The 72,089-nt window shown below is 35.0% G+C and overlaps 1 long non-coding RNA gene across 1 annotated transcript; it reads left to right on the forward strand.

The window, feature by feature from the left end:
- The first annotated feature begins 20,698 nt into the window (after positions 1-20,698).
- LOC101671488 lies at positions 20,699-42,142 on the forward strand. The gene is made up of 3 exons (XR_200783.3): positions 20,699-20,772; positions 26,147-26,221; positions 41,411-42,142. It is a non-coding gene; the product is annotated as an uncharacterized LOC101671488 (long non-coding RNA).
- The last annotated feature ends 29,947 nt before the right edge of the window (positions 42,143-72,089 follow it).

The following is a 72,089-nucleotide window of genomic DNA, read 5'->3' on the forward strand; positions in this document are numbered from 1 at the left end:
TTAATGCTTATTCATCAGGGTTATGTTATCTAAATGTAAATAAGCTTCATATAGCTATAAGACCAAGTTGTCTTCTTCATGTCTCCCAGAAATTAGAGGACAGTTTCTCCTATCTTTGGGCTTTGGTTATCATCTTGCCTCCCGTGTGGAGTGCCCTGCCCAATCACTCAACCTCACTTTCCTATTTTTCCTTCAAGTATCAGCTTGAGTTCTGCCTTTTCAAGCAAGAGTTCCATTCACCAGTACTCTTCACCTACTCCACACTCATATGGCACATATAATCTTTAATGTTCCTTGGTATCTATATGCTTGGAAGTCTCGGAAATATCAGACTGTAGAAATACTAACCCAGAAATGCAATTATCAGTTGGGAGAACCATATCTGAAGTATATTAAAAGTACCTTTTTCACTCTTGAGATCTGTACATTGTTGCTTCTATTCCTAATGTGCATAGGAGATTTAAGCCAAAGTGCCCTTTGTTAATGCAAGTCAGGTTGAATAACTTTATGCCCAAGTTTCTTGTTCTTGATTCTTTCTGAAAAAGTCTCTACTTGGGTCTAGACCTTCACCCTGACTGTTTCTTCTAATTTCCTAAGGCACCTGGCCATTTACTTATCCCACTCCCTACCTCTGGTCACACATTCTCTAAATCTGATTTGGATCTCCTTTCTACAAGTATTACACTAAATGATATTCTGCCTATATTACTGGATATTTCACTTCCAACTGAGCTCTTGGATAGTGAAGCTAGCTGAGATATAAATAAACTTGGATTGGCTGGCTTAGGTTCTTCATTCTGTACTGGAAGTTTCTAGGCCTCCATAATGTTTATTTGGTACGTCACCCCAATTTGCTGTTCAGGTTCTTTCTTTCTCCCAACCATTTATGTCCAGCAGAGAGGCAGGAAAGAATTATGGGAGACAGGCTGGCAGGGGCCCTGGTATCACAGCTTGAATTAGGGACATTGCTCATTCCCCGGGAGTTGTATTTGCCAAATGAAGACACCTTCCTGGTCCAAGGATGTGAATGGGAACCAGTCAGTTTAGCCCAATAGAATACAGGCACTACATATCCAGTATAACCCATCTACAGAGGGTAACATAGCCATGGGGCTCAAAACAAGCAGGGAAAAAACTATTCTGACAATACTCTGTATGCCAGTGGTCAACACAGGGCACACACTGATTTTCATGTCAACCTAACAGAAAAGAACATTAGATAGGAGAGGAACTCAGAGGTTAACATTGAGGCATCAGGTTGCTGAGATGATGATTTTTGATTACACAGTTCCTCTGCTTACAGTTGCTTGGAGAACCAGAAATGACTTTCGAAAAGAGGAGAGTATGACATAGATATTGAGTATCTCTTTGACTGATTAATATTGCAATTTTATTGGTGGAGATTATTTTCTTTTGCATTTATATACATTTGGTTATATTTTATAAATATTGAAATATATTGTATATAATTATAATATATATATTATCAATTATATATGTATATAGTAAATATATATTAAAATATATATAGATATATTTTATATATAATTATATATTATATGTATATAATATGCATATATATTATATATATAATATGCACACTCATTTTGCTTATGCTCGCATGGAATTGTTTTGTGTTATATTTTAAACTTTTGTTACTCAAATGACTTAAGTTCCTGCCAACCCTAGAGGTATATTCAGGAGAACATAAAGTATTATTTGGTGGAAATGATACAAATATAATCAATTATCAATCATTCAGGAACCCTTAAATATTTTCACCTGTGTCTATCAGCTAGTCAGTTTTCTAAACCTATTAAATGAGAATATCCATGTAGGATATATAACATTTTTCATGATTATATTTGGTAAGTTCCTCAAGATTCATGATTTTCAAACCTGCATTAAATTTTTTAAATTTTTTATTTCTTTTCAGCGTAACAGTATTCATTATTTTTGCATCACACCCGGTGCTCCATGCAATCCATGCCCTCTCTAATACCCACCACCTGCAAACCTGCATTGATTGATACAATGCTGGTCTGATGATTATTTGATAGCACTAAGTTTTGAGAGTATTCTGCAGTTCCCTAAAACTCTTCAAGATTCCCTTAAAATCCTGTTTCTTTAAAACATTCATTTAAAAAGTAAACAAATTTCTATATTACTGTGATGGATACCACCACTTCTGATTTTCTTTCATCTTGCATAAATATGTTCATATTTTAGGAATATCACAGATTATATGCACACTTATTCTTAATGGGAAAATATGAGGTTGGGAAACATTACCATTTTTAACATAAATCTTAATCAATTAAAAAACATTGCATAGCAAATAATTAATACTAATAATGAGGAAAAAGTAAATGTTTTATTTGATGCCTCTATTTTTGGGCCACCATTGTTTTGGATATCAAAGCACACTTACCTGTATTTGGGATTTAACAATAATATGCTCTGATTGAGCAAATTCAAAAGTTAGTATTTATTTTATTCTTCTTTGGTTTCTTCCTTATCTCTTGCTGCTTCCCTTTCTTCCTTTCCTTCCTTTTCTCCCCTTTCTTCAGTCTTTCTGGATTTTTCTTTAAGAGTAAACATTCTCTTATTTGTTCATATTTTTGCATGTGTGAGAGTTGGGAAATGGTCTCAAGGAAATATTTTATTCTGCAAGGTGAATGGAAGAAGGAAAAGCTCTGGAAATTCTACTTTTCCAATGAATCAGAGGTGAAATATTTTTTGGAAACCCTAAACTTGTCTCTACTTTGCACTAGTTAAGTCAAAATCCATACGATTCTCAACCTGTATTCTTTCATTTACATGGAAATAAAGAATAAGCTTTGCTATTATGTACTCTAGCATAACTGAAACTTTATATCCATTGAACAGTTCTCCATTTTCTAGGCCCTGGCAACACAGTTGTATTCTCTGCTTCTATGAGTTTGGAATCATGCACTATTTGTCTTGTGACTGGCTTATTTTACTTAGCGTAATGTCATTCATGTTCATCCATATTGTCACAAATGGCAGGATTTCCTTTTCTTGTGGCTGAATAATATTCCATTGTGTGTGTGTGTGACATTTCCTTTATCCATTCATCTGTCGGTAAGTACTTGGATCATTTCCATATTGTGGGCTTTTGGGGAATAATACTACAATGAACATGGGAGTACAGATATTTCTTCAAGATCCTCATTTCAAGATCCTCATTTCAGTTATTTTGAATATATATTCAGAAGTAGGATTGCTGGATCTTATGGTAGCTTTATTTTTATTTTTTGAGGAAACTCCATACTTCTTCAATAATGGTTATACATTTTGTATTCCTACCAAAAGTGTATAAAGTTTCCAGTTTCTCCATATTCTTACCAACGCTTTTTTTTTTTTCCTAGTAGTAGCTATCCTGAGTAGTATGAAGTAATATCTCATGGTGGTTATTTGCATTTCACTGATGATGAGTGATTTTGAGCATCTTTTTATAACCTATTGGTCTTTAGGATGTCATCTTTGGAGAAATGTCTGTTCAAGTTATTTGCCCATTTTCAGTCACTTGTTTTGTTGTTGTTAAGTTGTAGGAGTTAGATAACAATATAGTATTGTGCACTTCAGGATTTATTAAGAGGATAGATCTCTTGTAAAATGTTCTTAACACAAAAAAAGCCCAAAACAACAAGGGGACACAAAACATTGGAAAGTGTTGGGAATATATATGTGTGTGTGTGTGTGTGTGTGTATTTCCTTGTTTGTGGTGACGGCATAATGGGTTTTTGCAGATGTCTAAACTTATCAAACTGTATACATTAAGTGTGTGATTCCTTGTATATCAGTATAGCTCAGGAGAGCTGTTAAAAAAAATGAATAAGGTTAATTTTTAAAGGATATTAAGATGAAATGAGTTTTGAAAGGAAATTCATTAACTTGGAACCAGTTTGGAATGTTGGACAATTTTGTTCAAGAATGAAGTGAGGTTGAGGTATTCCTTAATTTTTTTGAAGGACAAATGATTGGTTCAGTATAATAATTGCACGAATGTGTTAGGTATTCTTCCTTCCAACTTCATTTAAAATGTTCCATTCATTATTATTTTTTCTTTCCTTTGTTCATGACAATCTCTAATTAGTAACAACAATTATAATAAAATGTACTGGATTGAATAATGTTTCCCCAAAACTCATGTGCTTCCTATGTGACTGTTTTTGGAGATAAGGTCTTTGTATATGTAATTAAGATGAGTTTAAGTTAAGATGAAGTGATATTGGAGAAGTGTGGGCTCTTAATCTAATATGGGTGATATCTTTATATGGAGGGAAAAAGAGAACAGAGACACACAAGGAGAATACCATATGATAATGGAGCCATAGATTGAAGTGATGAATCTACAAGTCAAGGAATAACAAAGATTGCTAGCAATAACAGAAGCCCAGGCAAAGTCATGAAACAGATTCTTCCTTAGAGTCTAATAGAAACAGAGATTGGAAAGGTGGATTCAGGGCTGGGGGGTGGGGTGGGGTGGGAGAAATGGGGAGATATTGGTCAAAGAGTACAGACTTCCAGAAATAAGATGAAAAAGTTTTGAGGACTCATGTACACCATGATGATTATGTTGATTATATAACCATGATGATTATAGTTAACGACAGTAAATTATGTAGTTGAAAGTTTCTGAGAATAGATGTTAAATGTTTATCAGCACACACACAAACATACCCAAGGTAATTATGTAGTTGATGGAGGTGTTAAGTAATGCAATTGTAATCATTTTGCAGTATCTAAGTGTATCAAAGCAACATGTACACCTTACAATTACACAATGTTTTACATCACTTATATCTCAATAATGTGGGAATATACATAAAGAGGGACACAATGTAATCTTAGACCCAGATTAGTTCATTGTTGATTAAGGAGGACAGACTTGTAATGAGATAAGGACAATAGAGTATGGTAAGTGCTGGCAAAGGGATAAGCATCTGCTTTAATGGAAGCCTGTAGAAGGAACTTCTTATTCATCTTTGGATGAGCAAAGGTTTGCTTGACATGGTAATTAATCTCAAATTAGTCTTAAAGAATTATCAGTTGTTAGCAGTAAAAAGTAGACAGGAGAGCAGGCAAGTAAATCAAGTAGAAGTAGTAACATGTGCAACATGTCCAGTGTAACAAGGGCTCATTTTGACAATTGCAAAATGTTTTATTATGACCACAACCTGCAGTAAAAGGAATAGAATGATGGAATAAGTGGTTATCAGGGTACAGATTAGGGAAGGCCTTGTGTGACACATTAGAGTTTGAACTTTACCCTAAGAGTACTGGGAAATGGGTTAAGCATTTTAAGCCTGAAACATTCTACTCAGATTTGTTATTTAGAAGAATCACCTTGGCTGTACAATAGGTAATGGATTTGAGACAGGCAAGACAGAAGCAGAAAGATTAGTTAGGAGGCTGTTAAAATAATTCATACTAGAGAAAATAGTGGCCTGAATTGAGATAGCAACAACATGGATAGAGCAAATGGCTATATTCACCTTACAGTGAGAAAATAGACTAGTTAGACTTTTCTAATTGACTTGATTTGAAGGGTAGAGGTAGGTAAGCAACCAGGCATGATTCCAAGGTGTCTGGTTTAGACATTAAGGATGTCATTCACTAAGTTAGGGAATATAGGAGAAGAAAGTTATGAAATATTTAATTGAAATAAGTCTTTTGTAAGAAATATTATATAGCAATTAAAAATAAGACTACCTACTAATCAATTTATGTTACCAACTTAAGAAAGCAGGATATAAAATTTTACATGCACCACGATTATGACTAAGCAAAATATGCAAAGAAATAATAAAGGGAAATAAAAGAAAATGCTAAATATGATTATATTGAACATGGAACTTTTATTTTATTTTATCTATTTTATAATTGTTAAAATGTTTTGATTATGTTGGTTTCACAATGGAAAATATTCTAGGAATAAAACATTTAAAAGTAATTGATCAATCTAACATAAAACCTAGGTAACATCAATAAAATATTAAAACTAATAAATCTAATTTCCTGATTCCTAATGTTTATTATGTAAAATATAATTCTTCCACTTTTTATAACATTTTTATAAGCTCAAGTTAGTGACTTACTGTCAGTTAAGCTGAGATGAAAAGTTAAAGGCAAACTATATCTATAAGAAACTATAAGAAAGTTTTCTGCTCATTATCTACACTAGGAAAAACTTCCCAATGGTGATAACTAAAAGACAGATGAGGATAACTAGTGCCCAGACATCTTTCCTAGGTTGAGGAGTTAAAGGACCTTTTTCATTTTAGACTGAAAAAAAAAATCTATCAGAGAGTTTTTACAATGCTTAGCATAAATATTCTGAATTCTTCTTGCTAAATTGCAATCAAGAAATTGAAGTATTTAGACCTACTTTTATCTACTTCTTCACTTTAAGATAAGTAGTATACCTTATGTATAGATAACTGACCAAAATGCTCTCCCTTATGTAGTAATTGTACATTCTGTTAATCAAAAACACTTTCAAGTTGCCTGGATGGCTTAGTCAGTTTAGCATCTGACTCTTGATCTCAGCTCAGGTCTTGATCTAATGGTTTGTGAGTTCAAGACCTGTGTTGGGCTACATGCTGGGTGTGGAGCCTACTTAAAAAAAGAAAAAAATAATAAAAAAACAAAAAAACATTTTCTTAAGAAAACGAAGTCTCTCACAAACTTATATTTTCATACATTCAGATTTTAATACATTCCTTTAGAGCAGACTGCATGAAAATTTTAATATATTCAGAATATTTACTGATTGGATGTTTTGCAAATGAATTAATCATAGGATTTCTTTAAATAGCCAATTTGGATCAGACCTTTATTATGTCATTTATTTTACCCTAAGTGTAGATATTTCTTTGGAACTTTCTTGGAAAAGACCAAGTATGAGAAGGATTTTTATTGAAAGTTGGCACAGATTTGTCTGGTTCTGTATATATTTATGCTCCAGAATGCTGAGAACTCTGGTTGTAATAGTTAAAATGATAATAAGAGGTAACACTTAAAGGCACTAAATGCTTTATTATATCAAAAAATTTTACCTTCACAATAATTCTATGACTCTAATATCATAGTTTTAAAAAATAGGGAAATGGAAGCCCAGAAAGTTTAAATCAATTAATCTAAGCCATACACCCAATAAGACAGCCAGGATTTGAATTAGTAAATATGGCTCTAGCATCTGCACTCTCAACCACTGCATGTTGCAACCTTTGTACAAATTATGTCTTCTCATTCAGTGACAAATTTTGCAGACTTATGTGGCAATGTGGGAGGAATTCAGTTTCTTCAATGTATGAGGCAGAAGTGTATTATATATATATATATTTTTTCAATTTAAAGTCCAGATAATTGTCAAACAGCTTAGATTTGGTTTGAATTTCGAAGTAGTTTTCCACTTCACATTTTAGAAAATTCTTACTCTTTATTGCCTTAATTTGTTCACTTCTTAAACGTGAAATGTTATAATGCATAATGCAGTCTTTGTGTCTTGCTTGACATTTTAAAATTTATTTAAAAAAATTGAAGCCATGTTATTCATATTGCAGTCATACATATAAAGTCTAATGACCCATTTTGTGCATGGTATGATTTAGCACTTTTCTTATTTTATTTAGACAAGGAATGCTATGCATCTCTATAATAGTATCTGCCTTACTTTTGGAAGATACAAGGATAAAGTTCAATTAAAATTCTCAGAGAATTCTCTGTAGAAAAATGTACAGGCTACACTTCATATGATAATCATAGGTCCTAATTTAAATTTACTTGTAAAATATAGATTCAGAAAGTATTTTTTACCTAACATGAGATGTGGTGTACTTTTCAAAATTCTGTTAACTATTGCTTTTGCTAAACTTTTATTTTCTGTCCCAGTGAGATATCTTCCCAAGAGTCAGAGGGATATGGACAAAAACAAATTGAATTTTCAAAGATAAAATAAATAAAAACGATTATTTTAAAACTCATCTATAAATAACATCCATACATATTCAAGTATAATTAGTAAAAATCATTTTGTCCTCTCTGTTAAATGTTGGAGAGTGAAAGAAATTTGTTAAAGGATTTAAAAATACTTGAAAGACTTTCCATGTCACATTAATATTTAGTGGCAACTTTATCACTTTTATTCTTTATGGGATTCTTTTTTTAAATTGAAGTATAGTTGATACACAACATTAAATTAGTTTCAGGTACGAGTTGACAACTCTATACAGTATGCTATACTCAATGGAGGTATGGTTACCATCTGTCACCATATGACCCTATTATAATCTCATTGTCTATATATCCTATGCTATACCTTTTATTAACCTGGCTTACTCATTTTTTAACTAGAAGCCTGTACGTTCTAATACCCTTCACCCACTTCTCCCATCTCCATCCCCCTCCATTCTGGCAACCACCAGTTTGTTCTCTGTATTTATTGGTCTTTTGTTGTTGTTTCCTTGTTCATTTGTTTGGTGTTTTTAGATCCTTCTTATAAGGGAAATCACATGATATTTGCCTTTGTCTGGCTAATTTCACTTAGCCCAATACCCTCTAGGTCCATCTATATTATTGCAAATGGCAAGATCTCATTCTTTTTTGTGGCTGAATAATAATAGCCCATTGTGTTTATGTGAGTGTATGTGTGTGTGCATGTGCATGAGTGTACTGTATCTTCTTTATCCATTTATCTGTTGATGGACACTTAGGTTGCTTCTGTATCTTGGCTGCTATAAACAATAATGCAGTGAACATAGAGTGTGACAGATACAGGGTTACTCCTATTTTCCATTCTCCCCTTTGGAAAAGGATCTCCAGTTTTTGACTGGATTCGTGGCTATGTGTAGTAAGAATTAAAGCCACAGGTGTCTAAGAATGGCAATGTGATTAAATTCTAGCCAAGAAGATGCAAACAGAAGCGTACATACTCCTTCTGCTTTCCCCTTTTCCGCTGGCCAGAATATTTATATGTAGTTGAGTCACTTCAAATTATGAAAATGAGACCAACATTCCTTGATGGATCAAAGAAACAAAAGATACTGGATTGTTGGCATCATCACCACGTTCATGTTGGAGTGTTTGCACCCAAAGAGTAAAGTTCTATTTTGTTGAATTAACTCTTAGGTCTCTGCTAGAGTAGTCAAAGCTATAACATAGTTTATAGCTAGTTAGCTAAAAAGACTAGGCTCTTGTCAATGAGCTAACTTCTGTATCTCATTTCTCATTCACCAATAAGTCCCCTTCTAAAGTGAAATCAGGAATAAATTTTTTATAATATATGTATGTAAATAATGTATGTGTGCGCACACACACACACACATATATACACACACATATATATAATTTACCATGAAAATTGTTTTGTCATTAGCCAGGAAATACAGAAAGTAAAATTTACTTATTTATTACTATCATTCAAATTAACTGACAAATAGAAACAGATGGTCTAGATGGTAATACACAAATTACAACCTTTAAATCCAGATATTTTATGCTCTTAATAAAATGTTAATGTTAATAACATAAATAAGAATATGACATCCTAAATTTTATTGCTGCTGCTTAGAACTGTTCTCTCAGATGAGCTCACATAATGTTTCATCAGAAGAATAGAGAACGCATTAATCAGCACTTCTATTACTAGATTTTAAGTCCTATTCTGTTGATAGGTAGTTAGAGAATAAAAATAACAAGAGCTCTAGAGCTAAGTTTTCTTTATTCCTAATGTAGGAATCTTTCTGATTATACTTGGTATAAAGTAATCCTTCAAGAATATTAAATTTTCTTTTTTCTTCTACACTTTTGTAATGCCTGATGCATTTAAGTGTTTTGTAACTACTCTGATATCATTTTTTAAAATATTGAATTGGGAAGTTTTGAGTTCAGTTAATGGTAAGATACATATCTCACAGTAGGTAACTTCAAATAATTTTTTTTTTTGTTAATTTAGTATTTCTAATACAGTTTAATTAACATTTACTCATTCACTGAAAACCCATGTCTTTGGGGTTCCTGGACCCAATTCCAATGTGTCCATGGAGACATCCCCAGAACAACAAGCAGTGGATATCTTGCTGTTGTCTACTCAATTCTTAGTAAAGGACTCAGTCTGACAAGACCACCCTTTACTTATCTCAAGCTCAGGTTGTTACCCGTACTTCTGACAGACTGGCTATAAATCAGGGTTTCCCATGATCCTGCCCTTGAGTTTGATTAATTTGCTAAAATAGTTCACAGAATTCAGGAAGCCAAATTAATCACTAGGTTACAGATTCATTACAAAGGATATTTAAGGATATAAATCAACCGCAGATGAAGAGCTACATAGGACAGGGTCCCAAAGAAGCTTCTTTCCTCATGGAACCTGGAGGCCAGCATAGAGGCACATGGAATCATTTGGGTTCTCCAATCTGGAACCTCCCCAAACCTCCTACTTGTGCATGACTGATGAACTCATTGTTGGTTGGTGATTGATTCAATCTCAAGCCATTCTCCCCTCCCTGCAAATCAGGGGATGGGGCTGGAAGTTCCAACCCTCTATCTATGGTTAATTCTCATGTCAAGCAACCCCCTCGGAGCTGCCTAAAAGTCACCTTCATTAGCACAGACCCAGTTGCATCGGAAAGTGGCTTGTTATAAGTAAAAACATACTCATTTCACGTTTATGGCTCTGAAGTATTTTCAGGAACCAAGGACAAGAGACTGAGTATGACAGAAGGTGTTTTAATCTCTCTTATCACTTAGAGAATTCAAGGGTTTGGGGAGCTGTGAGCCAGGAAATGTGGATGAAGACCAAATACATATATGAAATGTATTGGTCATCTGAATGGCCAAGCATATATTGCTTATAAATCACAATATTACAGTCCACCTGCTGGTCTTTGAACAAAATTGTTCATACCTGTCACAGCACTTAGACTTTGTTTAGCACTATAGGACAGATAGAGCAATAGTACAAATAAAATATACCTAACTTTTGGAGAAGCCTTGTGGAATAGATTGAAACAAACTCATTTGTCCTACAAAACCATTACAAACAGTTATATATTCTTCTACTAGTTTATTCTTTCTCTCTATCTCCTGCTTGTACCTTTTGATAAACTGAATAAATAAATATATGTGCATTTCTTATAAAACATAATATCACACAATGTAATGGTAATGACTTATATCCTGATTGCCACAGATAAAGATGCATTTCCAAGCTATTATGGAACTGCAGAATTCTTCAATTTCATATGTCTTCATTGTAAGCTATAATGCTGACACCTGGACATAGCAACAGCATAGTTCCTTCATGATTTGGTCTTTGCTTACTTGTCCAGTTTTTTCCCCCTCAGGCATTCTGTTTGATGCTGTAAGTTTCAGAGATACCATATTATTTTTAGTTCTTTAAAGTTGAAATGTTCTTTCATGTTTTCACATAGTGCTCTTCACTTAACATGAGCTCCTGTGTCACTCTCTGTGGACTTCCCTGACTCCTATAGGGGCCAAAGGCTGACTGCCCCAAGATGGACCACTTTGGCAAAAAAGATCCTTTTTGAGTTAAAAGTAACCAAAACCCAGCAGTTTCCAGAAATGTTCTGTAGCTCTCCCTCAACTGCCTAAAAAGAGTTTAGATGGAGGAAGAAAGGCTCCAGGAAGAGAGCCATTACCATAGAGAACTGCATTATTTTATGAACTAGATGTGGTGGATGGGGAGGAACCTAGCAAGGCCTATTTGATCAAAGCCCTTTATATCCCATGGTTTGTGGATGGACTTGTCTTTTACATCTTCCAGTAAATTACATTCCTTTTCTTTGAAGTACCAGACCCCTACCCCCTTCTTCATAGTTCAGGATGACATATATATACCTCATTTTACCTGACTGTATTTAGGATTTCATGTCTGTGTGGATTCCCCATGTGTATGAAGTTAAATTTGATTTCCTCTTGCTAATCTGCCAGTTTGATTCTTAATTAGTCTAGAAGGACCTTGAAGTGCAGAGGAAATTCTTCCTCTTGAAACTCCCAGAGGAGGACTCAGGGACTCTTCTCTATGTTTCCACTTTACCTTCTATTTATCTACACTATAACTCTTACTACTTTAGTGTAATTGTCCATTTGTACACATTTGTCTCTCCAATATATTTAAATTGAATGAGGATAAGAGTCTTACTTTTATATATATTTTCATTATTTTAATCTTATATTACAAAGATTAATCTGTACTAACTTTAGAAAGCTTATCTAACATAGCTAACATAACTCTATTTTGATGCATCAAATGATAATCTATGTTTTGCTAATAATGCCTAACAGGTGTTTTATCTTGAGTTTTCACCACAGAGCATAAAATAAAACAACAAATATTTTATTTTATGAGTGTTTCATTAAGTGATTTTTTAAAATTTTAAAATAATTCTTCTTTTCATAAAGCATTCATGTTGCTAGGAGCCAGTCAGTAGCTTTATGTTTCCTGGGTCACTGGCTATTTTTCCCTTCTATTAATATTTTAGTTAAGGAATTTTTTCCCTGTTATTTGGCATAATTTAATCATTCCACAATCTTAATGAATGTAGAAATTCTTTCAAACATATCTGTCTCTTGCAGAAAATGAAGGAACTTCATTTCTTATGAATTAAGAAAATGAAGGAACTTAAATAGCCCAAGACATGCATGGTGTCACTTGATTTTCAGTGATTCACAGGCTTAATTCCCATTCAGTATAAAACAGTATGTTTATCTTTTCCAGTGTCACATCATGAGAAAAGATTTTTAGACTCTACATTCTCTAAAACCAGGTCTATTTTAGGAAACAAGTACATGACTTTTCAAAAGCGCTTCAGCCATAAAAAGCAATTGTCTGTGGAACTTACTTTGCATTATCTGCCCCAGAACCCTAACATTTAGTGTTCCTCTGCTGTTTTTGTTTTTGTTGTTTTGTTGTTGTTGTTATTGTTTGTTTTTGTTTTTGTTTTTTGCTTTTGGATTTGCCCCCAGCTCTGAATCCTCTTTTTCTCTCAGTACTGCAGTGCCTATGACTCAATGGCTATGAAACAGTAATAGATAACACTCTTACATTATTTTCTATGTGGCAGTTTTGAATCTAACTCTTTAGCTATGGTAGCTCACGTATGTCAGGTATATGGAATTAGTCTCCTATTTTACAGATGAGAAAACAGAGGCACAGAGAAATTATATTTTGTCCAGGGTTGCATAGTTAAGCAAACTGTGGAGTTGAGATTAGATCCCAGAAATCATCACTATCTTTGTCACACCCATCCTGCCTCTCGATAAATGAGTATTACATGTATGAAAGTGAGTAGAAGAGGTAACATCCTGTTATCAGCTTCATAGTTGAATTCCAGTTAATTGCATATAAGACTTTGGACAAAGTAAATTTATAGCATACTTACTGGAATAGATGATGGAATTGAGGGTCAGTTAAAAACAGAGACGTAAGGCTCTTTTGGGACTATACTAGTAAGATTCAGAGCCCTCTTGTCCCTTGAGTGCGTGTGACTCAACTCCAGTGACATCAGGTCAAATTGCTTCTCCACTGAATTTTATTTATTTATTTATTTAATAGTAAAGAATTTTAAAAAATTAAAACTAGTTAACATATAGTGTAGTATTGGTTTCAGGAGTAGAATTTAGTAATTCATTACTTACATATAACACCCAGTGCTCCTCCCGAGTGTCTTTCTTAATACCCATCACACATTTAGGCCAACCCCTACCTACCTCCCCTCCAGCAACCCTCAGTTTGTTCTCTGTAGTTAAGAGTCTTTTATGGCTTTTTTTGTTTTGTTTTGTTTGTTTGTTTGTTTATGAAAGAGAGATCATGGGGGAAGGGGCAGAGACAATCTTAAGTAGGCTCCATTGGGAGCCAGGTGGTCACTTTACTTGGTTTGTATTCTCTCAATATGTGATGTACCTTTCTATGATTTATGTGGGAATGTGTTGGAATTTGAACAAAAATAAAATAGCTTTGTTAAACCGCATATCTATTAAGACAAATTGCTTCTCTATTTACCTGCCTCTTCTTAATTTTACCTCTCTTGTCTTTACATCTGCTTCTAGTCATGTAATTAAGATTAATTAGATCCATTGTAATATTGTTACTGAAACATGCAAGTTCGGTTGGTCACACTGAAAAAGCCAATAATCAAGAGACAAGTTTTGGTTGGAAAGGAATATGAACTTTATTCAGGAGGCCAGCCATCTGGGGAGAAGGCAGACTCTAGTCGAAAAACCAACTCCAAGGTTTCTGCTTGGTCCAGAGATTTTTAAAGCAACTTTAGGGCAGTTAATCAATAAAAGGGGAGCACATGGGTCTTTCACTTCTGGATTGCGTGCAGACTCTGTGGTGCCAGCTACACATTATTATAGGGCTTGGAAGGTGTATATTGCTTTCCTGGGGTGTGGGGGGGTAGGTAGTGCCATAAGATTTGATTCTGAGTCTTTCTAGGAAACAGTTATCATCTACAGATATACAAAGAATGGTTTAGTTAATCACGAGAGCTAGAGGTGCTTGCTGAAACTTAAAGACTACTAAGTTGGCTGGAGGGACCAAGGCAGCAGCTTCAATATTGACAAAGATAATTTGGTTTTATGGATAACTATTGCATTAATCGAACTTTCAGTTTCCATAAAGGATATCTGCAGTGTGACTTTTATTTAAAATTAAAAAGTAAAATAGGAAAACAAATTGATTCCCTTTGTTTATAATTTTTACAATGGTGTTATTTGTCCCCAAGGCTAGAAGTGCACTCACATATTAAGGAAGGGAAATATTCCCTTTTACAAAAGCAAGTTTAAAGGTATGTATATGCTACTTTAAGCACTCAGGAATTTTATGCATTTGCTAATGATTGGAAAGAGATGTACAATAGATCATTTCCAGGGTTGAAGGTTTGCCCTTTTACATTGATGAAAAGTTATAGAGGCATCATCCTAATGTCACAAATAATGGAAATCATTTCTAAACTTGGGGAGGTCAAATGTAGTTTGTAGTAAGTAAACTGCATTTGCTGAATCAAGCTTTTCAATCTAATTAGTTTAAAGGCTCTGTGTATACCTTATGACCTTTGGTACAGTTATCCATTTGAAAAGATTTTTGCCCCCCAGACCTCTGTGAACTCTCTTCAGTATATGACAAATTTAATATATAAATCTTTCCAAACTCACTTTTTTAAAATTAAACTTTAGGTCAAAAGATAGTACTTAGATTGGGAAGACTACAGATAACCTGAGAAAGCAGCCTGAATTTTGAAGATACCATGATGTTTTAAAATTTATTATCTAACGAGCAAAATAAAGATAGGATCAGGGATCAGGCAACAGCAAGTTGCTCAAAAACCTTTGTTTTCAAGCTCTAGGAGCTTAGGAACATCTGTTCTGCCAAATCAAACTGATCACACTTAAACTCCCAAGAACAAATAACATAGATAAGCCGTCAGAGATGTCATTTACCTTTTTTCTCTCAGAATATGAACTAATCTCAACACTTTGAACCAAGGCATATAAAGAGTTATCCTAGAAGGACCATGAAGTTACAATTTTACACTAGGAAGAATTATATGAAAATACTTTGAGATTGCAAGTTTGATTATTTCAGCACAACTGCTTAGAACTCTTGACAGTGTTCAATACAGAAATTTGTGGTGAAAAATCCTGGTGTTTTCCATAGTGCCATCAGGTGTCCACATAAAGAAAGTATATCATTATGTTTCTTTGAAAGTATGTGTATGTGCTCCACATGTGTGACTTTCCTTTCTACCAGAGAAAGGAACCCAGATATCAGCTCTTGCTATTAGTTAACACTCCCTACATGCATCCTTTGAACTTTTTCTTCTTTCTATATCTGCTCTCTCAGTGGACGATTCTGTCAACCGTAATGTAACCTAATTAGAAAGTCTGAATTATTTAATTTTTCTCAAAGACAACGAAATAAAACTTGGCCAATGGAAGGTCTTCACCTTTTGGCTATAATGGAGCAACTTCAAACAGACGAATCCTCCTGAAAACAATATTTTTGAAATCTGGACAAAATATAAAATCAACTGATTGAAGCATCAGAGAACAACCAAGGCGTAGAACTAAGGAGCTAAGATTCCAGAAAAAGGGATAGAACTTTGATGTAAGGCTCATATTTGCCTCTATTTTGCACCTGAAACATTTGCTTATTTCTGCTGCAGACAAAATAAGCTAAAAGTTATAAATTCTGAAACTTGCCACAGTTTAACAGTACAAAGCAGACAGGATTCAAAGTGTTAGTAACCCAGAGAGAGAGAGAGAGAGAAGTTGGAGAAAAGTAAACCTGGCATTTCTCTCACAATTTTTCTTCAAGGCCAAGTTCTTAGCACTTGTGCAAGGACAAAACTTTAAGAAGCAAGAAGAAAGCAGTTGCTATGAAGCTGAAGAATTCAGCAGAGACTTTAATGGTCATGATGTGTTGGAAGAGCCCAAGGTTCCATATTAACAAATGGAGCAAGTCCTCTAGTTTTTCACTTAAGCTCTCTGAATACCTCTGGAGACATCCTATGCAGCTGTGGTAAGTCATTGCAACCAAGGTAAGTCATTGCAACAGAGTTCCCTGCTTACTAGCAAAGGGGACATACGGTAGTTCCTGTGTATTCTTAGGCCAACAATTTCAATTTCCATTAACTCTGAAGACCTCTAAAAACCTTCTAACTCTGTTCTGCATCTTTTTAAAAACTCATCCAAAATTTTGTTATTCCTATTGTTTTGTGGAATCAGAAGAGCCACTAAAAATTGCATGTTGGACAAAAGACCCTCAGGCAAATTTGGGTGATTTTTTTATTCTTTATTTAAGCAAGATGGGGTCATAGGGTGGCAAAACTATTACATGCATTTTGGGAGGAGAATCTGTCAACTTGATTCTCTGTAGTGGAAAAAACAAATACATTATCACCTATGATAGAATGTACTTGGAAGGTAGGTCTCTCTGGTAACACATAGCTTCTCTAGACAATATTATGAAAGCTGTGGAGAATTCGGGAACTGCAGCTGGAGTGGTATCATTGGTGATTCTGAGTGGACTAAAGAAAAACAATAAATTCAAGTTCCTGTATTTGTGCAGTACACACAGACTGAAAATCAGGTGCTTTTACTAATTATGCTTAAGGAGTCTTTGTTATCTTTGAGTCACAGTACAAAAATTCTGGAAAACCAAAGTTAATGTTGGGAGGAAAAGGATGAGTTCATTTTCAGTTTGATGGGGGATAATTTTACTTTGTCAGGTTGGAGCACTTTTGAAAGAATGAGATATAAGTATAAATACTGGGCAGCAAAGAAGATAGAGTATAGTGAATCTTTGTAATTTCTGATTTCTCTGCATTTCTATATACTTTGTAATAGCACCTTAATTTTCGGTTTGGGGATATTACCCATCTCCCTCCCCCCCATAGTGTGTAGTTTTTATGGAAAAGTGCTTCTTATATGATGTATGGGAAGATGAAGGAGACAGATCCTCTGCTACTCTATTACTGCCATTGGGGAGGCTGCAGGACCACCATTTGGCCAGTCAGAACCTCTATTCTCAGACTTTAGTCTCAGAGTGAGTGGAGTGAGTGAATGGATGAAGGGAATCATTGGAGGTCATGTACTGAACTGTATTAGGGGAGAATGGCATCCTCAGTGAACCATTCTCGCAACTGTCCAGATTCTGTCTTTCTGACATGTCAAACTTCCTGCTGTCATTTTTTCCCCCTGTTTCCATGATTAGTGTTCCTTCAGCTCCAGTTAAATCAGAGAGGATCCAAATGTCTTTTATTAAATTTCTTTTTACTTAATTAGGCAGAAGTAACTTTTACTGCTTGTATCCAAGAACTCTAATTGATGCCTATATATTTCACGGGGAATGAAGGAAAATCATGTGAAATAATTCACATAAAGTCTTAACAAAATGCCTGATATATAAAAAGTATTGATTAAATGTGTTATCAATTTTTATAATCAATAGAATAATGGAAATGACAGTCTGAATTTTCATGTGTTCAACAAAACTTACATACTTTCACACAGTAGAAACTTAGGTCATCTTTTACCCCAGTTAGAGTTCCAGGGTCCAGGGTGTATGAAGTTATTTCAAGAAGACTAATTTGATTTAGTCCCTCAATACCTTTACCACTGTCCAATAGAGCCTTTAAAAATTGGCACTTGGCCAGAAGGTAATGGGTCTAAAAGCTTGTAGGACTGCGAGAAACTATAATCTATCCTTAAGTAACTGACAACTACATATCCTGATGGAACAATTCTCAGTCAGCCACTCTGCTGGGAATAACATTTGTCTCCATCATTCGAGTCTGAAGCTAAAAGGCAAATATGGTGGATTAACTGCTTTGTTGTAAACCACATGAACTCTGAATCAGTTATAAATCCTTTGAAGATAGTTTGGGTTCCCTTTTTGCTCATGCATGCATTTTCTCTTTAGATATGTCTTCACATGCCAGAAACAAGGTTGCAAATTTCTGACGGATTATTTCCCACTGTCCTTAGAAGAGAGGGACTTTCTAACACAATATCTAGTTTAGCATATTGTGGAAAATGCTGCTCCCATTTTGATTAAACATGATTTTACAATTTTTAAATAGTATTTCCAATGCATGTTTTCTTTTCCATGAATGAGATTATAATTTTCCAAGAGGGGAGAGGATATCATTATGTTGTTAGATGAAAGCTAACTATCTTTCTGTCTTCCAAGGAATTTATAGTTTTCCAGCCAAAGCCAAAATTCCCTGGGCCTAGCTAAGTTTTTATCTTTTCATTATAAAAGAGAGTAGTTATACAATTGCAGAGTAGAATGTAGGTAGAGACAAAAAAGTGGACTTAGGAAATACATTATAGTTTCTCAACTGAGCCATTTGGTATACTAATATAAGACCTCTATATAAACCAATTCTTATAAGTAATAACTACAAAATATAGTCATGTACTAAGAACTACTAAGAACATAAGAAAGTAATCCGTTCTTCCCGGGAGGAGGTTTGAAGGAAAAGCCTTCCCAGAGAGTTAAGGTCTCAGCTGCACCTTGCTAATTAGTAAGTAATTGCTTAGACAAAGGCATTTCCAGTCTTTAAGAACAGCATTATTAAATGGTATAAGGTCATAATAGTGAGTAGATTGCTCAGAAATTGAACTAAGTGTGGCTAAAATGGTCCGAGTTCGATGCTGGGGCAGGGTGTGGTGGGGAGAAATATGGTGATATAAGTTGAGAGGACTCTGAAGGCGTGTAGCATATTTGAATTCAGACTAGCCATGAAATTTCAAGTGCTCAGTAGCCCCGTGTGACTAGGGTCTTACATATTAGATAATGAATGAAAATGATTAAAGATGTGGACAAGAATGGATCAATTTCCTAATAGAAGAGATGGCCAATGAGGATTAGAACTAGTGTGATAGCAATGAAAATGGTGAGAGGAAAACCAAGTGATATTTAGAAACTAGAATCAACAGAACATGGTAATGGATTGAATATTCTAGGTGAAGAAGTAGAAAAAAATAAAACATCTGAGGTTTTGCTTTGGTTGACTGCTACAGAGGTTTAAGTTTGACAGAAAAGATGATCAGTTTGGATTCATATAACTTGAAGGCAATTTAGATATTCTCAAATAATATAAACCACAGGTGCCAAGATTTTGGAGCTATTGATATAAAAGTTGAAGTTAATCCTTACAAACAAATGAGGTCATTTAATAAAACAGAGAAAAAGAACTAGGATGGAACCCTCAGGAATATCAGCATATCTAATATTTAATGATATTCCTTAAAGAGAGGAACAACAAAATAGGGAGAGGGAAATAATGATCTGAGATACAGGATAAGAAACTGATAGAAAATTACCTAAAGGAAGAAATTTTATAGAAGGAAATGGAGGATCAATAAGCATGAGACCTAAAAAGGGAAAATAAAGTTTGGTAATTAGATCAATTTTTGTATTTTCAAAAAATCACTTGCATACTTCTGATTTCTAGATTTGTATTTTTATAGAAAGTGAAAGAACTGGTATTACTGACTTTCTAGGGTACGTGCAGTGGTAAACTAAGAGGCTCCAAATATCTTAACACATTTAACCTTCTCTACAGACTCAGAGAGGGCATTGTCAGTCACTTTAATGATGATGCTTATCATTAAGTCAAGTTACCTGGAAAGGTCACCCTACCCTTAAATGGCAGAGCTGGGATGGAACCCAGTTCTGTTCTTCTCAAAATCATGTTTTTTCTCCTATATCATGTTGCATTCCCCCAATTCCGGCTGGGTCTTAGTCTCCTAGTTGCCCTTCTTTGCTATTAAAATCTTTTATATCTTGTTATCTGAAGAAATTCTGAGCAAGAGAAGCTGGGGGAAATAAGATTGCTGGAGAATGAAACCCTTAATATTGAGCAGAGCACCAAAGGTTAAGGAAAATACATCTCTCTAGAATCAAACATCAGGTTACTTTTTTCTCTGCTCCTACATTTGGAATGCAGTATGCAAGGCGGCACTTTCTGGCTTTCTTGAGGTCACCATGGTCTGTTAGTGCTATCCTCTTGAATAATGTATGTTTGGCACAGAAAATGACCTTATCTGCTGGTTAGCATCTTTTATATTGAAAAGTTTATAGCATTCAAGTCAAACTGAAGAGTTTTTTGGTAAACATTTGCTTTTCATTTATTTACAGATGACATTTTAAATTAATGCATCATCATCATTTGCAAATTTACTGGGAATTATGGAAATATCATCAGCACAAATGTATGTATCTTATGTATTGTTTGAATTTTTTAATTGCATCAAGTAATTTAGTCTTAAATTTTTCAAAATGTGTGGGTAAATATTTAATGTGATGATAGACTTCGTGGTCCCTGCCCAAGCAAGAGCAGGGCTTCCTGCCAGCTAAGGCTACCTCTGGTGTAGGCTTCTGACATCAAGAAGTTAGGGAATGTTTCAGTCATATTATTAATTTAATTTAAAGGTGGCTCTTAAAGAGAATTTTGAGAAAAACAACCTGAACTATGTTAACCATCCTAACCAGACTTCTATTGGAAATTGCATAATTACAGATTTTATGGCTTTATGTTGCTGAAGAAAGGAAAGAGAGTGGTATTCCACTTAAGACATGGAAAGATGCTGTATTCGGTTTCCAGACACTTAAGTCAGCCCCTCTTTTGTCCGTCTCTTTAAATGCCATGCCTTCTTAAGACTGCCCCTTTTCTCTCCCAGTAGATGTAATATTTTTCTATTCCTCTGAAGACTAAATATTGAGAAAATTTTGTACTTATGTTCTGGCATTATTCAGATCAGCCTTCTGTTGGAGGGATTGGTATTGTTCTTTTATGAGCTCTAATAGATTAAAGTTTTAGAAACTATAACCATTTTCTGTTTTAATATGGGATGTGCTGTGGCACCTACCTTCTTCTGACTCACACACTCAGTGGGTGCTTGATAAAAGCTCATGTTTATTTTTAAAATAAAGGTGTAAATTAGGGTTGTCTTTTGGGGGAAGTGAAGCAAGATCAATAATTGCTGAAAACTGTAGCTCTTCTTACATACGTTACCTGTAGCCCAATTTCTTCTTTAATCCAGTTCCTGTCATTCCCCCTCTTATACTTGATTCTCATGGAATCAAATTACATTGTTTTTGAAAATGCCTGTATCTTTACCTTTGCTCATGTTGTTTCTGCTTTCTCGATGTGCATGTTGGTGGGGGGTGTGTGTGTGTATGTGTGTCTGGACATGCATATGTATAAAGGTGAGGGAGAGATGATATTGTGAAGCAAAAAGTTTACTTTTTATGAATAACAATAGCTAATGCTTACATAGTGCTGACTGTAGGTGCTGTTCTAAGTGCTTTACACTGTGAACTTCCTTGATTCTCATAACAGCCCTATGGCTTAGCTACTATTTTTATTTCCGTTTTTGGTTTTTTTTTTTTAAGATTCTATCCATTTACTTGACAGAGAGATCACAAATAGGCAGAGAGGCAGGGGGAAATAGGCTCCCCGCTGAGCAGAGAGCCTGACACGGGGCTCTATCCCAGGACCCTGAGATCATGACCCGAGCTGAAGGCAGAGGTTAAACCCACTGAGCCACCCAGGTGCCCCTCCATTTTTTTTTTTTTAAGGTTAATAAAAGCATGAGAGCAAAGAGGTCAATTAATTTGCACGAACCATACAACCTGAAGTGACAGTATGGAAGATAGCATTTGAACAGAGTCAGAGCTGGCAGAAGGGTTGTGCCCACTTAAACTTTGCCACCTGCCACCATACTGGGATGTTTTGGCTAGGATGAACCCTCCTGGTCCCAGACAGACAAACCATCCTTTTACTTATAACCTCTTTCTTTTACAGAATTAATCATTTCAAAAACCAGTTTTATTAACTTTGCATGAGCTGACAAAATATCTTGACTTTCATTTCTCATAGAACAATAGAAAAAACAAATATGGCATTTATATATAAATGAAAACTGGTAAATGAGCCTCCATCGTATTTTCAAGCAACTTGTTATTGATGTATTACTTTTTAGAAAATTCTTTCTAAAATGACCAATGAAGGAACTTTACAGTTACAGTCTTAGAATTTATTGATATCTTTGATATTTCAAGATGATTGATCTGTTTTTTAAAAAATAATTTACAATAAAACACATGGGAATTTTTGTGTGTGTGGGTTAAGAGCTAAACTATTTGATTAATATTTCTATAAAGGAGTTCCTTAAAGCATTGGAAAATTCTTACAAGGATCAGTCATTGAATAGCTAATAGAATATGAGAACTTTACAGGTGTCTAGTTTAATAATACATCTTATGGGAACCTGACCTGTTTTAGTAGAATAATAAATTTTATTTAGCTGGTAGAGATAATCAGGAAACATACTTGGAAATATTTTATTTTATCCATGAAAATGAATTTTGTCATTTTTAAAAAAGATTTTATTATTATTATTATTATTTTTTATTTGACAGACAGAGATCGCAAGTAAGCAGAGAGGCAGGCAGAGAGAGTGAGAGAGAGAGGAGGAAGCAGGCTCGATGTGGGGCTCGATCCCAGGACCCTGGGATCATGACCTGAGCCGAAGGCAGAGGCTTTAACCCACTGAGCCACCCAGACACCCCCAATTTTATCATTTTAAAGATGTCAGTGACAGCACTTTTATTATCTTTTCAGCAACCTTTTGAATATTTTTCATTTAAAACTAATTTCTATTGGAACTTCACCTTTTATTTTCTTTTCTCTTAGAATTCTCAAAAATATCTCGATTAAATGCAGTCTATGTTTCTCTTGACTTTGCAACTTTCTAGGATACTTAAATACATCTTTTTTAAATCTGTAAAATGCACACTTAACATCCTGTCCTTTTTTTCTGTTTAATAATGGTAATAACACATATAAATAGATTAATTTGTGTTTGGTGGTTGAGACATGCCTAGATCACTCCTCCACACCACCTGGTTTGCTAATTCAGCGTGTTCATTATATATAGATTTTGTTTTAATAACTTTCCTAGAAGCTACAATCTGTAGATAAGTTTTTTTTTTTTCTATTGAGAATAAGATGGGGACATAAAACTTCAGAAACATTAGTTCTACCTCAGTTATTATGATTATTTTCAGGAGATCAGTTTTCCCTCTCTTGTTAAGCCTTTCTGTAATTAATTTTTTCACTGACCCTCAAGGGATATGTCTCTTACTAAAAAATCTTTCAAATACCACTTTCCTCCTATTTTCTAATCAAAATGTTTATACTCCTTTCTATAGAATGCATTACCCAGATTCCATTTCTCTATGGCCCCAGTTCCCATCAGTTTCCTCTGATACTTGATTTCTTGAGCAGAACTGCACATTTTCTCTGACAATTACTTGTCCTTTGACTTTGCAGGTGTTGTTCCTATCTCCCAAAATACCTTGACTCATCTTGCCTTGCTAATCTCCTATTTATTCTTTAAAGTTCAGATCAAAGGACACCTTTTCAAGAAATCCATCGTTAATTTCCTTGGATGTAGTTGGCCATTCTGCTCTGTTAACAGCTATGTCTTAGGTAAACTTCTATTTTAGGAATTGACACCCACTACCAGTGAGCTCATTGCAGTCAGGATCATATTTTATTCATTTGAAGTCTTTGGGATTAATAGAGTGCCTGGTGCACTTTCAGTACTGTAATAGTAGTATCTACAATTTAATAATGCTTACTATGGACCAAGAAAGGCGCTATACCCTTTCGATGATTGATTTCATTTAGTATAGGGTCCCTGTGAAGGGAGTACTTTTCACCTGCAGTCACTGATGGAAAAAAAAGTGAGAAAGGCAAACTGTCTTATCCAGGCTCACATGGCAGTGAACAGTGGAGCCATGATAAACCCAGATCATCTGGCTCTTGAGAAAACCTCTCTCTTTACCCCCCATGTAATAAGATATGCCAACAAACTTACAGGATATTGACCTGCTAGAAAAAAACCTAAAATCTACTGTGTCAAAATTTACTGAACTTATTGATAGGTATCAAGAATAGAAAACTATAATATTAAGCTAGTGGAAAAAAATGGGGTTTTTATTGTTGACATATAAGTCTCTTAAAATGGATAATTATTTGGTATTCTAAGAAATGATTTGAATTTCCTATGTTACGATAGGAAGTGAATACTCCTGAGCTTTGTTCTCAAGCCAAAAGAAAGCCTTTTAGAGTCTGGCAGAATTGATTTGCACTTAACTTGGCAACTTGAGGCTTGCTTGACCTTGAATGCAGCTTAGTGACAAAACCTGTTTCAAATGCTCACATGTACACTCTCCACCAAGCAACCGGAAGCCCAGTACCCACCATTCTAAATGTCCAGACAAACACTTTCACCCTGACTTTGTAATTAGACAGATTTTCTCAGTCCAAGGAAACTTTGGAGATCAGAAATGCATTGTTTCCCTAAAGATTGTTTATTACTTATCAGTCTTAATGTCTTGCCATCCTTGCCTTCTTATAGTACTTAGGGCACTTGCAAATGACAATAATGCATGCTAACCACTCCTTACAGCCTGAAATGTAGTTTCTACTACTACCCTCTTTCTTACTGATAGTGATAGTAGTGTCATTAAAAAAAAAAAAAAATTGTACGAGGGCGCCTTGATGGCTAGTCGGTTAAGCATCTGACTTCCACTCAGGTCATGATCTCAGGGTCTGGAGATCAAGCCCGGCATTGGGCTCCCTGTTCAGCAGAGCCTGCTTCTCTCTCTCCTGCTGCTGCTCCTTTTGCCTGAGTTCTCTCTCTCTCTATCAAATAAATAAATAAAGTCTTAAAAAGAATTTGTACTCACTAATGAATAAGTGGGCAGAAGTCATTGTAATAGCCATAAGGTTCTGCAGATTCTATAAATTTGTCCCAAACCAAGAAGTTGTTGGAGCTGTTAAAGTGTGAAATTATTGATCCCTGTATGTCCTTATAATCATATCCATCAAATGGCTGAAATTTGTGGCAGGAAGGAAGACACTAATGATCTAAACAATCAGAAACTGGGACTCATATAGTATCCCTGCTGTAATGAGTAATGACTTTATTAAATATAACAGACATGTTTTTGTTTAAGTAATCATTGGTTGAGATTTTTATAGGTGAAACTAATAAGAGAAACATTAAGATTTTATTGCCTGTAGAGGACATATTGTATAGATGTTAAGATGAACATTAATCTGATAACTGAAAGGTCAAAAAGACACATAATATGAATATTTAACTTCCTTGATACTTAGATTCATGAGCTTTAAATTTAAGATGATAATACTTCCCTTTTAGAGGTGTTACAAAGACTAAAGCAAAAATATGCGTCCAGTGCTCCTTAGCACAGTACTTAGTATGCTGTTGGAACTTAATAACATGTTAGTTTTCATTCCTCTTAATATAAACAATCAACATTGGAATGAAAGATGTTAATACAGACTTCTTTTTTTTTTAATTCCAGTTGTGGAATTGGCTAAGAGCTTTAGCTATGACACTTAATGGTAAATTTTTCCTAAGCCTTGGACTAAAATCCTAGACTAAGTTTAGGACCTTGGAAATAGTAGGAACTAAAAATAAAACGTTGAGATAAGTGGTCCCCTAATGCATGCATTTTTTTCTTCATTTGTATTTTTGTGTTTGGTAGCTATGGAAAACAGTTCTTCCAGAAATGACCAGGAGTATGAAGAGCAAAGTGTAAACATTTCAGCTACATTACAACGTAAGGAACTTCTATCATATTTTAGGAAACACAACTGTTGCTTAAAGAGACAATTGGCATGTAGCTATTCTTATTCTATTATTCACATGACATTAAAACATGAAAAAAAATTGAAGAGAGAGAATGGATCATTGCTTCCCAGAAGGTAGAGATGGGAAGGCTAATGGGGTGGGTGGGTTTGGATACAAAGGAGTAACATGAAGGAGGCTTGTGGTGGTGGTATGGCTCAGTATCTTAATTTTGGTGATGTGAGGAAGCTGTGCATGTTATTAAAATTGCATAGAGCCACACACACACAAACACATAAATGCATACACATATATACACACACACAAATAAGTACATGTATAACCGGAAAAATCTGGATAGGCTTTGTGGAATCTGCCAATGTCAATTTTCTGGTATTAATACTGTAAAGACGACATGCAAACGTAGGATGGTGCTGGGTAAAGGGTACATGGCATTTACCTGTACGTGTCTTTGTAACTGCACATAGATCTTTAATTATTTTAAAATAAAAAGTTAAAAATTATGATAATTGGTGGAATGGGCAGGGACTTAGTATTTTCCAGAATGCAGTGAACACCACATGTGCGTTACATTTTTTAATTTTACATCAATTTGAGTTAAACTATTCCCATTTCTCTTTTACAAGTAAGGAAAATACGTTGAATAGTTAAAAACTGACAGAGAAGGAGATAGCCAACAGAAGAACCAAAATAAGCAATACAGTTTTATCCCATGTTTTTAAACATTTGTAGCTAAATGCAGAATTTCAGAGTAGACACCAAGCATTGCTTCTCATAAATCAGACACCTTGTCACTTAGATGATCAGTCTTCTCAATGACCAATTTGATATCCATTGACATGTAGCAGTCAATATAATGCTACATCTCCACCACTGTTATTTACTAAAGTTGATTCCTCAAAGTTTATGTGCTGTGGTTTGTGGTGAGATGTAGCTTTTTCCATAAAGTCATTAAGTGATATTTACTATCAGAAAACATCTGTGAAGCTTTCTTTCAAATTAATTCTTATCTGATCTGCTTTTATTACATATCAATGAAATGATCTATTAAAATATATGAGTATTAGAGCATGTTGAAATTATTAGATGCAAAACTTTGAAAATTCACACTAAGTGTGGGAGGAAGAGACATAATTCCCAGTATGGAAATATGGTGAGTTATTTAAATGCAAATTATGATATTTAATTAAAATATGACCAGCTAATTTGGCAATTTAAAGAAGAATGTATTGTGGTTAAAAACGTTTAACATGAAATTTGCCTTCTTTTTTTTAAATATTTTTAAGATTTTTTTAAAAGATTTTTTAAAAAATGTTTAAGTGTACAATAGCTAAGTTGTGGAAACAACTAAAATGTACATGAAAGATAAATTAATAAAAAATTTATTATATACATACAGTGTAATATTATTTAGCCTTGAAAGAGAGGAAATCTTACAGTATGCAACATAATGTCAATAATGTCATTGAGGACATTATGCTAAATAAATAAGCCAATCATAAAAGGATAAATTCTAGGCAATGTTAAGTGAGATGATTACTATTGGTTTATATAAGAAAGTAATTTATTCCTGGATACTTACCCAAAACATAGAATGGAAGATTTTTCAGTAATAAAATTGGCCTAAAATGAGGAAAAAAATGTCTTACTTTGTATAGAACCAGAATGTGGAGCCAATGGCTAATTTAGCTGTGTGAGAGTTTCACTAGTGTGGAGGGATATGTGTGGAATAATAAAGATGATTGGCAATTAAGACTCAAAGTGAATTTTTATTCATTTTACCAAAAACCAATCAGCTTTTAAAATACTAAAGGATAGCTTGGTGAGTGATGAGGGCCAGAGATGAAGGAAGCAGAATGCTACTGTTAATTGTAGTCATTCCTATATTCCGAAGTTTAAATTAAAATAGAGCTAAATTTGTTATATTAGTTGCCATTTTTTGAATACTTAACCACGTGTCAGACCACATTAAGTGTTTTCACAGCATGATCTTGTTTAATCCTCCCAACAACCCTAAGAAGCAGTTACATTATTATTTCCAATTTAGAGATGAAGAAAAAGAAAATTATGTAAATTGCCCATTGTTATTTTAATAATCAAAATGCTGGTTGAAATTCTGTAACAAGAACTAGTAAAATAGAAGTTCAGGGCTGTTGATATGCTAATCCCCACAGTACCTGGAGCTCTGCTTCTTCTGTCTTCTTTCTCTACACATTTGTCCTGTAGCATAACGTGGCAGCTGTAGCACCTGCCATTGTGTCTTGAGTTCCACCAGTGTGATGAATAGAAGAAGGAAAAATGCAGAACGTTCTTTCCTTTTAAGAACCTGATCAGCCATTTACTTATATTAGATTCACTTACACTCCATTGTCCAGCATATAGAAACATGTCCATACCAAGAAGCGAGGGAGGCTAGAAACGTAGTCTTTAGCTGGGTGGCTCTGTTTTTAGGCAAAACTATTTGTGAAGAAGTGTATAACAGATACTGTGAGTGCCCAGTTATCTCTTCTAAAGAAAACTACTGTGATGAGTGAAATGTATATGTACCCTTCTTCCCTCACACAGAATTCATTCATCCCTTCTCCAAGTTACAATCCGAAAGACCATTGCTACTCTATCCAGTTCAAAGTCTGGGAATAAGTTGCCATTCTTTCCATTAGGTCTGGATATTGATCCTCATGGTCTGACCCACTCTAAGATAACAGATGAATTATCTGTGGATCCCCACCCACAACTAGCATACCCTCAGTATGGAATAACAGAGTAAGAATAGGACAGTTGCCATAAAGCTGCTACTGTTAAGTGGAAAGAAGGAAGACAGACATTAATCACAAGCTCATAATCATTAACAAATCCCATTGAGCAGAAATTACAAAAATCTTCTGTTCTGCCTACTCCAGAAATGGAATAGCAGCCTTCATTACCAGATCTGATGCTCTCTGGGTCTGCATTCCAGGAGTAAGAGTGGTGTCCTTGGTATATTGTCTGTTGTCCTTCCTGGCCTGCTTCACATCCCATGAGGTTATTTGTCCCTTGTCCTTGTCCACTGTAAATAATTCAGTTTTTGTGTGTGTGTGTGTGTTGTAGAGCTCTTGATTTGCTTTCTGTTGATGACTTTTAAGGACTTGGGATTTTGGGGGAGCAGTCACAGGCTTGTGGCTCCTTTGGCAATACAAATATCAAAAGTTGGTAGGCTTCTTGGACATATATCTCCAGATAGTTTCAAACCTCTGTGTATGTGATTGTGATTCTTCTTTGAGTGGAAACTCTAATGACTTTCTAGTATCTTTAGTTTCATCTCTTAACTTCCCCCCACTAAACTACCAATTTACCACCTCTATTCACTGGCTCATAACCACTTTGTTTGATTTTTATAAGGTCTTTTTATTCTTTTAGTCATTCAGCAAAAATCAGAGTTCCTTCCTCCATGAAAGGCACAGTGCTAGCTAGCAACTGAGGTTATAAGGATGAACAGGTATAACTCTCAGTCCCGAGGAGTTTACTGTCTGCTGGAGAGTAAGACAGTGAGCAGAAGACTATTCTGATTGTTAAATGTTATTCTAATAGAGTCTATAATGGAAAAGTGTAATGGATGTATATATTAATAATTTTTAAAATGTAAGTTCTATGCAGTTTTGACATATTCTTTTCTCCCCTAACTGCTACATGCAGTCAATTCTCCACCCTTGATCCTTTTTATACTTCCCTTGCTCTTATCAGTACTCTTGTTCATAATGTCCAGGTCTTTGTTAGTTTGGCTAGAGAAATAAATACTATCATTTATTTTTCTAGAAAATTAAGTATAGCAACACTAGATTTTCACTGGAACTGTTATATAATCAATAAACAGTCTTAGTTATTGATTAAAGACTGAATTATAACTTTAAAATTTAACTTAAATCCTCTTTGTTTCCCATTAATCTCTTTCTAGCCTACTCAAAGGCTAGAATTATCAGAAAAGAGTTTTTTTTCTCCCTTTTAATCTTTAGAGCTATACAGTAAGATTTATGTTTTTAGCAGGTATCTCCTTAAGAAATAAGATTACTAGCCAAAACTATTGTGAACAATATTCACACTTGTACTTCAGTTTGACAACTATGAATATGTTTTTGTTATGTACTGTATATTCACTTGGTGTTTTTACATCTTAAGTGCATTTCCCCTAACTGCTACATGCAGTTTCTATGGTTACAGGCTCATTCCATTTCTATTTTTGCCTTTAAGAGGCCATACTGCTATGCATGGAAACAAAAGCCAAGAAGAACTTAGCCCTGATCCTTCTTCTGTGGATTTTGTTTTCAGCCCAACAATCTTTAATACAAAATTGATTTCATGTTATTAATCTATTAATGATATACAGTAAACTATAGATTTTTTTTTCTTTTTTCTGTCTGTCTAGCATGAAGTCTGCTTTCGTGGCTGGACCTATTTAGTCATTTACCAATGTCCCAATGTTTTGTATAAGACTTCTGCCAGAAAAACCATCGTCCTAAAAGCGCAGTGGGACCACTAATTTTCTTCCTTCTTTGAATCTATCGCTCCCTGTTTTGAGAAGAAAAAAAAATTAAAACCACACTCTTCTCCGTTATATTGCTTCCAACTCCAGCTATCCGTTTCCCAAATCATTTGAAGCTACTGCCTGCTGGACAAAATTCTAGTTGCTGGGGATTAAAGCAAACAAAATACTATAGTTCCTGTTTTATTGTGGCCTAGAATTCAGAGAAGTAACAATAAAAGTGAGCCAAATCAGTGTGATCGGAACCCATTCAACAAGACATGATCACTGAGGGCTGAAGTCATTATGGAAGGCTCCACAGGACCAGTGGGACGGAAATAACCTTTCATAATTATACGGAAGCTGCTTGTGGCTAGATGTGGCATATTCATAATAGGTGTCTTTAATACTTAAAACAGCATCTGGCCACATGCAAAGTTGATGGCCATGGAAGGATAGCTTGCTGCCAATAAGCTATGATTTTGGTTAAAGGGAGAGTGACTTGAAAGTTATTTTCTCAAACTGTCTACTCTCTTCAGTCTTAGTGATTTATTCTTCATCTTACTTGATAGAGTTTTAATATTACATATATATTTTTAATGTTGGATCCCTTTGATTCTGGATCATTATTTGCTGATTCAAAAATATTCACAGAGTACTTGCTTTTAAACTCTTCCTTCACCTCAGACAGAAACTGTGTATCCATTAAGCAATAACTTCCCATCCCTCCACCCTTCTGAATCTGGCTTTAGGGGGACATCTTTCAGTCTCCCAACATTGAGTATGATGTTAACTTTGAGTTTTTAAAATAAATATCCTTTAATCATGTTGAAGAAGTTCCCTTCTATTAATAGCTTTCTGAGTGTTTTATAATCACAAAAGGGTGTTGGAGTTTGCCAAATGCCCTTTCTGTGTCTATTGAGATGATCATGTCATTGTTTTCTTTCATTTTATGAATGTGCTGTATTACATTAATTGATTTTCTTGTGTTGAATCACCCTTGCATTCCTTGGATAAATCCCACTGTGTTAGGTCATATATAATCTTTTTGATATACTGTTGGATTTGGTTTGGTAGCCTTTTGTTGAGAATTTTTACGTCTGTTTTCCTAAGAGGTTTTGGTCTGCATTTTTCTTATGATGTCTTTGGCTTCAGCATCAGTATCAGGGTAATGATGGCCTCAAAGAATGAGTTAGAAAGTGTTCCTCCTTTTTCTGTTTTTTGTTTTGTTTTGTTTGTTTGTTGAGGTTTTTTTTTTTTTTGTTTGTTTGTTTTTTGGAAGAGTTTGAAAAGGATTGGTGTTAGTTCTTGCATGTTTTGAAGAATTCCCTTGTGAAACCATTATCTGGTCCTAGGCTTTTCTTGGCCCTGAAGTTTTCTTTGGAAGTTTTTGATTACTGATTCATTCTCTTTATTTCTTATAGATCTATTGAGATTTTCTATTGCATCTTTTTTTTTTAAATTTATTTTTTATTTTCAGCATAACAGTATTCATTATTTTTGCACCACACCCAGTGCTCCATGCAATCCGTGCCCTCTCTAACACCCACCACCTGGTACCCCGACCTCCCACTCATCTTGAGTCAGGCTAGTTAACCTGTTTGCTTCCAGAAATTTTTCCACTGCATTTGGGCATACAACTCTTCATTGTATTCCTTCATACTTAATTTCTGTAAGATCAGTCGTTTATCCCCACCTTTATTTTTCACTTTAGTTATTTGTGTCTTCTCCTTTTTTTTCATTGTCAAACTAAAGTTTTGTCAGAAATGAAGAAATTTAAGAAAATCTCGCATATATTTAACTTTGTGATGGATAGCTATAAGGTTCTGAGTAAGGGAATATTACTGACATTTACTAAACTAGAGTCAGAATAAATAAGAAATATTCTAAAAATTAAAGATTGTGGGGAATTAGTTTCAGCAGGATCATTGATATCAAGCAGATGATTAATAATTATAATTCCTACATTCTTAGTCCCATGACTCTAGTTGTAAAACTAGAAAACAGAGTTAGGGAAAACTGAAGACCTCAATGTGGCATAGTTCCTGGTAAGATTTCTGAGGTAGTGCTCAGTCGGTTAAGCAACCATCTCTTGATTTTGGATCAGGTCATGATCTCAGGGTTGTGAAATCCAGCCCCATGTTGGGCTTCATACTGGGCGTGGAGTCTGCTTAAGATTCTCTCTTTGAACCTCCCCTCATTTCTCCCTCTCTAAAAAAAGGGAAAAAAGATTTCTTAGTGTGTATGTATTAAAAATACAGACTTTATGTGTTATTTTGGACCCATAAGTTTGGGTAATAATATATGTAGGAGAATCTTCATGGAAGAATTCATAGTAGTTCCCTATGCTATAATCAACTTTTTCAAAGAAATACTTGTATATTGGTCCTTAAATTGTTTATTTTATGACAGGGTGAGATCTGTGAGCTCAAAATCCCTCTCTGCCAACTCAAAATTTTATACACAAAATTGTTTGACCATAGTCCAAATAAGCAGGGTTTTAGCCATTAGGACTGTCTGATTTGCTCATCTAGGGAAACTATGTTGAACATTTACTAGCCATAGATTGAACTTTGGGCTGAAAAGGGTCAAACTGTTACTACCCTTCCAAGCTCTCTAACCTGGAATCTCCACACTGTGTTGCTCAGCAACACCCATCAAGACACATTGAAGTCCATAGTCAGTCCCTCTCTCCCCTTAAGAGTTCCTGAGACTTAACATTTTGTGTTTACTTTTTACTTGATCAGTGCAAAGCCCTTGAATGCCCTATAGGACCTTCTGTTAGATAGGGGTGGCATATGACCATGTTTCATTATAAAAACAAACATACAATTGACATCAAAGGAGAAGCTGACTTGGGTTTTTCATATAGAAACAGCATGTGCAGAAGTCCTAGCACAAAAAAGAATTTGGCATTTTTGAGGGTGTGGGTGGTGCTAATGTACATGGAACATAGTGTGAAGTAGAGAGTTGCACACAATGAAGCTGGAGACATTAGCAAGGCCAGATTGTTTAAGGCCTAATAAATCATGACAAAGAGGTTGCATTTTATTGTGTGTTTAATAGGAAGCCATTGAAGATTTTACTTAGAGAATGACCTAATCTCCATACGTTAGAGTGTTATAATAATCTTATAATGATAAATTTTAAAAAGGCAGAATAAACTGAAGTAAGTAAAAACGTGCATAGAAAAATGAGTTTGTGGAATTCAAGTGGTCTTTCCTTTAAACTTCTCTATTAGTCCGCCAATAGGAAGAGGGGGGAGAGAAGTTTAAGCATGGAGTTAGGATGATGTGCCAGTGGGCTGCAGCATTACCCAGAAAATGTGGGGTAGACTGAGCTAGGTGACTGCAGTGAGCGTGGAGAAACATGCTAGGACTTGAGGTAGAGACAACAGGTTTGCTGTTCAGATTGTAAGTTTGATGAAGAGGGTTACTGACCTAAGGAACTGCATGTATGGTGTTGACATGTTCAGAAAGAGGAAAGATGTAGGAACAATATATTTTAGTTCTGTTTTTGCATGTGTTAGGGTTATGATGCCTTTGAAACATCCAAGTGCTGTTGTTAAAAAATCAGCTAAGTATGAGAACTGGAGATCTGAAAAGAGTTCATATAAGTGAGGGACTCTTCAGAGTACATAGAATAAACTTTGAAGGTTACTCCCAAAGGAGCATGAAATCACAATTTTAGATGGACAGATAAGTAGATAATATAAGAAAAATAGTGATGATCACACTTTGGAAGTAGTCAATTCTAAGGTAAAAACTGCTGGAACTTCAGTTGGATGAAGAGGGGAGTTATTAGATGTTTTATAGAGGAACTACTTTATAAAAACAGTGATTATGAATACTAATCTGGTGGTAGTATGCTGGACAGGTTGAAAGGGAAAACTGAGGTGAGAGGTAGGAAATACAAAGCAATTACTTCATTACAAAATTATCAGATATTTTTAGAATTGTCACACAGTATGTGAGAATAAAATAAAATGCATATGGCTGCTGAGGATAGATATTACTGTGAATCTTTTGGAAAGAAAATTTACTAAAAAACACATATAATGTGTCAGCTCATTTTATATGTCTCAGAAATATCAATTCAAGAAATTTACATTAAGAGGAAAAGGAGTGCTTCCCAGAATCCTCAAATAAGAAAAATTCTTAGACACAGTCATTGCAGTATTCTTTAAATAATAAAAACAGAATAATTGGCTAAATAAATTCTAGTAATTCACATAAAATAATACTATGAAACCATTAAAACAATCTTTATGCAGTGTTTATTTAATAATGAAGGAAATACCATATTCAAATTGCTATGTAAATTACAGGGTATATAGTATAATTTGCAGTAAAAACTAAAAACTAAGTTATTTAAAACATGCATAAAAATGTTATAGTGACATTAGTAATGCCTTCTTCTTTTCCCTTTCTAAATTTTCTACTGCTAAAATAATAAATGGAGAAGAATTAAAAAAAAAAGACACTGCTGAAAAGAAAAGGCAAGTGTAGACATTTAGATGTAAAGTAATAAAGGGATGAATCAGAGTGCTGATTCAAATGGAATTATAAGAGCAAATTTTCATAGGTATAATCACTACAATTTTCAATATTTTTTGAGTACTTTGGTTGAAGTTTTATTAAACATTTAAAATACCCCGTTTTAATTCCCTATCCTATTGAATTCTCACAAAGAACTTAAATGGTTAAGGCCAATATTACACTCATTATACAGATAAGAGTTTTATTAATTTGCAACAGGTTTGCTTTAGAAAGTTGACATGGCAAAATTCAGACCCATTTCTATGTAATTCAGAACCACCGTACAGTAACTCAGGAAGCTCTCCAAAGGGGCATGGTTGATCTTATTGGGGTAGCTGAGGGAACGAAGAAAGATGAGAAGAAAATCTTGCAGAAAGACCATAACTGAGGCAAGGGAGAGATGAGGAATTCGTCGTCAATACAAGTTTGCTTGGAACATGATTCCCCTGTCCTCCCCAGGTGGATGTTTTGTTTGAATAAAATCATCGACTTAGCATGTCTGACACACTCCTCTCAATTCCAGCCCCACTCCTTTCATCCTGATTTCCTCTTTCTGACATGCCTTCACTCTGCACACCCAGCTGAATTCTAATACTCCTCCCACTCCCCACATTGAAGATTTCCCGGAAAGCTGCACACCCCTCTCAACTTTGCTCATTGTTTTTATGAGGCTCTAATGTGGAGTTAACAGTCAAGACAATTCTACTTTAAATATATATCAGTTCTAATATTATTGAGAACCTCGGGCTCAACCAGTTCTTGTTATGGAAGTGGAAAGTCTGGTTACATAAATAATTGAGGCTCTTCAGGACCCCTGGTGTACAATTGCTGCGAAGAAGCTGGAGCAAAAAAGAAAAAAAAAAACCCTGCATTTTCTTCTGATACACTTATTAGCTGATAAACTGAAGAGGAGAGACACTAATAATTAATAAAACGCAATGATTTACAAACCTATCAATCAGTCTAGGTTTTTCTGTGCTGCATTAGCTTTGCAGAAAAAGTGGAATCAATTTTATCATTCTTGGTTTTCACACCTTTTGTTTTGTGCTATTTGGGGATTTTTTGACATTATACTCTTTTCTAGCATTATTCTCTTCAGGTTGGATATACCAAAGAGCAGAAGATAGGAAACATTGTTCAGAAGCATTTGGTGATATTTGGAATATTTCTTTCTATCATTGATCAGCCATTACATAAAGCCAATTAGGATATCTATAGCCTTGATGATCAGTGGCACAAAGTATCTCATCTCCAAGATTTATGTGTAAGGACAGAATCAGTGGCTCTCATGTTACTTATTAATCTTATGTCGTGTGAGGCAAACATGTCCATTTTTATTATCTGCTTAGTTGAAAGCAAAATCATTACTAATTAATAAAGTACATTGATTTCCAAATATTTCAATAACTGGTGACTATGCCACAAGGGCAACCTTTAATTTCCAAACTCTCTTCTGCTATTAATTAGGCTTGAATAAGAATATTAGTAAATGCAAATGAATAACAAGGTCTAGCTTCATCAGAAATATGTATGACTTTTTATGAATGTAATGCTTGCATGTTAAAGACACGATCTATCTTAAAAGTAGAAATAATACCATAGGGAGCTATTAAAAACACATGATACTTACAAAATTCCTTAACATCTTTCTTATGCATTGATGAAGTTCAGAGCAGCCTCCTCCAAAATATGCCGCTTTGGCATATAGATTATTTTGAAATAGAGTTACATTAAGAAACAACCAATGCAAGAAGGACACTGATGTCCTTTGTCTCCCTGAAGGCAGGAAATAAGTCTCTTACATGAAAGGTACCCTCTCTGTATCAGGAGGAAAGGAGACATTATTATCTCCATGGATAGGGAATCCACGGGTGAAAAGGTTGTATAAACCCAACTTTGTTAATTATTTACTAAGTTATTGCCCCAAGCCCAAAATTCTTTGTCTTGTCAATTCTTCACAATTCTTTATTATTTCTTTTATTATTTTGTTGTCTAAGAGGTATAAAAGCCACCTGCTTTGTTCACATCTTTGGGTCTCATATTTCTAGGAGCTCCTGTACATAGGAATTAAATTCGTTTTTCTCCTGTTTATCTGTCTTATGTCAATTTAATTATTAGATCAGCCAAACTGTTCTGCTCCTAAAGCATGAGTATATTTTCTTTCTTTTTCTTTGTTATAAAATATTGGAAAATTTAACAGGAAAAAAATACATGGTATCATCTTTGGTTGTTGGGTTTCATGTATTAGTGTTATTTAATACTTTTACACTTTACCCACTCACTTGGTGAATTTCAGAAGCATTGCGCCATTTAGTGGTCCATATGGGTGTGTGTGCTTGTTTTTATGTAAGGTGTTAGGAATAAAGTAGAATGCCTCTACTGGATGTGGGAAACATTACCATGGGGCAAAGGATACATTAGTTCAGATCTCACAAGATGGTTCTTATAAATATGTCAGTTACCTAAATTTTCCACCTAAATCTGTTTTCAAGCATAAGAAGAGAAATTAATTTATTTTAGGGAACCAAAGTTAAAATCCCATCACTCTTGCTGACTTTTCACTTGGTGATTTAGTCTACACTTAGGCTCTTATTCTGTGTCTCCGTCATATCTGGAAAAAAATGTGTTTGAATTGGACAAAGGCTGGCACATGCATGGAAGATAAAGCATCAGTCTCACCCACAGCTGGCCATGAACTGTTTCACTAGTTATTGACGACATTAGTTCTCTCCAAAACTAGATCTAGTATTACCACCTTCCCCAGTGCAGTAATTTTGGCAGCCATAATGTCAACCAGAGTTATCGCAGATGCTGAAACTTGCATAGTTACATGGAATATGTTTCTTGGATTTAAAATTCTCTATTTCTGCTCAAAGATTAATATTGATCATAATAAAATACTATTTTTAGCTTTGTCTTTGTTGCATTTTTAGTATATATTGGACCTATTTAATACTTGTATCTTAAGATTTTAAAACTGTATTACACTTACTTGATACTTACACAAAGATTCTTGAATAATCAAGATTTTCAACACATAAATGTTTTTACTTGGAGGATATTTTCACCATTTTAACTAAAGACCAATTAAAATTATTTTACAGATTTTGAAATACAGCTTTATCTCTTATTCATTCATTTATTTATTTATTTTTAATATATTTATTCATTTAATGTTGAATTTGTCATAAGATTTAAACCTATCAGTATTCCTTTGGGAAATACAGCTCACTAAATGCAAATTCATTTTACCCGTTGATTCCAAGAATTCACTACCTGCAATTTTCTTGGTTAATATTTGACCTCTTTTAATCCTTTCTTCATAGACTTACCCTGTGAGAGTTGCCTGAACCTAGCTTGACAGGTACCATATTCATATACTAGGACAGTTGTGACAAATTATCTCAACCTTTGTGCATTGAAATAGTACCAATCTATTTTCTTAAGTACTGGAGACCAGAAGTCCAAAATAGTTTCAGTGAGCTTAAATCAAGGTTCAGCAGGGCTCTGGTCCCTCTGGAGGCTTTCGGGGAGAATTCTTCACCTTGCCTTTTCCAGCTTCTGCAGCTTGCTCCTTGCATTTCTTGGCTTGTGACCGCTTCCCCCTCTTAAAGCCAGTAGCATAATATCAAATCTCTCTCTCTGCTGAGGTCATCTCATCACCTTTTTTCATCTGTAGTAGTATTTCCTTCTATTTTGTTTTAATAAGGATACTTTTGATTATATTTAAGGCCATCTGGTTAGTTCCAGATAATTTCTACATCTCATAATCCTTCACTGAGTCCTGTCAATCCATAATTGAGTAATATTCACTGACTCCAGAGATCAAGATCTAGATATCTTTGGGGACTATTATTTTGGTTTACCACAGAGGCCTCAGGGAGACATAGTTCAAATATAAAAACATAAGGAAAACAAAAACATTTATCAAGATTTATGAGCATATTCATGGTATCTCAATTTCTAATGTCAGGAAATGTTATGACTTCTCTAGTTATATGCAATTAAAACTATAAAGGTGCTATTAACTTCTTGTTGGTTGAAAACTTTTCTTTTAGTATGATGATGTACTTGTATTGGTAAAGTCATTTTGTAATCTGACTCTCTTTGTGGCTAAGTTTCTGCATTCTTTGTATTGTATTGTTTTGTTTTGTTATGTTTTGTTTTGTTTTTAACTTAGCTGGGTTCAGGGACATAGTCTGTGCCTGTGTACATGATTGTCTCCTAATACCTAATATGGTATGTGTTTCTATACTTACTGTTAGGCCAGAGAATGAAATTTCAACTATGAAAAATGTGATGAAAAATTCAGTTGTCTATTCAACTAATATTTATTAAACTTCTTCTATATTCCAAGCATTGTTCTTAGAACTGTGGCTATGTGTAAATCAAATAGTCAAAATCCCCTGCTTTTACTATGCTCACATTCAGGTTGGTGGAACATGAACTATAATTATACAGTTGACCCTTGAATAATTTGGGGGTTAGGGATGCCAACTCTGGCACAGTTGAAAATAAGTGTATTACTTGTGACTCCCCAGAACTTGACTGCTAATAGCCTACTGTTGACTAGAAGCCTTACTGATAACATAAATGGTTGATTAACAAATACTTTGTATGATATGTGTTACCTACTGTATTCTAACAACAGAGAAGCTAGAGAAAAAATATTGTTAAAGTCATAAGTTAGAGAAAATACATTTTCAGTACTGTATTTATTGAAACAAATTTGTATATAAGTGGACCCATGAATTTCAAACTTGTATTGCTCAAAGGTCAACTGTATTCCACTCTTCTGAGATAGCATCAAAATCAGCTTTGCATTACAAAAAAATATAAAGGCCAGGAAAATTTATGACTACTGATTGTCTGATTTATTTCCTTCTTCTCCTTCTTTCTTTACCTACTCTCCAGAAATCTCTCACCCACACATGGGCATTTTGATATAAAAATCTTTGAATCACTCCACCCCTCTGGAACAGGTCCAGTACCAAAGCCCTGAGCAGTTTTAGCCCTTAACATTGGAATCTTCACTTCATCAATAACCTACCTGATAAGCATAGTTTCCTCAAGAAATAAAAAAGGCACTTGAAACACTGAAAAATATATCACAGTTTTTATATTTGCTATTCAAATTGGATATAATCCTTGGCCATCCTCTAAGCAGTTTGCTATGTCCCCCTACATTACTTACAGCTTTGGAGAAGGTGTGCTTCCTCCCCAAAAAGCAGCTGATCATTGTTCTCACAACCTCAATGTTAAAGAGTGTTTGCCTCCAAGCACACAGTATTTGGGATTGTCAAAATGGTTCTTAAATTTGGTTAAAAATGGTTACTTGAAATTTGATGAGGTTAAAAATCAGTAGAATTATAATGTAGACCCTCAGGTGACTGAGAAATGAACTTTGATCATGTGGTTTTGTTCAGATTTAGTTCTTTTTAAAAAAAAATAGGAAATGAAGAAAAATAAATTCAAAGATATAAATGCATCTTTCTTTGAGGAACTAAAATGTTCCTTAAAATATATTCTTTTCATGTTTAATATTGGGTTATAGATTCTATAGAAATTATCTTTTAACATTCTAATTATCATACATATTAGAATGTCAATTAGGATATCCTTGCCTTTAGGGATAAATTTCATTTAGCTAATGCAAATGTTTGATGATCTCTTTTTAATATCCTAGTACTTCAAATAAATTATCATGGTCACTAGGTTAAAAGCTTTCTAAATATTTACATGGGCTGGAAACTCAAGGATATTTCTAAATTGTCAAATACTGAGACACAAATCTATCTTAACTTATATGACACTATGAAGGTTAAACTGCATTTGACACTATCTATATATTCATGACTAATGTTATGAATATGCATAAAAGAAGGTTACAACAGAGAAGGTTTTCTCTGTCAGCATGTCAAAGGTTAACTGTAGGCTTAGGTAACAGTTAACAACCAGTGGGGAGTGGAGGCTTGAGGTCTTGGAGCTGCATCCTGTTTTTTGTAACAGAATCATACTCTCAAGTCTCCATCTACTTCCTGAAAACCTTCTGTGATCCAAATGTGACAGACTTTTTCTTCTTAACTTAATTTGGCATTTTCTATTTTTTTCCCTCGCCTCTATGCAGTGAATCAGTGAATGATGAATAAGGAAAGCAGACGACCACCAGTTTGACTGAGGCTGGCAGAAATGATGAAGCCGCTGCAAAAGTAGGAAGAAGAGTGTTTGGTGCCTCTAGGAAAACTATAGCTACCCTGTAATTCCCCAGAGACCCCAGTAGCAAGGGCTCAACAAATGTTTATCAAATGATGAGATGTGAGATTGGTTTCACGTTTGTATTTCTGTAACAATACCTTAACACTACAGTAGGATCTTTTCACATATTGAATCTTAGTCTTTAACAGAAAAAAATCTGTAAAGACACAAGTGAGACAAAGGGCTTTCTATAGACCTCGGAACTCTATCAGAAACTGTATAATGCTCTTTTATATATTATGTTCATATGCTTAACTGAATGGTGTTTTCTTTAATGATCCGTTAGTATAGCAAATTACTGCATTCCCCAAGAGTAAATTAAGCAGTAGAGAGTTGGGAAATTAAATTAAAAAGCCTATAGAACATCCTCATTAAATCAACTGAATATTTTTCCTACTGTATTCCTGCAGAGACACAGAAGGCTGGGTCAAGCTTTAAAATTCCTGCTATTTGTAGATCTTGGCATTGTAGAAAAGTGGCAGAATAAAGCTCACACATTTTGGCTCTGGAGAATTATTAACTAACACTGCATTCGGTGTCTAAATGGTCTGCTCTAAACAGTGCCTTCTATTCGTTTTTGGTTTCTGCCTGGGACTCTGTCAACCTTTACAATCAAGCTCTAGTTTCCTATTCCAGTTGCTTCTGAAGGTTTTCAGATTCTTATCTAAGAGTCAAGATCCCTTTACAGATGTTAACTAAAATCACTTAGAAGCCATATTTTAGTAGGCAGTAGTTTAAATAAGTAATCCTTTCATTAATAACCCTCCTTTATTAGTACTTCATTCCTTTACTATTCTAGACACAAACAAACGTTTTGCATTATTATTCAAGTTAACTTTTGTAGCATTTAGTTTTTATGAGGCAGGTATCCCTTGTATTTTATTTAAAACAAGAAGCTTGAATTGAGAAAAAATAACTTACCCATCATCTCCTGTCTTTTGGATCCTTCGTGGCACATTGTAGGATGGCTTTCTCCATTAACTGAGCTCTCCTTACTCCGTAGATCAAACTTAGTTCCAGGTAGCATTTGGGAACTTTTCCATTTATTAATTCCTTCCCCCAACCCGAGCTTTTGTTGGTTTAATACAGACTTTCTCTGACTTTGGATATTGTCAAATAGGCCTTACTTTTTCTGGCTTCTCCTCAACTAACTTCTCACTCAGTTCTCTGCTTATGTTGATAGTTAAGAAAGACTTGATTGCTCCCCGTCTACAATTGAAAACACAGTAGTATCCTGATGTCTGGAACTTGGAATTTGGATTAGAAAAATGAATTATCAAATGAATAAGAAAATCTTCTCTTCTCTTTTCTTTTTTCCTCTTGTGGCCTAAATAGGGAATAGGTAGATGAACTTAACTTCTATTTATGATCAGACATTGTTTTCTAGGGCAAGCACATCTCTCATGAACCTCCTTACTTAGGAATTTCACTAGCACAATTTTACATTAGTGTTATGATCATGGGGTTAAGGTAAAAGTGAATTTGGTTTAAATAATGTATCTTTGCTAATTTAATATTAGGTTACACAAGGTCAAAGCTAGAAGGAGTCATTGACATTCTGGTATATTGACAATAATATATGCTGGTCTGTTCCAATAATGTAATTTAGTATTGTTGGTATAATAATGCAATCTGTGTAACAGTTGATTAAACATCTTCATCAAAAACTAAGACTGCATGGTGGGGATTCATTTAATGTTAATTTAAACATTTGTTACTTTTCTATTATTTTAATATCCTCTCATTAGCTTCTGTTACATTAATTGGCCTTCTTTGCAATAGATGTCCAATTAGTACAGCGTGGACTATTATTGCATGAAAAACCACAACAATATTTGAAGTGTAGAAAAAAATTTTTTTGAAAAATTTTTAAAGCATTTCGATTTTTGTACTCCTAATTTATAGTGAACAAGCCTTTGGTGAAGAGACAAAGAGAAGAAAGTATGAACAGCCTCTTTCATTGGGGTCTCAAATGTATACCTTGATAGAGAGACTCTAGGCTCAAGGTCAGGTCCTCCTATTTTGAGGGTTAGAATGCTCAGATCAACAGAAGACTCTACTTAAAAATGTAAGATACTCAATTACTTTTTGATCGCTGTCTTAGAACAGAAATGGCTTAAGGATTACATAATCATAGCAAAGGGATATGGCAGTTATCAAGATCTAATAATCTGAGTAGGGTCTAATAAGAGAATCATATTAACTTTCCCAAATTTGAATTTGTCCTTATTTTTCATCTAGGTTATGTTTTTATTTTGTATAGTCTCATGTCAATGAAGGTTCAATTTTTCTATTATAATCCCTAAAATATTTACTTCTAGTTATTTTCAAAATAATAGGTTTTATCTACATGCCACATCCAATCATGCTGAGTTACTTTAAAAAAAATATTTTATTTTTCTTTATTTGAAAGAGAGAGAGCTGGATTGGGGTGAAGGACAGAGGGAGAGAATCTCAAGCAGACTCCCTGCTGAGCACAGAGGCCAAAGCGGGGCTCAGTGATGTGGGGGTTGATCTCACAACTCATGAGATCATGACCTGAGATAGAATCAAGAGTTAGATGCTCAACCAGCTGAGCCACCCAGATATCTCTAGTCTGAGTTACTTTTGAATAGAAAGGCTTTGTGGTGTGGTTCAGGAATGCTATGTGGGACATCTATTTTTGCTGGCAGGAATTCCCTCTGATATCATGGTCCTTTTCCTTTTAGGAAATGACCCTCCAATATTATCAGTACCCAGAGCTCTTGGCTTTGACCTATGACCCAGAATTTGTAAATCACACTTCAAAGGGATCACCTATCAAACATAGGCATTTGATCCAATCTAGCCTGGAGAATTTTATTTAGCTTGCGGTATTTGTAAAGATGTTTTCCTTCATTGAGAACGGCCTGAAGTGAAGAGAAGTTTGAATTTTTTTCTTCTCTTTGGAAAGATGTGTTAGTGAACAACTGCCCATATGACAGTATTATCACAATTATTGTGGTTTACAATAATTAGTGTGGTTTACAACAAACTTACAAAATCTCATATTTTCTGTGCGTTTTAGCGTGACTCGGTTAGGTCCTTTCTTTTGGGTTCTTACAGGGCTACAATTATGATAATGATCAGGATTGCAGTCTCACCTGAAGCATAGCTAGGGCAGAATTCATTTCTGAGCTCATAAGGTTGTTGCCAGAAAATAGAATCCACAGATTATTTATTATGGAGTCAGTGTTTGGGATGCTTTAATAGGCTAAAATGGGGTCTTAGGGTGATATCATGAAAAGAAAGTAAAAAACACAAAAGCATTAATGTAGCTCATCCAGCCTAGCCCTTCAGACCTCTGGCTAAAAGTTAAGATGGTTGTTTCAGTGTGACCAGATTTCACACAGAATTTTAAAAGGCAGTTCTGGAGTATTTAGTCACATGTTAATTAAGCCTTAGTAAAGAGGAAGAGAGTACGTCACAAGGATCCATATTTCACAGCTATTTTGGAACATACCATTCAAGGACTTTCCATAAAGTATAGGTAAAGAGAAACAGAATATATAAAAAGCCTCACTTGTGTTCACTTTTTAAAAACTCTTCGTATCATTAAGTGCTTTCTCTCTATATTTAGATATACAGTGATGCCCGCAAATTGTGCTGGAGCTCTTTCAGAGTCAGCATTTAGGAGCTCAGCATGAAGTTCTCACATGCTTTGGTCTTATCTCCCAAGCTACAATGTGGGTGCTGTCTCAGGTTAAGTTCTTTAAAAGCAGAGGTTAGGGAAGAAACTCTTGTGAAAGAATTTACTGAGAAGTACTCTCAGTAGAAGGGAAGAAGAGAAAAGACAGAAGAAAGTTAAGCAATGTTGTGCTCTGGAGTAGAAATTGCACTACAAATTGGTGCCATCTGGAGAAGAAGCCGTACATTTTGTAACCCCATAGTAGTCAATCTTTGGTTGCTGGCTAATAGGTGTTGTGATGTAAACAGTTCTCTGGAATGGAAGAAGGGGGAACTGTGAGTCTTAGCAGCCAACATACATAGCCATGGGGGGAATGGGTGCACCTACTTGGGCAAAGTGATCTAACATCACCTAGTACAGGTAAACATTACTTATTTTTATTATAGTAGCTATCAATTTGTCTTCTTAGCTTCTGGGGGTAAATAGGAACATGATTGCTTCCTGTTATGTGTATGGTATTCTAGATCAAAATAAAAGGGAGATTTTGTACGCAGAAGACTCCATGCAAACCTACAAATAAAGTGAAGGGCAATTGGATGAAAAAAAATGCCTAATATCATGCAATTGAATTTTCATAGGCAAATTATATACAGTTAGATATTAATGCATTCTAAAAATCTGGATTACATAATTAAACATAATTAAAGCTTAGAATATAAATTAGCTTGATAGTGGTGAGAGATTATGTATTGGACAGTGAGAGGCTGTAAGAGAGAAAAGTTAGTGGTCATAGAGGAGAGAGACACACACACCGATAGCAGGAAAGAGAGAGAGGGCCAGAGAGAGAGACATTGAAAAAATAGTTCAAGAGTAAATCGAGGGGCGCCTGGGTGGCTCAGTGGTTTGGGCTGCTGCCTTCGGCTCGGGTCATGATCTCAGGGTCCTGGGATCGAGCCCCGCATCGGGAAGCCTGCTAGCCTCTCTCTCTCTCTCTCTGCCTGCCTCTCTGCCTACTTGTGATCTCTGTCTGTCAAATAAATAAATAAAATCTTAAAAAAAAAAAAAAGGAGTAAATCGAGTGATGGCAGTGAGCAAAAGGCTTAAGGCAAATCACAAAGAAATTGAAAAATCAATTCTTGTGTAATTGAATTGACTATGGACAGGTAAATGGTATAGAAAAGAGTAAGATAGACAACAGGGAGTTTTCTTCATCACAATCTCTGATTATAAACTGCTGCCATTTACCTCCCAGTCCTCACCCATATATTTCTCTCTAGCCTTGTCTTACCTTACCTTTTGCATATGCTCATCTCTTTACCTTGAACATTTTTTCTTCCTACCCGATTCTTATCTTAGACAGCTCCTCCTTCATAAAATTATATTTCAGCTTGGAAAGGAGCAGTTGTTTTTAGAGACTTCCCTAATCATTTAAGTTCTGGTTAGGGGTGATTCTCTTGTGTGATTCCCTAGCACGGTATACAGACCAACACAACCTATTTTCAGACTGTATTTTCACAGCACATTGATGAATCTGGATTATTGTTCTGTAAAACAGAAAGCATCACTTTTCAGTTTACCTGTGCCTAATACAGAGGCAAGCATATAATTTTATACTTAATTTGTGTGTGGACTATTAGTTAATGGTCAAATTAACTCAACTGTATTATTTAATTGTGTACATCAGGATAGGAATTTTTCCCATTTTTTATTCATAAAGTGTTAGCAAAATTATAATTATTATACAGATTTGGATATTTTAGATCATTCGAGTCAAACAAAAATAATCATCTCAAGCCTTTCGTAGAAATAGACAAACATGGAAACAGAGAGGCAAAATTAGAGGGGCATAGAGAATTTATAGAGATATAAAGAGTAAAAGAGACATCTAAAAAAAAGATTAAAAGAATGCATTTGATATTGAGGGGAAAATACGGAAGATTTAGAGAAAAATTCAGAAGCAGAGCCAAATACATAGTCACAAGAAAAGCTGATTAAAAAGAAGCTAATTAGAGTGAGATAAGTAATATTGATAATCACAGTTGTCAGTCTCCTTGGTATTCGAAAGCCAAACAACTGCTTTATCTTTATTAAGATACCCAGAAGGCCTGATTCATTCCAGTATTTCAGAGATATCTTGGAATTAAGATTTAATAAATTATTCTGAACATTTTCCCATCAAGTCAAATTTGGTTTCAGGGTTTATGTGAGTAGGTATAATTTATAATTAAAACCAAAATAATGGAAAATATCTTTAGACATGAAGAAAATTACCACTATTAATAGTTCTTTAATTTCCAAAGGCTTCATGCTGGATGATATGGCCATAGAGTCTAACTAGAGTCTAACATTACAAATGTTTACAAATGTTTAACAACTGGTTCTGAGGGAAGGGAGAAGAAGGGCCTGATTTGTACCATTTGCTAAATTCTATGATGGAAATATTCCTACCATGGCTAATTTCAAGATATCAGAGTATCACCAAGTATGGATCTTGGGAGAAATGTGTCTGTTTAGTTCTCATGGCATACAATGGCAGATAACCCACTTTTTCATACTTAGTAAGACTAGAATAATAGTAATTACCAATATGATCTCTACCTGTATAAGTCAGCATTTTTTTCAGCTGCAAGTGGCATAAATTCAACTTAAATTAGCTTCATTTGGTTCTTAAACTCATTGTTCCTTCTTCACGTGACAGAGAGCGCTAAATGTAAGGCTGGTTTTGTCATCTTGAGACCGAGGGGTTCAAGAGATGCCAGCTTTCATGAAAGATTTCTTTCCTCCATCCTTTTTTTCTCTGTGATGGCTGTTTTCAGGGGGCTTTTCTGTAGTAGACAGACTCTAGGGTAGTCCCCATGATTGCTGTCTCCTTATGTTCATACTCTTCTCTGATTCTGTCCTGATCCTTTAAAAATGAAACATCCCTGCATTCAGAAAGCATAGGTCTGATAATGGAGGCAGATACACATGTCAGTATGCTCAAGTACAAAACCATAAATTCCAGACAAGGAGAAAAAAGATGTTAACCCTCAGTAGTTTTCTTTTTCTTTTTCTTTTTTTTTTTTTTTTAAAGATTTTATTTATTTGACAGAGAGAGATCACAAGTAGGCAGAGAGGCAGACAGAGAGAGAGAGAGAGAGGAGGAAGCAGGCTCCCCGCTGAGCAGAGAGCCCGATGCGGGACTCGATCCCAGGACCCTGAGATCATGACCCGAGCCGAAGGCAGCGGCTTAACCCACTGAGCCACCCAGGCGCCCCAATTTTATTTTTCTTATATATATTAAAAGATTACCAAAATATATGATCAATTCTTTAAAATAGTGGCAATATTTTATCATTTTTCCTTTGTGACTATATAAATGTGGATGAAAATAGAAAATCCCATCATTATGATATTTCCCATCATTATGATATATGATAACTCATAAGGTGCCCTGATTTTGCTACTGTCCTATTACCAAAAAACACATCTTTGTTCTAGAGTCACATTTTCTGATTTGGATGGCTGACTTCTTTTGTCAAGAATATCTATCATTAACAGTAAGCCATAGAGCTAGAAAAAATAAAATGATACCCAACTTATTTCATAAAAATTTTATCTACTTCTCTTCTGATATTTCTCTTTGAAGTCAGAACTTCCCGTGCTTATAAGTGCTGTCTTCTTTTCTGTTTTTTGCAAACTGGTTGTGAATGCTTTCATTTAGACTAGATGACTTATGCCTGTATGGTTAATAGCTCAAAAATTTTAATGTGTTGCTAAATTCTATCTAAGATAATATAACCTTTTAAGCAATTACCTATGATGATACTCTGAAGTGTCTAAAATGTAAGTAAAACCAATTTTGGTGTTTTTTCTTCTTTGTGATGTGTTTTGAATTCTATTCTAACTCTGTTGCAATGATATTTGGTTATACAGAATGACGCTGTTAAAAATAAAGCATGGATTTGCACTCAATGATAAAGTTTTCAGCTTTCACCTAGTGGGAAGTTCTAGGGCTAATGTATTCAGTTTTGGAGAGGAATAAAAATGTTTCCCAGATTTCAGTGAGGTTACATCGAGAAATAATAATATGTTACCATATAATTTTTCCAAATAGACTGAGTTCACCTTGATGCTACTTTGCACTGTTGGTAATAAAAGAAAAATAACTCAGCTTTTATCAGTCATTTTTCACTTCTGTGAATGCTTAAACGTTTATTCAAATATGGCTGTTCTGAATTTCTAATTGAAACTGGTGACAAGGGCCTTCAGCTCTTGCCCTTTAATATTTAACGTAAGTACTTGTGGTTCCCAAACCCTGGCATCCACAGGGCTTACACTTCAGTGACAAATAAAATTTCAAAATACCTGTTGAAGAAAAACAAAGAGTGAAGAGAGAAATAAACAGAAATGGTCTCTTAAAACTTCATTTTTAATAACCTAGTATAGCAGTTGAATTTTGTTTGGACCACTGTGTATTTTTTTTAAAGCCTACAAAAGTTTCGATGTTTATAACATTTGAGTAACAATTCCCCATTGATCTTCAGCATTTCTGCACATCTTTTTAGCAAGGCACTGAATGCTCCTTGTTCTTATATTCTGGAATGTATGTGTGGAAACCCATCTTGAAAGATATAGTATCTCCTCCTGGAACAAAGGGCAGATATGTGTACTGTCTAGTATATCAAGACAATGCTTTCCTCCAGAACAAAGGGCAAACATGCTTATTGGCCATTGTAAAATATTCTAGTTCCCTAAACTTGAGTTCCTCTATCATAACCCAGCCTACTGCCTGTGTAGCTATCTGATTCACTTCACACAGCCATGTGGCACTTGTGGCTTAGGGAAACAGCACTGGAATGTTGATACTCTAGCTGTTGCTAGTGTAAGCTATTGCTCTGTGTAAGCTATCTCTACACGCAGTGTGGGGCTTGAACTCACAACCCTGAGATCAGGAGTTTCATGCTCTACCAGCTGAGCTAGCCAGGTGCCCCTACTACCTCCGTGTAATAATCCATCCTCATTTCTGACCCAGGAGCTTGTGTCTTCTATCAGCAACCATAAAATTGTGGCAGTCGAACTTATTGGCTTCAGGTAAGGTAAAATCTCAGACACTTAATAGTTCTTGACAATAGACTAATTACTGCCTAGTAAAGCTGACAACTAAGACATTCTAAAACTCTCAATAGTAGTCACCTTTACTAAATACATTTGTTTGTATTGTATATTATACAGGCAAGTCTCTGGAAACTTAGGCTTGATTTTGTGATATTGATATACCAGGGCCAGAGTGCCACAGACATTCTGTTCGGATTAGTTCTGCAAATTTTAGTAGAATTGTAACTCTCTGGAGGTATTTATTAAGCCTAATTTTATTGCCTATACGTACTAGAACTGATGGGCTTCACCAGAAATTCTATTTAGATTTTTTTAATTAGACATTGCTTTTTAGAACAGTTTTAGGTTTACAGCAAAAGTGAGCTGCAGATACAAAGATTTTCCATAAACCCCGCCCCTCACATATACACACTCTCCCCCTCTATCAACATCCCGCACCTGTGTGGTAGTTTTGTTACAGTGGATGACATTGACACGTCAGTATCACCCAAAGTCCATAGTTCACATTACGGTTCACTTTTGGTGTTACAAATTCTATGGGGTTCGGACAAATGTACAATAGTATGTATATATCATTGTAATATCATTCAGAATAGTTTTGCTGCCCTAAAATTTCTCTGTGCTCTGACTCATGATCCCTCTCTCTGCACAAATCCCTGGTAGCCACAGATCTGTTTACCATCTCCAGAGTTTCATTTTTTTCCCAAAATGTCATATAGTTGGAAACATATGCTATGTAGTCTTTTGAAGTTGGCTTCTTTCAATTAGTAATATACATTTTGCTTTTTTCCATATTTGATAACTCACTTCTCTTCAATGCCAAATAGTATTCTATTGTCTGGATGTACCACAGTTTATTTATTCACTGACCAACCGAAGAACATCTTGATTCCTTCCAAGTTTTAGCAATTATGAATAAAGCTGCTGTAAAAATCTGTGTGCAGGTTTGTGTGTAGACATGTTTTCAACTACTTTGGGTAAATACCAAGCAGTGTGATTGTTGGATTATATGGTAAGAGTACGTTTCATTTAGTAAGAAACTTTTAAACTCCTTCATAAAGTGGCGGTGGCCATTTTGCATTCTCATCATCAATGAATAAGAGTTCCTATTACTAACTATGTCCTTGTTAGCATTTGATGTTGTTGGTATTTTGGATTTTGGCCATTGTGATATGTGTACAGTGATATTTAATTGTTTTAATTGGCAAGTTCCTGATAACATATGAGGTAGAGCATCTTGGCCATCTGTATATCTTCTTTGGTGAGGAATGTATTCAGATCTTCTAAATCAGGTTTTTCTTTTCTTTTTTTTTTTTCCACTGTTGAAGTCTAAGAGTTCTTTGCATGTTTTGGACAACTGTCCTTATCAAGCATATCTTTTGCAAATATTTTTGTCCAGTTTGTGGCTTGTCTTTTTATTCTCTTGATAGATTTTCTATGTAGGGATTTTACATTTGAGTATATATAGATATAGTCAACTGAAGTTTAGAAAATTAAGACAACCATATTTATTTATTGTCATTAAAATATTTAATCAGATAAAGCTGTTGATCTCTTCTAGTTTTAATAGTTCTCTTTTGATTCTTTTAGAAAAAATTTTAAAACACTATAGATGTCTCATATAACAAGTTATTTTCACATGAATCCTGGATTTTGGATTTGACTAATGTTCTTTGAGGCCAATATATATATAATTAAATTAAGTCTCCATCCTAAAGGAAATTACAGTGGGAAGACATACATGTTAAAACCAGAAGGATAGCTAAGGAATCAAGCAGTAGCATGAGCCAAGCAAGTCAGGTTTGTGAGGAACAATTGGAAGTGTTCACAGAGTGGTGAGTACAAAGTGCTCTAAGTACAAAGCATCAGATACTGCTGGGCAGAGATAATTGTTTCTGTATAGTAACAAGTCTTTTTAGTTTCAAGAAGCCAGAGACCTAGACTTTGGTGTAATCATTTTAAACTTTAGCATGAGAAAATATGGTGTGGACCAAACAAATCTGTGAACCTGACTGGTCCCTTTAGCCACATTTAACAGCTTCTGTTTAAAAAACAATTGCAAAATAATACACTATGTACTATAATGGAGGTATATACAAGTGTGTGGTAGTATTGGAAAAGTTACATTAAAAAGATGATCTCTGAAGCAGTCATCCTTGGAAGGATGAATAGGACCACTCCTTAGCATTGCTAAATGAAGCAAAGAAAAAACATATGACAAGCATGGAAGCTTGAAAATGTTTTCCATGTTTCAGAAACTATTTATGGTTATATGGGATATTGATAATGGGATGTGGAGAGTGGTAGATGTGCTTTAACAGGTTGGAGGGCCAATTCATGAAAATCCTGTATGCCATGCTTAAAAGCACATTCTCTAAGTGAAGAGACGATATTATATTGTGCTGAGTAAGAGTGTGCAGTTCTGCTTTGTATTTTAGAAATAGCACTGGTTGTTTTGTTGAAGATTAAATGGAAGTGGATCCAACTGAAAAACAATTTCCTCTGAAGGAGAAGGGAATGGGAACCAGTATCCAGGTGACTGGATTAGGTTTAGAGAGTAGGAGGAGCTAATTCATGCATTTGATATAAAATAAGTTCTTCATATGAAGGGATTATTTTGCTTTACAGATCTATTTTAAAATTATATTTTATTATTTTTCCTCATGTGTATTAAACTGGTTCTCAGGGGTACACATTAAAGACTTGCTAGAGTTAAAGTGGAAAATATGTAAAGATGCTTTTAGTAACATATTTAAAAAGTATTTTCGGAAGTGCTGGTCCTCCAAAGGGATGACCTAATATCACTCAGATCATTGGGAATCACCCCCTCTTTGATCTCTACTTTCCTCAATGTCTGCTAGATTCTCAGTTGCCAAATAATGGCCATTAGCTTCTGCAGGCTAAAAAGAATTCTACTGTCCTAAAAACCCCAGGGTAAGAATTTTTTTTTTTCTCAGTAGCACTGAGAGATGATCGGTGTGAATCTTTATTAAACCAACTTGAACCACATATCTATACTTGAAACAAATTCTTCTACTAGGGCTCATATCGGTTAGTCCTGGGCCATATGACAGGTTAAGGTCAGCTGTATTGAAATAACATGGATTTAGATTGGAACTTAGGCCAGATCCCCAAAGAAATAGCAGGAGATGCTTATTAAAGAAGGGAAATGATTATTAAGCAAAACAATGACAACAACAAACCTGATGAAAATATATACCAAAAAAAAAAAAAACCAATAACATCTGTTCAATACAAAAACAAAAATTTTAACCAATTGCTTTATGTCAACAGAATTCAATAACACATGGGTTTCATTGAATTAATTTCTTTATGTTTTATAACAAAATAAAAAGTTGCTTACCATTTGGATACAACGAAATATTTAATCAGCAAGTTTGCTTAAAATTAGTTCATTGTATTAACAATAGAGAATTAATTAAAACTAACAATAATATGTATAAAATCCTATATTACTTGGAATCTGCTTGAAATTTGATGTCATTTACTTTAGAATAATTTATTCAACGCCATTGAGACCTATAAAGAGAAAGACCTTTGAGACCTATAAAGAGAAATAAAGACCTGAAAAACTAACAAGATCTCAGTTTTGGCCTGAGAATTCTTATTCATTAGACTTCAAGAGCCAATAGAAGTTTTCTTATATTTGAAAATGTACTTCAAAATTTATTTCTATTTACATTATATATTCAAAAATTTATGTACCATTATGTAGTATCAGTGACTATGTCAAATACAAGGTTGATGAACTAAGAGAAATGGGCTAATATCTGAGGGGAGTTTTTTAGAAGATTTCTTAATTCAAAATGTGTTACTGTAATAAATCCTCTGTGGAGTCTGATTAGTGGGCCTGTTCAACATAAAATCTTCCCATAAGTCAATATCCAGTTTGTTTTTGCATTTCACCTTTAATAATAGCTTCACTGACATTTACATGACTATTAAAGTTTATTTTGCTTTTCCCATCTAAGGGTAGAATAATTCCTTAAGTCGAAAACAAGAAATAATATAATTAATTGTATACTTTTAAACATTTGCAACTTGTCTCTTACTGATCTGATTAAATTATATAAAAGAGCCTATTTATAGAAAGTTGATGCTCATAAAAACATGGGACACATTAACGGTGGCAGCCATGATTCCTATTAATCCTGCTTTAAAGCTTCTCTAAATCGGGAGTTAAGGAGCCCATCTTTTCTAATGTGATAGATTTCTATCCTCTTTGTAGTACGGGGTTGAAGCACTACATATATTTCACAAGTTGATGATGTGACTGTTTTTCTGAGACCTCTCTGCTTTGCATCATTTTATCCTGATTTTTATTACATTATTTATCTTTATTAGTATTAGTCCTACTGATGACAGAAACTTGCTTAATTCAAGGAGTAACTTAACTTTATTTATTGAATGACTCTAGGAAGTATAATCAAAACAAATTAAATGTTTTCCTGTTCTCAATAACTTTTAATCTGAGGCAGAAGAAAAAAAGGAGTGTGTACATGTTGGGTACATAAAAAACAGGTGCAATCAAATGTAAGATAGATATTTTATTTTTCATTACTAACATTCTTATTATGTCATGTTAGCTTTTGAGTGAGAGAATAAATGAAAGTTGTAGGAATTAGTAAAATAATACCTAGTAGCATGTGATTGTGAGTGGAAGAGTGCAATAGGAAACATCTCTAAAGGAAATAACTCTAAACATTTATAGAAAGTACGTCTAGCTAAAGCTGTAAACAGTGAAATACATTTCCACATGCTGTAGGTTATACAACCCATGATTTTAGGTTCCAGTTACAAGGCAAATGATTAAAACTAAAAATTTCCAAAGAAATTTTAATGGAGTATGAATCTTTTTAATGGGCTGAATTGAGGGGTTTGGAACACTGAATAGCAGGACATTCTACATATATAAATGCAACCAGTCTGAGGTTTCCTAAATATTCTCTGGGGAGAAATAAAGCTGTGACAGAGTGTTGCCCTTTAGTCATTAATGTAATACTTCAAAATGTGCAGGTATTTGGTTTTCTAAGCAATCAATGAATATTTCAGCAGTGGTCTAAGAATTTTGCCTCTGGGTGGCTCTTAACAGTGTTTTATGTGACATGATTGGCTATTGTCTTAGAAAAGAGATTAAAAATCACAAGAACATTGTGGATATTTTCCAGTCCAGTTGGCTTTTAGGCTTTATTCCATGTAAGGCTTATTTCAAAGGTCTTTGAGGAAAAAAAAAAATCACAAAGGCAGAGCCTGTTCAGTAAGGTTTAGCAGTAGTTAAGACTTCATTCTGTGTATTCTGCTCTTTTTGGCTCTAGCCCCAGGATTATTCTGAGGGAAGAGAAAAGACTGATTTTGTGAGATGGTGAAATTGCAATTATTTTTTTTTATTACTTGCTTTTTCTTTCTTTTAACAAAGTCCATATGCATTTTAGCTCTGTTGCAAGTAGCAGTGCACTTCCATAGTGTTTTTTTCCTTTTGTGCACATGAAAATATATTAGCATAATATTTTAAGAGTACTTAACCTTCGACACAGAAATTACTTTTTCACTGCAGTTCCCAGCATGTGTCATAAAATTTTCAGATCATTTCTCCATTCCTTCTTCCTCAAATATATCTTAAAGTTGTTTTATTGTGCTAAAATACACATAAGGTAAAATTTACTATTTTAACCATTTAAGCGTACAGGTCAGAGGTATTAAATACATTTGTAAGGTCGTACTATCATAACCACCTAACATCTTCAGATGGATGCAGAAAAAGCTCTTACATAACTAAAACTCTGCACCCAACAAATAATAACTTCCCATTTTCCTCCTTCCCTTAGTTTCTTATAACCCACATTCTACTTTCTCTCTCTCTGTGATTTTGACTACTCTAGGTACTTCATGTAAGTGAAATCGCATATTATTTGTCTCTTTGGGAATGGCTTATTTCACTTAGCATAATGTCCACAAGTTTCATCCATGTCATAGTACATGTCAGAATTTTCTTTTTAAGGCTGGATAATATTCCATTGTATATGTAGACCATATTTTGTTTATCCATTCATCTATCATCATTCATGTTGTTTCAGTTTCTTGGCTTATCCATTCATCTATTGATGATGGAGCCTTGGATTGCTCCCATAATTTAACTGTTCTGATTAACAGGTTCATTTAGATAAATACCCAGAAGTGAGATTGTTAGATCATATGTTAATTCAATTTTTACATTTTTGAGGTTTTCCACAGGAGCTATATTATTTTACTTTCCTAGCAACAGTGCACAAGGTTCTAATCTCTCCACATCCCTGCAACACTTATTATTTTCTGTTTGTTTTTTAACAGTAATTATCCTTATGGGTATGAGGTGGTATCTCATTGTAATTTTTATTTGCATGTCCCTAATGATCAGTGATTTTGAGCATTTTTCATGTGCTTATTGGCCATTCATATACCTTCTTTAGAGAAATGTCAGTTCAGCTCCTTTGCCCACTTTTAAATTGGGTTGTTTGTTTCTGTTGAAATGAATTTTAGGAGTTCTCTCTATCATTTGGTTATTAATCCCCTATGACATATATGGTTTTCAAATATTTTCTCTCATTTGGTGAGTTACCCTTTTACTATGGTGATAATATCTTTTGATGCTCAAAGTTTTAAAATTTCCATGAGGTCCAGTTTCTCTGTTCTTTTATTGCCTGTGATCTTGGTGTTATTTCCAAGAAACCATTGCCAAATTCAGTGCCATGAGGTTTTTGCCTTATGTTTTAATTTTAAGAGTTTTACAGTTTTTGTTCTTGCATTTAGGCCTTTGATACCTTTTGAGTTAGTTTCTGTTTATGTTTTAAGTAATGATACGACTTCATTCTTCACATGTGAATACCTGGTTTTCCCGGAATCATTTGTTGAAGGCTGTCTTCTTCCCATTGAACGGTCTTGCACACTTGTCAGAAATCAGCTGAAACTTTATTTCTGGGATATCTATTCTATATTATTGGTTTATATGTCAGTGTTTATGCCACTACCATGCTCTTTTGATCATTATAGCTTTATTCTTAGTTTTAAAATTAGGAAATGTAAAATCTCCAACTTCTAAATCCACTGGAATTCACTACTCCCAGAGGGTAGGTGCGTGGAACAATTTTCTCTCTTTCTGCACCTCTGAGATCAGAAGCAGCAATCAGAAATCATAGTACAAATCCCTAGTATTTGGAGGATAGTTTTTGTTTGTTTTTTTGTTTTTTTGTTTTTGCCCAATTTGGCTTTCACAAGCTGCATGCAAACCGCTCTAGAATGCATGCCTGCCATGGGGATGGGAGTTGGTAGATCGGTAGCTCCTACTGTGCTAAGTTAGGTAAAGTTGACCTAAAGCAGCCACACTTTACTGTCCAAGCCTTCTCTTGGAAGTTAGTAAGCCTTCAGTAGACCTCAAAGGTCCAAAACAGTTACATCTGACTCTGTCAGTGTAATTGTTGTCTAGGTGGAGAGAGAGTTTCCTAGTACTTCCAACACTATCATCCTGGAATCCTTTCAAATACATCTTTGAGACTGCAATTGAAAGGGCCTCTGTGAAATATGGTAGCAAACTGGTTTCTTTTGATGAAATGAAGTTAAGCTGGTGAGGTGGAAGAGGCTCAGTTATGTTGTTTCAGTCTCTCCCTTCAGGTGTAGCCTGGAGTAAACCTATGAACAGTTTTCTCACCAAATGGGGGTAACAGTAGCACTCAATTCACAGAGACCTTGTGTGTAATAAATAAGATAATGTTGTAAAGACACAGGTACTCAAAAATGGAGGAGCTGTGGTCCCATCTTATAAGGTATCATCCAGAGAAGAAAATGTTCTTGTGTCCAACTGATTATTTATAGACAACCCTCATTCCCAGATGAATTCAGACAATCTCAATCAATTGAATTGCCAGTGACTCCCAGAGCACCACCCTCTCAAAAGATGATATTAGAGTTGTGAAAAATGAATGTTCTCGGGCGCCTGGGTGGCTCAGTTGGTAGAGCAACTGCCTTCGGCTCAGGTCAAGGTCCTGGAGTCTCGGGATCGAGTCCCGCATGCGGCTCCCAGCTCCAGGGGGAGTCTGCTTCTCCCTCTGACCTTCTCACCTCTCATGTCCTCTCTCACTGTCTCTCTCTCAAATAAATAAATAAAATTAAAAAAAAATGAATGTTCTCCCTTGTGTCCCTTATGTTCTAGTTATGCACAGAATAAAAACACAAAACCCTATATTCTAGCTTAAACAGCATTTCTGTAGCTACCTCAATCAAAAATAAACTCAGTGTCATAAGAACCAAGGGAGTTGGAGATAATATTATATTTCATGAAATGAAGTCAAAGTGATTTTCTAAGGTCTAAAAATAGTGAGTTTCTTTTTGGTGTGTCCTCATGGGTTTGCTACGAACTTTGTAAAATGTCAAGACATGACATTGTAGTAGAATAGATTTCCAAACCAGTAAGCACCAAATTTACTACACATATGATCTCTTTCATTTCTAAAACAATTTTGTGAAATAAATACAATAAATGCAGGTGAACTATATTACAAAATGTAGAACTTATTCAAGTACTGATTTTGAAGATCATATGACAATCTTGATAACTAAATTCAAAGGATTTGTTAAAGTCACAAGATCAAATGGCAAATTATACAATGTTTATGTAAAAAAATGTATCTTGAATTTTGTCACTCCAGTCATTACTAGTGTTAGCCACCCCAAATAATTCTCACTTGATATTTCCTCTAAGAGATTTACAGTGCTTATATTTCCTTGCATATAAGAGTCACTAACCATAATTTTGGGCAGAAAAGCTAAAAAGCATTTTGGTGAACTCAAAAGCTTTGGCTTGACTGGGAAGAGCAGAATACTAGGAGAATGTGTTTTCCAAAAATGTTAAAGTTCTGCTGTAAATGTTCATATTATGGTTATTTTTGACAGATTTCTGGTGAATTCTTCATAGGGAATCAAACGGGGAGAATGTGTATGTTCCTAGTTAGACTCAAAAATTTAAAAATGCTCAGATGATAGCACTCAGAAAAATCTTCACACTCTCAAAAATAGGGATAACCTCTAAAGCAAATGAAAACAAAAACAGGAATCAAGAAGACAGTTTTTATCTTAGAGAGTGTGAGCCTCTTGCAAATCCTTAGAGACTTACTGCTGCTGTCAGACTTCTAGCTCAGGGAGAAGCGGGTAAAAATAAATGCATTAACTGGATGGAGAATTGAGTTGCTTATGTTCCCACACAGGTAAAAAGCGTATCCCTTACTTAATCTAAAATGGTCAGACCTCATATAATTTGATTCTTTTTTTCAAAATGTATACTTTCATCTTATGAAGTGACCATTTTTTATATATTCCTCTTTTTATACCCAAATCCCTTCAATATGCCTGTTGACAATAATAAATACTCCCATGCAAGTACATCAAGGGTGTTGTTGGAACTTGGTTGATTTAAAAGTTAATTCACCCTGAATTACTAGAGTTTGACTTGAACCTTGAAAGATGAGTAGGGGTTTGTCAGATGCACAAAGAGTAAAAGAGATTTACACAGAGGATGTTGCAAATGTTCAGACCTAAAGATACCAACAAGCTGGGTGGGTGTGTAGGAGGACCATATAATTTGTCATCCAAATTGAAATGCGTTTGAGAGTAAAAGAGGACACTACCAATTAAAATTACATTACTTTTTGAATGCTAATTGACCCACAAATGTAATTTAATAAGTTGATAGACATACATAGTAATTCTAAAAAAATTTACTTTCAAAAATAATTTTTCTAAAAATTAAGCAATACATCGTATACTAAAGAGTATTTTAAAATTTTCTCTTCATTATTGATTATCTGAGTATGAAATTCAATAGAAGTAGAATGATTATTTTTGGTGCATCTTAATGACCAAAAGTATGTTCTTATTATTTCATAAAATAACCTGCAATTCTAATTGATTGCATCTTACATCTAACACATTTCAAATTGTTGATAATTTAAATTGATTCTTCTAAGTAATAGTTAAAAAATTTAAAATATATCAAATGGGCAAGTTTACTTTTTTGTTAAAAAGTTCCAAGAATTTTAAGACACTTGAATATTCATGTAACCACCAATACAGAGTTAGATTTGTTCTGTCCCCTCAGAAGTTCCCTTTGCTTTTCCTTTGTAGTCACACCTTCCCTCTAATTCTAACTCCTGATAACCACTGTTGCCCCTTTCTTACTACAGTTTTGTCTCTTTGAAAAAAATACTCTTTCATAATGCATAACTTAATAGTAAAGATATAAATATTTTACATGAAATGCTGTCAGGGTTACTATCTTTTTGTCTCCATTGAGAATACCTTTATGTGAATTCTTTTTTTAATACAAAATTCTGAAGTTAATATGTCTGTATGATTTTTTTGATGATTCTAGAAATTTACATGCTGCAAGTGTTGTAGGTTTTTGCAATGCCATATTACCCCAAAGCAGAATATAAATTTAAACAACAGAAAGTAGGAGCCTCAATAAGAGATTCCTTCTGTAATTCAAGATATTTCTAAGCACAATTATAGATTTGAAAATTAAGTCCCTTATACTAGTTGAATTCTATCATTTACTTTTCTGTTGCTCACTCCCATTCATTGATACATATAAGTTTTAAAGTTTTGCTATTACTAAAATGTCTTTTAAGAACTACTTAATAATGCTTCAAAAGCCAATATATTTGGGGACTTCTGGGATAAATGTTTGAGTAGGAGGACTGTAAGCTCACCCCATTCTGTGGATACATCTAGGTAACACCCATGTCAGTGAAAATAACCCAGAAAATTATCTGATGACTGGCAGAACATTCTCTCCAGCTAAATGTAGAGAAGAGGGCATGGCAAAGAGAGCAGGAAGGGCAGAAATGTGACCTCGAAAACTGACCTCGAAAAGGAAGAAGTGTCCCCAGGAAGGAGGGACAGTGTGGGTGTGGGGGCACCCAAGGCATGGGGAAACTGTACAAGGAAGATGAATCTTAGTAACTGTTTTCTTTGAAAACCAGAGGGGCAAAATTTTAATTTCTTATAGTCAGTGGGGCTTAACACCTGGAAATTTAAAAACCAGCAGGCTCAGCTCTAGGAGAGCCCAGAGGGCAAGACGAAATGGAGTCCCTGTCCTTAGAGGGATAGTATAACAAACAACCTTGCTGAGATACAGCACAGAAGTAACAATTTGAAAAATGCCTGGGTTATACAAGAGGGAGATTTGTTTCCAAATCTCAGAGTGTATACTGAAGGGGCAGAGATTGTTGTGAAACATTTCTAAGAACAAAAGATATGGCTGGTGCCATTTCCCTACCCCATTCTCCAGCCTAGACATGTGGACACCTTTGGGAACCAGTGTAGCACCTGCTACATAACTTACTGACAACATGCCCTGCCCTTGTGTTCTTCTACAGACAAGCCCCCCTCCAGCCAGGCCTCAACTCCAGGTCCCTCCCACAAAAGACCTGCATAAACCTTGCTAACACCACGTGTTCTGTCCCCATGTTCTCCTGGGTACCTGCCCAGTCCAACATGCTTTTAGTTAGAGCCCTTTCAAAGCAGTACCATGAGCCTAGTAGTATGTAAGCAGTCCCAACAAGGACCAGGATTGCTCTAAAGTGATCCTCCTGCTTCATGGAGAGGGGAAGATAACTACACATACCACTCTGCTGACAGCCCCAATGGTGGGCTATGGGTAGACATCTGATCTGACTACAGACCCTGTCCACCAACACAAACTTCTCCAGGGAAAACATGGGGTAAATCACCCTAGAATTTAGTGTTATCACATCTCTGGAAACACTAGATCTGACTCAAGTCCAAAGCAGCTAAAGACTGGACCACTAACAACACAGGGTCCAAACCTGACCAGAAGAGGCAAAGAGCACCAGCCATCGGTAATGGATGGCTGGACTAAAAGCAAAAGTGCTTCAGCCATAACAGTAGGGCACATGCAATGCACGTAGGTGACAACTATGGAGCACCAGGTTCTGATAAACAGGGGACACTGCCCTGCAGGGTAATACAGGACCCCTTCTTAATAATGCCACTATTTTCATGAGCAGAAGACATAGTTCACTTTCTTAATACATAGAAACAGACACAGAGAGTTAGACAAAATGCGGAGATAGAAAATTGTGTGCCAAATAAAAGAATATGGCAAAATCCCGGCAGGAGAGCTAAATGAAGAAAAGTAATATGCCTAATAGAAACTTTAAAGTAATGGTCATTAGAATATTCACTGGACTTGAGAAAAGAGTGGAGGTCCTCAGTGAAACCCTCAAAGAGTTAGAAAACATTTAAAAAAATCAGAGATGAAGAACTCAATAACTGAAATTAAAAATACACAGTAGAATGGTAGACTAGAGGAAACAGAACAGATCAGCAAATTGGAGGACAAAGTAATGGAAAGCAATCAAGCTGAACAAGTGAGAGAAAAACAATACAAAATACAATACAAAATGATACAAATGTATCATTTTGTACAAATGTATCATTTTGGTACATTAATACATTTTGGTACAAATGTACATTTTGGTACATTAATATCATTTTGGTACAAGTAATACAAAATGAAAATAGACTTAGTGACACCATCAAGTATAATAACATTTGCCTTATAGGGATCCCAGAAGAAGACAGAAAAGGGGACAGAAAATTTTTTTTGCAGAGGTAATAGCCAAAAACTTCCCAAATCTGGGAAAGAAAACAAAAATCCAGATCCAAGAAGTACAGAAAGCCCCAAAGAGAATTGTAAAAGCAGAAAAAGAAGAAAGGAAGTACATGCATGACAAACTTCCTAAGATTATCAACTGATTTTTCAGCAGAAACTTTGCAGGCCAGAAGAGAGTGTCATGATATATTAAATGCTTTAAAACAAAAACAAAAACAAAAACAAAAAACCTGCAGCCAGGAATACTCTATCCAGCATTCATAATGGAAGGAAAGATCAAGAGTTTCTCAGACAAATAAAAGTTAAAAGAATTCATGACTGTTAAATGACCATTAAACCATCCCTATAAGAAATGTTAGAGGGGACTATTCAAGTGGAAAAGAATGACCATAATTGGCAGTAAGTGCACACCTATCAATAATAGCTTTGAATGTAAATAGACCAAATGCTCCAATCAAAAGACATGAGGTAATGTAATGGATAAATAAGCAAGGCATATCTATATGCTACTTACTAGAGACTCATTTCAGACCTAAAGACACATGCAGATTGAAAGTGAGGGGATGGAGGGTGCCTGGGTGACTCAGATGGTTGAGTGTCTGCCTTTGGTTCAGGTCATGATCCCAGGGTCTTGGGATCAAGTCCCACATCAGGCTCCCTTTTCCTTAGGGAGCCTGCTTCTTCCTCAGCCTCTCTCTCTCCGTGTGTCTCTCATGAATAAATAAATAAAATCTTGAAAAAAAAGTGAGGGGATAGAAAAGCATTTATTATGCAAATGAAAGGAAAAGAAGTTGTATTAGCAATACTTATATTGGACAAAATAGACTTTAAAACAAAGACTGTAACAAGAGACAAAGAAGGACAATATGTAATCATAAAGGAAATAATCCAACAAGAAGATATAGCAAGAGTAACTATGCACCCAACATAGGAGCACTCAAATACATAAAGTAGTTAATAACAAACATAAAAGAAGTAATTGATAGTAATATAATAATAGAGGGGACTTTAACACCCCACTTACAGCAATGGATAGATAGCCAAACAGAAAATCACAAAGAAATGGTGGCCTTGAATGACAAATGACAGATGGATTTAACAGGTATATTCAGAACACTGTATCCTAAAACAGCAGAATACACATTCTTTTCAGGTGCACATGGAATATTCTCCAGAATAGGTCACATATTAGGACGCAAAATAAGTCTAAACAAATTCAAAAAGAGTGGAGCCATACCATGCATCTTTTCCAGTCATAATGCTATGAAACTAGAAATCAACCTCAAGCAAAAATCTAGAAAGAACACAAATGCATGGAGATTAAATAACATGCTACTAAACAATGAATGGGCCAACCAAGAAATCAAAGAAGAAATTAAAAAAAAAATAAATGGAGACAAATAAAAATGAAAATGCAATGTCTAAAATCTTTGGGATGCAGAAAAAGCTGTTTTAAGAGGGAAGTTTATAGCAATAAAAGCATACATCAAGAAGCAAGAAAGATCTCAAATAATCCAACCTTATACCTAAAGGAGCTAGAAAAAGAACAAACAAAACCCAAAACCAGTAGAATGAAGGAAATAATAAATACTAGAGCAGAAGTAAACAAATAGGAATAAAAAGAACAATGGAAGAGATGATTGAAACCAGGTGGTAGTTCTTTGAAAAGTTCAACAAAATCGATAAATCATTAGCCAGACTCATCAAAAGAGAGTGGGCAGAGAGAGGAGGAGAGAGAGAGAGAGAGAGAGAGGATTTAAACAAAATCAGAAATGAAATGAAAGAGAAGAAATAACAACTGAAACCACAGATATACAAAGGATTATAAGAGCATATTATGTGAAAAATCATATGCCAACAAATTGGATAACCTAGAAGAAATGGGTAAATTCCTAGAAACATATAACCTCCCAAAATGGAATCAGGAAGAAATAGAAATTTGAACAGACCAGCAATGAAATTACCAGCAATAAAATTAAATTAGTGATAAAAAATTCATAACAAACAAAAGTCCAGGACCAGACATCTCACAGGTGAGTTCTACCAAACATTTAAAGAAGAATTAAGACCTAGTCTTCTCAAACTATTCTAAGAAATAGAAGAGGAAAGAAAGCTTTCAGATTCATTCTATGATGCCACCATTGCCCTGATACCAAAACTAGATAAAGACACTAAAAAAGAGAGAACTACTGGCCAATATCTTTGATAAACATAGATGTAAAAATGCTCAACAAAATACTAGCAAACCAAATCCAACAATACATTAAAAACTTGATTCATCAGAATCAAGTAGAATTCATTCCTGGGGTACAGGGTAGTTAGATATTCACAAATCAATCAACATGATTTATCACATCAACAAGAGAAAAATAAAAACCATATGATCATTTCAATAGATGCAGAGACAACATTCAACAAAATACAACATCCATTAATGATAAAAACCCTCAACATGGTAGGTATAGAGGGAACATTTCAACATAATAAAAGTCATGTGAAAAACCCACAGCTAACATACTCAATGGTGAAAAACTGAGAGCTTTTCCATTGAGATCAGGGACAAGGATGTCTACTTTCACCACTTTTATTCAAGATAGTATGAGAAATTGTAGACAATAAATAGAAGTAAATGGCATGCAAATTGGGAAGGAAGAATTAAAACCTTTGCTATTTGCACATGACATGATATATATATATGTGTGTGTATATATATATATATATATATATATAGAGAGAGAGAGAGAGAGACATACCTAAAGACTTCACCAAAAAACAAAACAAAACAAACAAAACAAACCACTAGAACTGATAAGTGAATTCAGTAAGGACTCAGAATACAAAATCAATATACAAAATCCCATTGCATTTCTATACACTAATAATGAAGCAGCAGAAAGAGAAATTAAGATAACGATTTCATTTACAATTGTACCCAAAATAATAAAATAACTAGGGATAAATTTAACCAAGAAGGTGAAAGGCCTGTACTTTGAAAATGTTAAAACATTGATAAAAGAAATTAAAAATGACACAAATGAAAAGATTCCATGTTCATAGATTGGAAGAACAAATACTGTTAAAATGTCCATACTACCCAAAACAATCTACAGATTTATTGTATCGCTATTAAAATAGCAAGAGCATTTTCACAGAACTAGAATAAATAATTATAGAATTTGTATGGAACCACAGAAGACCCTGCATAGACAAAGCATCTTGAAAAAGAAGAACAAAACTGTAGGTATCACAGTCCCAGATTTCAAGTTATACCACAAAGTTGTAGTGATCAAAAGAGTATGATATTGACACGAAAACAGACACATAGATCAGTGGAACAGAATAAAGAGCCTGGAAATAAACCTATGATTATATGGTTAATTAATATTCAACAAAGGAGGCAAGAATATGCATGGGAAAAAGAGTCTCTTCAACACACAGTGTTAGAAAAACTGGACAGCTGCATGCAAATGGATGAATCTGGGAGACTTTTATACATCGTACACAATAATAAACTCGAGAGGAATTAAAGACATAACTGTGAGACCTGAAACCATCAAAATCCTGGAAGAGAGCACAGACAGTAATTTCTCTGATTTTGGCCATTGCAACATGTTTCTAGATATGTCTCCTGAGGCAAAGGAAACGAAAACAAAAATAAATTATTGGACCTATATTGAAATAAGAAGTGTGGAGCCTGACTTGGGGCTCAATTTTATGACCCTGTGATCATGACCTGAGCTGAAATTAAGAGTCAGATGCTTAACTGACTGAGCCACCCAGGCACCCCCAAGAACAAGATCTTAATTCTAGAGACAAACTGATGATTACCAGAGGGGAGGTGGGTAGGAGGAAGGGGTGAAATGAATGAATGGGTCAAGAGTGCACTTACCATGATGAGCTCTGAGTAATGCATAGAATTACTGAATCATTATATGGTATGCCTGAAACTAACATAACACTGTACATTAACCATACTAAAATTTGTAAAAATGATTTCATTTATTTATTTGTGAGAGAGCAAGAGAGCAAGTAAGCATAAGTGGGTGGGGAAGGGACAGAGAGAGAGAGACAAGCAGACTCTCCACTGATCAGGGAGCGGAGCTCAGTCCCAGAATCCCAAGATCATGAACTGAGCCAAGGCTAGACACTTAATTGACTGAGACACCCAGTTACCCTGTACTGGAAATTTTTTTTTTTTTAAGATTTATTTATTTTACAGAGAGAGAGATCACAAGTAGGCAGAGAGGCAGGCACTGAGAGAGGGGGAAGCAGGCTCCCCGCTGACCAGAGAGTCCGATGCGGGGCTCAATCCCAGGACCCTGAGATCATGACCCAAGACAAAGGCAGAGGCTTAACCCACTGAGCCACCCAGGTGCCTCTGTACTGAAGTTAAAAAAAAAAAAAAAAAAACAAAAACAACTAATACTTTTGGTGCACCAGTTGACAAACATTTTGGTTAAGATTTTCGGCTGATTTGCATTTGAACAAAATGCAGCAAAAATTTAGAAGTCTGATATTAGTAATTAGTGATTGTCACCTGTGTACCAGGAGTGTGCTCAACATGGGGAATATAGTGGTGAAACAGACATAGGTGGTTCCTAAATTCATGGAGCCCTCATTTTAGTAGAGGAAACAGGTAATAAAGTGAACAAATAAACAAATAAATTGTATATTATTATAAATGCAAAATATGAAATAGATTGCATGAAGAAGGAATAATTGATATGTATATTAGATAATTTATTCAGGAAATACCTATTCCTACAATCCTAATTACTGATAAATACACCACGCCTCGGAGAGGTTGACGTTCAACCACTGATAGGTGCTGGGGTTGGAATTCAGATTCAGGTCAACTCAATTTCAAGTTTTCCATTTCCACTGTATTCTGATGGGTGGTCAGAGTAAATGCTGAATAAGTCCCCTTCAAACCCCAAGATGCTGAATTTCATGTGACGTAAGCTTTTGTGAATGCCAGTGATGTAAGATTTTTTTTTTTTTAATTTGACAGAGAGAAAGAGATCACAAGTAGGCAGAGAGGCAGGCAGAGGGGGAAGCAGGCTCCCCGCTGAGCAGGACTCTGAGATCATGACCTGAGCTGAAGGCAGAGGCTTAACCCACTGAGCCACCCAGGCGCCCAGTGGAATAATCCTAAAACTGCCTCCATACTGATTTTTAAATTATTTTTAATATTATTAGAAAGATTTTCTTAATTAAATACTGCTCAAAAATTAAAATAAAAGACAAGATAAAGCATAGACTATGCAGACAGTGGTAGGATTCTTGATCTATTCACTTGCATTTTTATAATACATTTTCTTTGTATTCAAACACTGCTACTAAAGTTGATATCTGCCAAACTAAAGTGGTTGACTAAAGAGGATGAGGCATTTGATGAAATACTTGCTTCAAAATCACATAGTGTGGGGCGCCTGGGTGATTCAGTGGGTTAAAGCCTCGCCTTCTGCTCAGGTCTTGATCCCAGAGTCCTGGGTCTTGGGATCGAGCCCCGAATTGGGCTCTCTGCTCAGCAGGGCGCCTGCTCCCCCTTCCCCTCTGCCTGCCTCTCTGCCTATCTGTGATCTCTCTCTCTTTGTCAAATAAATAAGTAAAATCCTAAAAAAAAAAAAAATCACATAGTGTAATTTCGTTTGAAGAATAGACCTTGTTAGAAAACTTGCAGCAGATAATTTTTGATATGTTCCTCCTAGATTATCTGTAGGATTCCATTAAATAATTACAAGGACTTTAACTGCAAGATACCAAAAGGAGATAGTTATGGATATGAAACATATTCTGAGTTTGCACTCAAATGACCTGAGTTCAAGTTCCAGCTCTCAGCTTCAATTTCCTTTTTTTTTTTTTAAAGATTTATTTATTTGACAGAGAGAGATCACAAGTAGGCAGAGAGGCAGCCAGAGAGAGAGGAGGAAGCAGGCTCCCCGCTGAGCATAGAGCCCGATGTGGGGCTCGATCCCAGGACCCTGGGACCATGACCTGAGCCAAAGGCAGAGGCTTTAGCCCACTGAGCCACCCAGGCGCCCCTCAATTTCCTTTTTTATGTGTAACATGGGCGTACCATTGTTGAGTTCACAGGATTGAGGGTTGAAGACCAAAATGCAGTGCTCTGCCTCCAGGGGAGAAATATATCTTGTTATAACACTAATCCTTAAGGAATAATACTTTCTTTGCTCACTCAGTGTTCAGAAATAATTTAATAATTGCTAAATGATGATTTTTCTACATATAGTTAATTTAAGCATGTATATTTCAAATTACATATAACTTTGCATATCCTTTACCTCAACAGTAAATAGCCATTGTGGCAAGTGGAAATTTTTTGGAAACTCTTTTTCATTTTTGCCCTGCTGATTTTCTGTGTTGCATGCCATTCCTGCGTCATATCTGTTGAAAATGGACTCATCTTTGTTCTAGGATTTAAGCTACTTCTACGGCCTTCCTTTCTTTATCAGCATTTTTCTAAATTGCATCTTCCACATTTATGCATTTCTATTGCTCTGGCTCTCACTGTCTCTAATTTGGTCCAGAATAGATTTTTGGGAGGCTGCAGCTTTAAGAATGTTTGTTCTCTTTTAATAGTTATTGTACAAAATGCCTACCTTGAAGCCAGGGGTTACATCCTTCTCTAACAGGGGAAAGGTCATCTGGATTGTTTCAGAACTTGGCTGTAAGTGAATAGCTTTCAGGTTGGTCACCACCTGAGAAAGCTTTCCCTGCTGTGTAGAAGTCATTGACTTTAGGACACTTACTGGGCTGCACAACTTGAAGATTTCTCTAGAATGTGCAGTCTGAGATTTATTGTTTAACTGTTTTGAGCCCAACATGTGCAGGCTATGAAAATATTTTATAATCTTCAAACTTCTCATTATGAAAATTTGTTATGAGCTAGGCACTCTTCCATGTGCTGAGAGACACAGCCAGTTAGAGAAATTATATTATCTAATGTTACAAAAAATACCTTTGGAGGGACCTCAAGCTGTTAAGATTATCTTTTAATGACTAAATATTAAAGATCTTACAAATGCTTGATATCAGTGGTTCTCAGGCATGGTCCCCGGACCAGAAGCATCCCCAGCATCACCTAGCAACTTATTAGAAATGCCTACTGAATTAGAAACTTGAGGAGAGGGAATGACTTCCGGGGTGGGGGTAGGTTGACTCCCAGCCATGTGTGTTTAACAAGACCTCCAGGTTACTCTGATGTTGCTACAGTTTGAGACACACTGTTTTGTAACATGCCTGTTACAGAGAAGAAAGTAAGAAGGATGTGATGTGGGGAGTAGAGATAGGAGAAATGAGTTTTGATAACGTAAGAAGAAAATAAGAAAATGGTACACATTTCCACCACAGAAGGAGAGCAACTGGCAGGAACACTTCAGTTAAGGGCCATGAAAAGCCTGGATTTGAGCACCTAAGCAGAGGGTATACGCATGGGGAGAGATATGAACAATAAAAAGAATAAATTTAAGAGCTACTGAAAACTCACTTCACATTGTCGCCATTTGCTCAAAGATGATTGGCGGCTCAGCAGTGCAACACATTGCAGTGTCTACCATGTTTGTGGGCGCCTCAGTACAGTGTGCACTCCAGCAGATGCTGTGGTATCATACAGTCCTTTATCCTGCAATAACTGACATATCCGGTCTGTTGGTTTTATTCTCCCAACGTCAATTCTCCCGATTTTTTTTATTGGTAATTTGTTACAGTGGAGGTGTGATCTGCAGTAATTCACAGGCCACAACTAAAAACAAGATGGGATAACATAACTGCCAAGGAGACTTTAACTTGGTTGGTAGAATTATTCTTTGTAGCTCTCCTGAAAGACATTCTGGTCTCCTTGAATGTTTTTTGCCAGTGATCTGTCTTTTGTCAGTGATCTGCTCAGGGAATATAAGTCAGTATAAGTTTTATTTCATTATTCATGATGAACACCTTTGTGTAAAGGGTTTCTTTATTCAAGTTGCTAAATATTTTCATTATATTCTTGGTTTTTTGGCCAGGTCATATGTTTACAGCTGTTAGCATACACTATATAGAATTTCCTCTGTGAAGTTCTCATTAACTTATATTAGTGTTCAAACCATTAAGTTTGGATTTAGAATATAAAGGGAAAATAAACCAACCCTTTGTTTCATTTTCGATGGTGTATGCTACATTCAGATCTTTCTCTGCCAAAGGCAAAGCCTGCATGGTCATTTATACTTTCATTCTTCTCCAATTACTACTTGTAGGAACCTCCACCTACATTTCCAGATTAAATTATGTTATGATGTTGTTAAATAAAAACAAATCATTCTTCATTTAATGGGTGATGCACCTTAGGGACTCTCAATAAATATTAATTAGACCATATTTCATGTAGTTGATTCTCTGAATTAGACACTCTGCATCCAGATAGAACGAATAGTCAGAAGTAATGGTCGGTAGTATGGACAGAGTGCGAAGTATGTGCTTGGATACATTAAAAATGAGGTCACACGGAAGAAGTGGTAAGAGTCAAAGGAAGCATCATAAATCTTAAATCATGAATATGAATTTGGGTAAGAGTCAGGGAAATTTGTAAAGTTGCCCCAATTGGTTAATACACTGTAATTAAACTGAATATATTTTTCTTTCTCTTAATCTTTCATCTTTCCTTTTTTCTCTTTACTTCTATTTACTTCTATTTACATGCAGATCAATTATAAAAATGCAGTGTATTAACAAGCACTGTGTAAAATTAGAATGTTTAAAAGTTCTTATAATTTTTATTTGATGGCTTTGTAGTCTCAGACAAGTTACTTTATACTTAGGCTTTTCAGTTTTTCCTGTAGTAAAACTTCTGTAAAATTTACTTCAGAGAGGTAATACTTCTCTCTTCGTTCATCATTCAGTAACATCTATTGATTGTCTACCATGTTGCAGGCACTGCAATGTGCAGTGGATGCCATGATCCCCTAATATGTACAAGACACATTTCTAGATACAAAAAGAAAATACATAAGAAGTAAAATAATATCTAAGCCTTCAAAGAACCAAGTATTCTATAGGTACTTGTATTCTCTCCACACTGCTATGATCTAGAAATACTTACAAACCAATGTTAAAGATTGGAGAACTGAG

The sequence above is a fragment of the Mustela putorius genome, unplaced genomic scaffold (assembly GCF_011764305.1).
Source record: "Mustela putorius furo isolate JIRA1106 unplaced genomic scaffold, ASM1176430v1.1 tig00000228_pilon_pilon_pilon, whole genome shotgun sequence".
NCBI classification, from domain to species: domain Eukaryota; kingdom Metazoa; phylum Chordata; class Mammalia; order Carnivora; family Mustelidae; genus Mustela; species Mustela putorius.